Below are 69,957 nucleotides of genomic sequence, written 5' to 3'. Positions count from 1 at the left end.
ACCTTTAAAATTCCATCATTCACCTTTGCAATATACAGCTCATGGGACAAAATAGCCTTAAAAACTATCGTAGTATTGAATATGTACTTATGCACTTTATATTTTATTAAGTTGCTTGTTGTGCGATAACCATGCTTCGGGGAACGCCATCAACTATTGTTGAATATCATGTGAGTTGCTATGCATGTCCGTCTTGTCCGAAGGATCTATCATTTTAGTGATTGGAGCATGCAAAATTGTTAGAGAAGAACATTGGGCCGCTAACTAAAGCCATGAATCATGGTTGAAGTTTCAGTTTTGGACATATATCCTCAATCTCATATGAGAACAATAATTGTTGCTACATGCTTATGCATTTAAGAGGAGTCCATTATCTGTTGTCCATGTTGTCCCGGTATGGATGTCTAAGTTGAGAATAATCAAAAGCGAGAAATCCAAAATGCGAGCATTCTCCTTAGACCTTTGTACAAGCGGCATGGAGGTACCCCTTGTGACACTTGGTTGAAACATGGCATGCAAACATCCGGTAGTCCAAGTTAAGTAGGACGAGGTGCGGACACTATTAGTATACTATGCATGAGGCTTGCAACTTGTAAGATATAATTTACATAACTCATATGCTTTATTACTACCGTTGACAAAATTGTTTCATGTTTTCAAAATAAAAGCTCTAGCACAAATACAGCAATCGATGCTTTCCTCTTTGAAGGACCATTCTTTTACTTTTATTGTTGAGTCAGTTTACCTATCTCCCTCCACCTTGAGAAGCAAACACTTGTGTGAACTGTGCATTGATTCCTACATACTTGCATATTGCACTTGTTATATTACTTTATGTTGACAATATCCATGAGATATACATGTTATAAGTTGAAAGCAACCGCTGAAACTTAATCTTCCTTTGTGTTGCTTCAACACCTTTACTTTGATTTATTGCTTTATGAGTTAACTCTTATGCAAGACTTATTGATGCTTGTCTTGAAGTACTATTCATGAAAAGTCTTTGCTATATGATTCACTTGTTTACTCATGTCATTACCTTTGTTTTGATCGCTGCATTCATTACATATGTTTACAAATAGTATGATCAAGATTATAATGGCATGTCACTTCGTAAATTATCTTTGTTATCGTTTTACCCGCTCGGACGAGCGTAACTAAGCTTGGGGATGCCGATACGTCTCCAATGTATCGATAATTTCTTATGTTCCATGCTACTTTATTGATGATACCTACATGTTTTATGCACATTATATGTCATATTTATGCATTTTCCGGAACTAACCTATTAACAAGATGCCGAAGAGCCGCTTGCTCGTTTTCTCGCTGTTTTTGGTTTCAGAAATCCTAGTAAGGAAATATTCTCGGAATTGGACGAAATCTTCGCCCAGTGGTCCTATTTTTGCAAGGAGCTTCCGGAAGACCCGAAGAGGGAAGGAAGTGGGGCCACGAGGTGGCCACACCATAGGGCGGCGCGGCCTCGGCCCCGGCCGCGCCGGCCCGTGGTGTGGGCCCCTCGCGCCGCCTCTTGACCTACCCTTTCGCCTACTTAAAGCCCCCGTCGCGAAACCCCCGGCACCGAGAGCCACGATACGGAAAACCTTCCGAGACGCCGCCGCCGCGAATCCCATCTCGGGGATTCGAGAGATCGCCTCCCGCACCCTCGCCGGAGAGGGATTCATCTCCCGGAGGACTCTTCATCGCCATGATCGCCTCCGGAGTGATGAGTGAGTAGTTCACCCCTGGACCATGGGTCCATAGCAGTAGCTAGATGGTCGTCTTCTCCTTGTTGTGCTTCATTGTTGGATCTTGTGAGCCGCCTAACATGATCAAGATCATCTATCTGTAATACTATATGTTGTGTTTGTCGGGATCCGATGGATAGAGAATACTATGTTATGGTGATTATCAATCTATTGTTTATGTGTTGTTTATGATCTTGCATGCTCTCCGTTATTAGTAGAGGCTCGGCCAAGTTTTTGCTCTTAACTCCAAGAGGGGGTATTTATGCTCGATAGTGGGTTCATGCCTTCATTGACACTCGGGACAGATGGATGAAAGTTCTAAGGTTGTGATGTGCTCGTTGCCACTAGGGATAAAACATTGATTCTATGTCTAAGGATGTAGTTGTCGATTACATTACGCACCATACTTAATGCAATTGTCTGTTGCTTAGCAACTTAATACTGAATGGGGTTCGGATGATAACTCGAAGGTGGACTTTTTAGGCATAGATGCAGCTTGGATGGCGGTCTATGTACTTTGTCGTAATGCCCAATTAAATCTCACTATATTTATCATATCATGTACATGCATTGTTATGCCCTTCTCTATTTGTCAATTGCCCGACCGTAATTTGTTCACCCAACATGCTTTTATCTTATGGGAGAGACACCTCTAGTGAACTCGTGGATCCCGGTCCTATTCTTTACATAGCATACAATCTACTGCAATTGTGTTTTACTATTTTCTTGCAAACAATCATCTTCCACTCGATACGTTTAATCCTTTGTTACAAGCAAGCCGGTGAGATTGACAACCTCACCTGTTCGTTGGGGCAAAGTACTTGGGTTGTGTTGTGCAGGTTCCACGTTGGCGCCGGAATCCTCGTTGTTGCGCCGCATCACATTTCGCCACCATCAACCTTCAACGTGCTTCTTGGCTCCTACTGGTTCGATTAAACCTTGGTTTCTTTCTGAGGGAAAACTTGCTACTGTGCGCATCATACCTTCCTCTTGGGGTTCCCAACGAACGTGTGAGTTACACGCCATCACATATCCCAAACTATATTCCCTAAAAGAAAAGGACAGCTAAAGATAGTTGATAATTGTTAGAGGGGTGACAAATAATGCAATCGCCGAAATTCGCAAAAATGTATGCCTTATGTTTATAGCAAAATTATACCACTTTTAGGCCGTTTCAAAATACCAATACTATATCCCAAACTATATTCCCTAAAAGAAAAGGACAGCTCAAGATAGTTGATAATTGTTAGAGGGGTGACAAATAATGCAATCCCCGAAATCCGCAAATATGTATGCCTCATGTTTATACCAAAATTATACCACTTTTAGGCCTTTCCAAAATACCAATACCATATCCCGAACTATATTCCCTAAAAGAAAAGGACAGCTAAAGATAGTTGATAATTGTTAGAGGGGTGACAAATAATGCAATCGCCGAAATCAGCAAAAATGTTTGCCGCATGTTTATAACAAAATTATACCACTTTTAGGCCGTTTCAAAATACCAATACTATATCCCAAACTATATTCCCTAAAAGAAAAGGACAGCTCAAGATAGTTGATAATTGTTAGAGGGCTGACAAATAATGCAATCACCGAAATCCGCAAATATGTATGCCTCATGTTTATACCAATACTATATCCCAAACTATATTAAGTGGCAAACTCGTTATTGCATTCTCCACCGACAGAGAGAGAGAGAGAGATGGGTGGCCACGAAGAGAGAGAGAGAGAGAGAGAGAGAGAGAGAGAGAGGTTGCCACGAAGAGACGGATAGGGGTATACCGCCCGTTAGATCGGTGGATCAACGAGTTCGTGGAGTCGATCCGTGTGACAACGGCTCAACCAATCAGGATAAGTTTAGGCTTCTCAGAGCATTTGTGACAGTACTTGAGGGCAAAACTGAGTAGTACTAAGAATCCAAGGGCACATAAATAGTAAATAGACTAAGAGATTCAAACAAAAGAATTACAAAATGAAAAATGTGTTTTTTGTATAATATAATTCATATTGGGCTACATCAAATTATTTGCAATTCAAATATACATGAGTGTGACAATTATGGCATCATTTAGACAAACTATGTTTTGGGAAAGATGTTTTGCAAAGGGGTTTGGGTGGAAAACCATGCATCTTCATAGCTACACTAGTGATTCTGAGAAGTGGCAATTTGTGGTAAAACTTGATTTATATATGTTTGTTAAGGTTTTCTAGGTGGCAGGTTGCGTAGGAAGACTCCATGAGTAGTTGCCACTATGTTTTTATTTTTTTTGGATTTTTTTGCGCATGAAATGACTCAATTAGCTATGTTAATCTCATTTGTTGACTCTCTGTTGACCAGCTACTTGAGGGTAAAACTGAGTATATTGCACTTGCCGGTCTAAGTCCTCGAGGGGAAAACTGAGTACGGATAAAATTTCGTATAAGGCTCGAGGTTATAACCGAGTACACCAAACGTCCCGGGGTTAGACTCGTGTAGCGGTGCACGCTGCAGCCGTGCATAGCGGACGCGTGTTGCGGTACACGCCACCTTCGTCTTTATATAGCCCCTCTTTCTCTCCCTCGACGCACGTTCTCACCGGCTCACCGCAACCGCCTCTCCCGTCCCATCATCTTCTCCACAACCGAAGAAAAACCCCGAAGAAAACCGCCGGCGATGGAGAAGAATGAGATGCCCATTGTCGGCACATCAGCCGCCGCCCCGTCCGAGGCCCTTGTCGCTGCTTCCAACGTAGCAGCCGGCGCATCGGCCGCCGCCCCGTCCGTGCCCTCGTCGCCGCTTCCTACGTAGCAGCCGGCGCATCGGCCGCCGCCCCGTCCAGGCCCCTGTCGCTGCTTCCAACGTAGCAGCCGGCGCATCGGCCGCCGCCCCCGTCCAGGACCCTGTCGCTGCTTCCAACATAGCAGCCGGCGCATCGGCCGCCGCCACCGTCCAGTCCCCCGTCGATTGGGACCCGTACGAACCAGTGCAGTACGACGCGCCGAAGAACCCCTACGACACCACCATCGTCGACAACGAGCCGGAGGTAACCCTTTGTTCCCTTGTTCTTATCTCATTTCAATCATTTTGTGTTAGATCTAACGTTATTACGGTTCGTCTGTTCCTAGTTCAATCCTTTTGTGTTAGATCTTGCGTTATTACTGTTCGTCTGTTCCTAGTTCAATCCTTTTGTGTTAGATCTTGCGTTAGTACTCGTTCGTCCGTTCCTAGTTCAATCCTTTTGTGTTAGATCTTGCGTTATTACTTGTTCGTCTGTTCCTAGTTCGATCCTTTTGTGTTAGATCTTGCGTTATTAGTGTTTATGATTTGCTTTTGTTTAAGATTTGTGCCGATGATGATGAATATTTGGGCATAAATTGATTCAGGGTTTGGTCGATAAACAATTGGTGTGTACAAATTTGTTGTGCATGATCTTTGGTTTACTTACTCAAATCCTGGATATAAGTGTGTCCAATGTAACTGAGGCTACCTCTTTTTTTCGAGCCCATATTATCATGCATGATTTTTTGTTCACTCTCTGTTCAATCATCATTGCAATTGACTCCGTGTTTTTGGCACGATCTTTGATGCTACGTGACAGGTGGAGAGCAGCGACGTCGACAGCGACGACGAGTCCTTCCACACCAAGACTCGTCACGTCCTCAGGAGGCTGCAGTCCGGCCATTACGATGGCCCCTTTGCTCGAGGCATTTACAAGTGCCCCTTCTGCAACAGGAGGCTCCGCGACACCGACTTCAACTCCCTGGTGAACCATGCTGAATCCATTGGCAGATGTGGCGCTAGAGTTTGGAAGGACCGTGAACGTGCACGCGTACATGGCCAAACACAAAGCACTTGGGATTCACCTGCGCAACCTCCAAGCGAGTCACACGCGCTACCTGGAGGCGTTGAACGTGCCTACTGCACTCTCTGTATGTGACTGCTCTATCTGTAGAGTAGCTTAAATTCATGTAAAATATAGCTTATGTTGGATCTATCGGTACTACTTTTGGATCTGTCCTGAATATATCTATGCTATGTTGGTTGCTGTATGCAGCTTATCCTATATTTTCTCTCTGGATTTGTGCCCTAGATTTCCTACCTGATTGGGTAAAAACGAAGGCATAAAGAAATGAATGGCGTTAAAAAACAGACGGAGAAGTTGCTCTAGATTTGCTACCAATTTGGGCTATCAAATATGAATGAGATCGAGCGATAGAGAGGAAAAAGGTACATTGAAAACTGCTAATCTGGGCGAAAGAGACAGAAACCACTCGTGCCCCCGTCCGGACCCACACGGCTCCACACGCTACGGCCCCACACGCTACGGCCACACAAACACGGTCTCGTCCTGTCCCACGCGGTCCCTTCCTACCAGCCCCACACGACATGGTCCCACACGACGCGACCCCACAAACGACACGACCCCACTCGTCAGCACGGAACGGTCAACTTAACGGATTCTTTCCGTCCGAGCTCCTTCTGCGGTTCAGACAAACATTTGGGTAAAACTGAGGAAAAACTAAGGAGCTGGGGAAAACTGAGCACAACTAAGGACCCGAGGGCACGAAAATAGAAATCCCTATAAACTAACCCACCATCTCGGTCGAAAGCCACCACCCCAAATTAAGCCCCCCATATTTTATCCCGGTTTGAGCACCCACCCGAGATAAAAGAGGTATATAAACTAACCCACCATCTCGGTCGAAATCCACCACCCTAGATAAGGCTCGTTCATATTACTTTAACTAAAATAACGACAACAACTTTTCTGAAATTTAACTAGATACCTTAACTAAATTTAAACTTAAATAACGACTTCGACTAGTTCTTCTTTGCATCCGCTGCTGCCCTCCTGCCTACCGCCTCCTGCCGCAACTCTTCCTCACGATGACGCTTATGCATCTCCTCACTATCCAGCTCCGCCACACGCCGCCGCTTATGCAGCTCCTGGAGACTCTGCCTCTCAAATGCTTCTATGGTAGCCGCTAGCGCCGCCTCCTCCAACTCCTCTATCTCCGTGAGCTGCGGGTCCACCTCATCCGCTGCTGCCCTCCTGGGTGCCGCCTCCTGCCGTAGCTGCTGCTGAAGCTCCTCCCACTCCTCTATCTCCGTGAGCTACGGGTCCACCTCCGCCGGTGGCGGGTGCAGCTTTGGGGGCATTGTGAAATGGGCTAGGGTTCGGTGAGTGAAGTGGGAGACGGGGACGTAGGAGCTATTTATAGAGGCCTGTAGGCGGGAAACTTTCCCGCGCGGCGTCTTGGCGGGAAACATGCGTCCTTATCCCGGTTGCACCCACCAGCCGAGACTAAAGGACACATGCATCATTATCCCACCGACAGCTTTAGTCCCTGTTACACATGCGTCCTTATCGCACCGATAGAAAATGAAAATGAAAATTTGTGAATTGAAAATTGGACTAAAGGTTACACATTTTTGTAGAACATAGAAGATCGAACATAGTCCAAAAAACATTGAAAATACAATTAAAATACATAAACGACTAGTCTAGTCTACTCGTCGTCGGAGGTTTTCTCGGTCCAAATGTCGTCCCACCGAGGGTCGTTGTCGGCCCAAGTTGTATTCGGGTTGTCGAGCTCGAACTCGGGGACGACCCGATGGTGGAGCCTGTCAGACCTGCGATGTGCCCTGGGGTCAGTGAAGAACACGTCAGTGTTGTCGACATCACTAGGGAACTGCGCCCTCCACTGGCGCATCAACTCCTCGTCGTGCTCGGCGATGGCGATCCGGCACTGCACCTGGCGGTGGCGGCGACAGTCCTCGTTGTCGACGAGGCACGGCGCTGGCGCGAGGAACTCCTCCTCCTCTAGCAATTCGACGTCCGGGAAGTTCATGTCGCGCCGTGGCCGTCGAAATCGCCACGCGGCCGTGTCGTAAGCGCGCGCCGCCAGCTCCGGCGTGTTGTACATGCCGAGGGTGAGGCGGAATCCGCTGGCGCGAATCTCGGCGTAGAACCTACCGTTCGGACATGCTCGGACGCCGCTGAAACCGGACGTCGTAAGCATATGCTCTTGATTTTCTGAACACCCCATCACAATATGACTTACACGAGAAGAAGGATGACTATACACGCACACTTGCGAGGGTAATTGAGCATGGCAAAGAGAAGGATAGTGCTAGCACGAGCAAATCATCAACTAGAAGTGTAGCCGGGAAGAATCAAGTACAAAAAGTGCACCCCTCAAGGCCAAACAAGCGACAGCAAGCAGAAAAAGAAAGGAAGTTCCCAGCTCGGAGAACGGGCCAAATAATCGATCCCACCCCTCGAAGTGTTAGATGTTCCCTCGGTGTACCAGGAACATGGTGGTTTCGATATGGAAGCAGCTTCGGCGCTAGCGGCTCAAATTGGCTGTACTGTGGAGCAATTGTTGAGTCCCCATGATGTTGCACTACCTATTGTTGATATAGATCCTAAATTTGTCTACGGGGCCGACTTGGTCAGCAAAGAGCGGCTGCATCAACTGCAAACGCATATGCGGAATTTGCATCAGTGGTACCTTGATGCGTGCAAGGAGAACAAAAGATTCATCGTGGCCAATATCCCAGAAGAATATTACCTCCGATGGGAGGATCTCCATATTGAGATTTCCGAACTCTAGCAGTTATTCAATTTAGTCTCCCTCGACAAATTTCTCATGAGTTGCTATTGCTTGTAAATTGTTAACTACATATAAGTTCATGTTCATTCATTTGTTCATGTTCATTGCATATACTCATTATTATTATGTACTCTCTTATGCAGACTGAAGATCGATGAATGCAGAAGAAAGAAGATAACCAATATTAGGTTTGTTGACCCAGATAAAGTACATCATGACAGGGTAAGGGATAAAGCCAAAGAAACGGGGGGAAACCTACTAAGGTTTATAACGGAACAATATTTCTGTGATTCAATACTGTTTCCTTACAACTACAGGTGAGAGTCTTACTAATCTATTATACACATTCAATTTTTCTTACTTGATGTTAAGTGTAATTCATGACGTATATATTTATAAAAATGAGCAGTTTCCACTGGATTCTGCTAGACATTCAAGTTGATAAGTAAATAGTTGAAGTAAGGGACCTATTGAGTAGAGGCCTGGAAGGGTTCGCGACTTGCAGCACTTGCTCTAGAGGTAATTTTAATCATTAATTGTCGCGCTATATCTTTCGTGAGATATCAATTAATTATCCACTCATTCAATCATTATTTTTCCTGACGGGGTTTGGAGAGTTTTCAAGAAGAGAAATACTGGTGACTTCGCAGAGACTCTAACATTTACTCATGTACCGTGCGCCCAGCAGCCACAGGGGACGAATCTATGTGGATACTACGTTTGCGAGTCCATTCGCATGTTAACCACTGAGAAGAACGATAATAGATTCAACGTAAGCAATAACATTTACAACTTTAATTTATTATCGTCAATATTTCGTTATCAAGATTGATATAGTCATATTCATCTCATTTTCCTATATAGGTCGAGTTCATGCGGGAGAAGCTCCAACCACACAAACACCGACTAGGAAATGCGGAGGAAGTGGCGGGACTTCTGATGAGTTAAATAATAGACGAAAGAGGCTTGTTTAATCAAAGTAGGACCTGGTCATGATCCCCATGTAATAGTTCGAATAGATGACAGGCTATAGTCCCGGTAGTCGTGAGCTCCATGTATATGTAAGGAGAATCTACGAATGGACTTTTGCTTCGAATATTTGTTTGCTTGATCTATATATAATGAATGGACGTGTACAGCTTGTAGTAGCGTACAAATGTATGAAAAATTTATTTTGAAATGAAAAAATTAAATAAAACGGGGAGCGGTGGCGGGGGGGGGGTGACGCACCCCTTAAACCGTAAAGGAGCAGCGTCCTGCTGACAAAAGGAGTGTGTTACCACCCGCGACAAAAGGAGTGTCCCCTGCGCGCCCCGTGGCTGCCACGTGGTGGACCTTATGTCCCGGCTGGTAAGCGGGCCGGGAAAAAAGGTTGGGCCTTTTGTCGCGTCCCCGTTGTCCCGGCTGGCCGCCGGCGACAAAAGGCTCTTACGGCCCGCGGCATTAGGCATGTTTTCTACTAGTGGATTTAGTGCAGCACAGCTGTTAGAGTATTGGCCTCGACTAAACAATCTTTACGCACTACTGAGAGTATAATTAGCTGGTTATAAGGATTAAAATAGTATATTATTGCTTAGTTGGAGGTGGGGGAGGAGGAGAGAGAAGGAGAGTGCTCTTATCCTGTTCATAGTGGGGAGTAACTTAGACTAGTAACTTATGCCATGTTACTAGTCTAGGTTACTACCTTCATAGTGGATAGTCACTTCTATGTGGTGTCATGCATTGTGTTATTTATTATATTGTAGACTCATTTTGCTTTGGGGTGTGTGATGTTATGGTAACATAGCTAGTTACCACCTCACTCTCTTTCTTCATTTTATTGGCATGCCATGTCACCAAAACACCTTGAGATGTGTGATGTTACTAGCTATGGTACTCCCACTATGAGCAGTCTTGTGCAAAATCCAGCTCTAGCACGTGCTCCTAGGAAATTTGTGAGAGTGGGTCATACATTGATAAAGTACTACATTTTTATAGCTCACTATTGTATATGTTGACTTTAAGTTGGCTATAAATGACATGCCACTCGGCTTATAGCTAGCAGCTGGCTACACTATTGGAATTGCTCTGAGCGGCTGAGATAACTGGAGCAGATGCTACTGAGACAAAACTGCGCCCCTTGAAAATGTTTTCTTATAAAGCTAATATATTAATATCAAAAGATACCACATATATTCAGCCTCTCCAACAACGCAACACCCTAATGACAGTACCAATGCACAAAGCCAAAAAAGAGAAAAAAAAACTAAGAAACAAAAGTTTCGTTACAGCATCCCAGACCTAGCAACAGCAATACATCCACCACCAAAACAACACCTAAAATACATACTCTCCAAAAGCGATGCCTCCAAGAAGGGAAAGGTGCACCCGCGCTGTTGTCGCCTGACCAAAGATCTTAGGTTTTCACCGTGAAGATAGTCTCTGCTCTCAAAACAATGCCTCCAACAAGGTCATTGCCAGGCACAACCAATTAAGGCCAAACCTTGGGTTTTCACTCTGAAAGGTAGGACTCTGAACTTCACTTGCGTTGCCTCCCCATTTTCATACCACGGCTGTGGAGCCCGGAACGCCAAGCAAGTCCCTCAACATCGCGGAGACTTGAACCGTCCTTAGGTAGTCCTCGAATCCGGCCTTCATGGTATTCCTTCTTCTGATTTCACCATGGACCAAAAAATCACTTGGCTTCAACATAGAATAGAGCTTCGTGCCGCTCTTCCAGAACTAAACAGTCGGAATAAAAGCATGGGTGCGCGCAACCGAATATCAGCTGATCCAGCAAACTCTAGGCAAAAAATGCATTCTTCAATTCATCGGCGGAGCCTTCCGGAACTCATCACTCCAGCCAGATCAAGGCAGACTAGCCTCCGGCAGGTCTTCATCTTCGCATGAGAGAAACCCGAGGACCGCCACAAAAAAAAAGCTAGACCAGCAGCCTCCACGCCGCCAGTCAATCATGCCGGATCACCAAAGAGGAAAAAGGCGACGCGGATCATGTGAACCACTGCTGAACTGTTGCTGGGGGCGAAGGGCGGCACCGCTCCACTCCTCCATGGCTACCGGCGAAGTGCATCAGGCCACGGCCAAGCAGTCGTGCCGCCCGACGCCCTCAACCCGCGCCTCATCGCCTCCCATGATGCGCCGCTGCGGAAGCACTCTCCTCCCCATCGTTGTTCGACGGGAGGGGCGCCGCCACCGCCACCGGAGACGGCAGCAGCGGCGTCCTGAGGGACTGCTGTTGGGGCATGGGGACGGCGTCCTCCGCCGCCGCCCTGGAGGGGGGCGGCAGGGGAGGTAGGGTTTCGGGAGGGGAGATCCGACGGCTCTGTCCTGATTGCTCTTATTGTGTACTCTCCGTTTTGAAATAGTTTACATCTTGAATCTAAAATTTTTTCTAAATTAATCTTTAGGAAAAATCTAATGAGAAGCGCCGCACTACATACAAGCTTGTGCGGCGGCAGAATTTTGGTGCTCTCCCCTATAGGAGTGACAACATACATGCATGCACTAATGTGCCAGCTCACAATGGCATCATTGCATTACTACTAGCAGAATTTGAAAATTGAAAATGATTTTTCTTCGAAACCGTTTATCCAATTTATGGTCTGTTTGCACCGGTGGGTTCGTCTCAGCGAGAGCTTCAAAACTAGATCCGTTGTTGCTATGTTTGGATGATTTTTTTTTCGCTGCATCAGTTACCAGATTAGTATCGAACAGCTATCAAAATAATTATACATGGCTGCCGGAAAAGTTTTTACGTGTCTTTTAAACATTGCATTAATATGCACAACTACACTATGTTTGTGGCATTATTTTTCTGGCACACCAATTTCAGGTTAGAGTAATATGGTTACCAGATTTGCAACGGACATACTATGATAATTGTACATGGTTATCGGATAAAAGTTTACTTATCTATAAATATTGCAATGATATGCACTAATGAACGGTGTTCAAGTGTCTCTAAGAGCAAAGGGATTATATCATTCACACAAATTAGGTGTCCTGAAGCTTTACATTGATGTACAATGACACACATGAGACAAAACAACCAACTTATTACAATCTGGCAACTAAGTAGTGAATAATCTGGTAGGTTAGTGATAACAATCTGGCAATTACTGACAGAAAAAAAAAAGTTCTCAAAACATACCAACATGCGATCTAGTTTTGAAGATCTCGTCGTAACTAAGCCTACGGTGAAAACGGATTTTCTAATGGATTAACGGTTTGAGAGATAATGGTTTTTAAATTTACAAATTGGGAGGAATCTTGATGACGTAATCGTATGTATCACTGCATGCAGATACGTGGAATCCGCCGCACGGAACAGCCTTTGGTGCGGCGCCGCCATGTAGTGCCGTCCTAATCTTTATTTTCGTTTTGTAAAGGCATCTACAATGGGAACTGTTGTCCACGGACGCTAGGAATTTGTTCCCGGCCGATCGGTAGTTGCTGGTTCCATCCTCCACTCGAGGCGCTTAATTAATTAGGTTATGTACAATGGGGAAACGCCAGGGATTATTTCCTAGCCGTTTCGCCCAGTTCCCGGCTATTTATCTGACATCGACGCATAACTAAACGGCTAGCGTAGGAAAGTCTATGCAAAATTCGGCCACCAAGCGGCCGGCGCTTAGGTCCAAGCTGTAACCGACAGCTTAAGCGTCCAGGAAGGAGGCTACTGCTGTAAATTTCCTTAGCAGAGTCTCGACGCAATAAGCTGTGCCGGGCGCCTCATTATAATTTGGCTAGCGATAGAAGAATGAGACCCAATCGTTAGAGTAGCAAGCGTCTGAAATTGACTCCTCCGTCAGACGAGTGCATAGCATAAAACCACCACATTGATGACGAAATTTACTGTATACTACCATTTTACGTTTGCAGGACAAAAAACCACCACATTTTGCTCGGTTTTTTGCGGAATGCCCTAAACCCGAATTGACAGAGAATTTAACTAGTCAGGGCTAAGGTGGCATCACAGTTAGTGAACCTGCTGACATGGACCTTTGTCCCACCTGTTAGGCAACATTAAAAAAAATAAAAGTATGGAAAAAAAAGGAGAGATCATCTGCTTCCCAATCCTGACCCGGCCGTGCTTCTCAGGCCGCCGCCGCGCGCTTCTCCGGCCAGGACGCCGCCGCGCGCATCTCCGGCCAAGCCGCCGCCGCGCGCTTCTCCGTCCAGGCCGCCTCAGCTCACCGCCAGCTCGGCCCCCCGCCCCATTCCCGCCGGCGTGCCATGGCCCGTGGAGCAGGGGAGGCGTGGAGGTAGGGGGCTGGCCTTCGGCCGCGAGCAGGAGCGTAGCAGCTGGGCGGTGTGAGCGGAGCAGGCGGCGGCGCACGGCTGCGGAGTAGGGGCCGGCGGCGCTGCTCGGGCATGGCGGCGCGGCCGCTGCGGGGCGACGGCGGGCGCTACAGGGGACTCCGGCGCGGGCGCTGCATGGGGCGGCAGCAGTGGTCAAGCATGGCGGCGCGGCGACGCGGCAGCGCGGGGCCGCGGGAGCTGCAGGGGCGGGCAGCCGACGGCCACGAGCGGGTGGGCGAGCGAGCGGAGATTTTTCTACAGTTTTTTTGGATTTTTTAATTGAATTATTATATGGGTCCCTCTCCATCTCAGAGATTCCTGCCACATCATCACTTACATCAGACCCCACTGGTCAATTTCGGATCAATTCGGGTTTAAGGCATTCCGTAAAAAACCGAGCAAAATATGGTAGTTTTTTGTCCCGCAAACGTAAAAGTATACGGTAAATTTCGCCATCAATGTGGTGGTTTTATGCGATTCACTCTAGGGCACCAGGATTAATATCTCTTTTTTTGGTTTGCTTAAGCGTTCGAGCAAGCACTCACGGTTGAACATACCCTAATCAACAACTACAAATAAAACGAAGCAGTTAAGCTCCTAAAGTAAACCAGGTCGCTCATGCATATAACAAATTTACACATATAGGGTATTTATTTCTTACAAACTTTGCTTCCTTACGGAGGTTACCAGCCGGTTTCTCCATGGCTGGAGGTTGCTTGATCTAGGCACACTGATGCATGACCAATTGAAGACACATACGCACACAGCGCGCGCGGCACGTAAATAGATTGGCACCACACATTCGTGCATATATGCATGGTTTTAGAAGCAGCCACATGACCGAGGAAGCTTTCCCGTCGACCGGATCTTAGCCGCCTTCTGCCGGACCTTGCCCTCGGCGGTCCTTTTCTTCTCCTCCGCCGTCAGCCTCGACGCGGCGGCCACCTTGTTGATCCTCTTCATCTCCTCGTTGTACTCCTGCAGCGCCTTGGCTTGCTTGCTCTGCGAATCTCCCTGCAGTGAAAAAAATAGCTTGAGAATCATGATCCGAAGGAGTGCAACGGGAAGCTAGAACATAGCCGGAACGAGCTCCGAGCAGCGGAAAACCTCTCTGGGTTCCTTCTGGCGCCTGGCCTTGGCCTTCTTCTCATCCTCCCATTCCGCTATGGTTTGCATCGTTTCATTATACCTGGACATTGACAGTACATGGAGTGTTATTCAGAATTCAGAAGAGCATCGGTTTTTTCAAATATGTACTGTACTTACTTCATCTTGATTCTCGTCATCCTCTCCTTCTCCCACGCAGCCGCCATCCTCTCCGCGTCACTCGAATAAGCCGGTCCCGATGGCCTGCCTGCTAGCGGCGCCATCTGGTTCGCCGTCTCCTGCTCGTATCTCCTGCTCTCTTTCCTCTCCCGTGGAAACGAGGCCCTCGGGTTGAGAACCTCGGGTACAGCCGGCCTCTGATTTGCTTGCTCCTGCTCGAACTTCCTGCTCCTCTTCCTTGGATCTCTCTCCATGCTTGGGACGGAGTCGACCACCTTCCCCACCATGTTCTGACCAGATGGAGCTACACCCTCCGGCTTCTTCTGCTCCGGCATCTTCACCGGCCTCCGCACCGAAACATTCGCTGAAAATCCACACATGTTTTTTACTTTACGTAACTCTTTTTATAATTGAAAAAACTCATTTGGAGAAAAGATTTCACATACATACCTCGTTGGTCGTCGTCGCCATCTTCAACGAGCTGCTCTTTACCGCTGAACCATCTCGAGATCTTGCTCCCATCAACCGGCCTCTTCATGCTCTCGCCTCTCTTCGGCGGTGGCAGCTCCAGAGGCGGGGCTGCGGCCGCGGGCACATGGACCGGCACCTGCTTCTTCCGAGATGCCACTCTTTCTGGGACAGGCTTCCTCTCTTGGGACGGTGCCTTCCCCTCCTCCATTGCAGCAATGGCGTACGCCACCGCGGCCACGGTTGCTGCATACGCAGCGTCGTACTCTTCACCTTTGCTCAGTTTATCTGAAATTATGAATCCCACATTCATTTCTTCACGGTGACATCCACAGCATAATAAATAAACCAATTAAAAGTGCAGATCGATGGTGATGGTTTCTACCTCTTCCGAAAAGTGCGCCTTGCTGCTGTGATGGCATCGTTCTGGTCTGGCCTCCGCCCTGGTCTTCATGTCCTACGCCAGAGAACCGGACCCTGCAAAATAGCACATCAGTTGTTTGAAAAAAAAAATGAAAGATATGAAAAGATTTTGGGAAGTAGTGATGCTAAACAACGGAGCTCTGAAGGTCTCCTTCAAAGTGATACCTCAATTGTCTCATCCCATCATCCATTGTTGCACAGCCGAATGTGGGAGAAGTGAGGTCCCTTTTGTTTCAGGTGCAACCTTATGCTGTCGAACTTACAAGCTTAAGTCCTAAGCTAAGCATTGCACCATATTTATACATATACAGCATAGGGAGGCTTAGAGAGGGACTGAGGACACGAAAGCTGCTATCCTGGACGCAAAGCAAGTAAGCCAGGGAAAACTGGGATCGCTTTTGCCTCGCTGACAAGTCTTTAAGAATGCCTCTTGCCTGGAGTGTGATACTGTCAGTATTCCTCCAACCCTCCTGAATATTTATGGTGATTCTTACCCTTGGCGTGCAATTAAATGATGTTGCACGGATGAGTTGCCTTGGCGTTGGATGATTTGTTGAGGAGTAATAACGTGTAGGCAGGTGGTTGATTTCTCCCGTGGCTTTGAATCAACCTGAACGAATCCTCGGTTGTTTGCTTGACTGCCACACCTTTGTCTCCCGTGGCACACACATCTTACTTGAGGTGCACATCTTGCTAAATCTGCACCTTTAGGTGATTAGATCCTGACAACTAGCTACTAGTACTTGGGATCTATCCAGGTCTGCTAATTAAATTGGATTCACAACTCTACTTTTGCAGCTGCAGCTTAGAGCATGTCTAACAGAACCTGTATTCGCTCGCCCGTATCGAGCTAATACAGGCCCCGAACCATTCCATTTAGTAGACCTCTTATTTCACCCCGTATTTAAAAAAATGCAAAACGTGGGAGAATTCTCATAGATAGTTCTTCATAGATCATAGATAGAGAATACACAAAATTGCGCGATCCTACTGGATCGCAACTTCTACAATGCTCGGGATGCGCCATGGCTACCGCCGCTACCGCCTAGTCGTCGAGGATGATGACACCGCCATTGTCGGCGGCCTCCCGAGCCTTCAGCTCCTCGACGGCGGCGATGGCCTGCGCCACCTCCTCCGCACCCGCCCGCGCCTTGTCGGCGGCGTCCTTCTTGGACGCGGCCACCGCCTCCAAGAAGAGGGGGTCCTCCGCCTCCTCTTCCTCGTCGTCGGCTGGCGGCACTCCTCCGCTGGAGCTCCCCTCGCCCGCCTCCCACGCGCGCTCCTGCTCCCACGAGCTCCGCCCTCCGCGAAGTCCCGGAGCTTCGGCGGCATCCACTCGGACCCGACATACTTGCACGCCGCACGCTAACTCCCGACGAAGGAGTTTTTGCAATGGCGGTGCCACGCCTCCTCCACCGTGGCCGGCTCGCGGGAACGCTTCTATCCGGCGACGGGCGAGAGGCTACTCCTACGGGGTGCGCTCATGGCTGGTGGCGGTGGAAATGCGGAGGCGTTCGCGTGGGAATTGCTCGCCGGAGTGGTGGCGGCGCATGGCGGGGCTAGGGTTGCGAGTGGGGGGTTGGACCCCCACTCGCACCTTCACCCTCTATTTGTAGGGGGCGGCAGGGTGGGTTTGACGAGCCCCATATTCTGCCGATATGGGCCGGCCCGAATACGGGCCTGCTGGACGATCCATTTCGCCCTCACCCCCTATCCCACCGGAATAATACGGGGTACCGGTGTTTTGAGGGGCCTGCTAGACATGCTCTTACCATTGCTTAGAGTTGGTATCGTCAAGACACCGTTTCTGTCAACTGTTGCTCTTAATTTTAACCAAGGAATTGCATCGGAATCAAGCAAGTGACATTCACTCGCATCGTATAGATACCACACGTAACTGTTGAGCTTTGAAGTAAGCTTAACAGCGAACTCACTTTCACCAGCAACAACCTCATCATCCACGGACAAACCTACTAATCAGCGCGCTGTTTGGACTCTTGACCGATAACTACTGCATCACCAAACATAAGCTACACTATTCACTCTCCAACCCCCGTAGTGCAAGTAACGATCTTCCCGTGGAAATCAATAGGTCCCTGAAGAATCCTGATCTCAACAAATACTTGAAGACCGCATAAACTACAACAAATTTGGAAAACGTAAAGGGAAAATGTTTATGATATTGGCATGCTAGTTCGATGCTTATTCGGAGACAAATAAAGTTAGCTAAGCATTTTCCATGCACTTCAAATCAATTAAAAGAATCGCATCCTAACTCAGCAAAAACTTGAAAAGGACACAATTATTAATAATGTTTCATCATTTTGATCAAATGTTCATTTGCAGAGTTCGGATATCTCTGGAAAGAATGGAATGACAGCTTTACGAAATGCTTGGTTTGATCAATGAAGAGAACAATAAGCACTTCAGATCGGTAAGATTACAGGCGCAAGTAGTAAGATAGATATGGATCTATTTCTTCGACAGCTAGCAATGGATTTCTAGTCCTTTATCCATCTTCGTTTCCTAGGATGTCCTTGTTTTGCCATGTAAACACGGCCATAAACCCAGCTCCTTCTAGGTCCAGACAGAGATCTCTGCAAAGCGATGTCAAAAAAACGAAGACGTGATATGATATTTTACACTGTCATAAAATATACAGTATAAATTGTTAGGTTAGTTGAAACTTGAAAATCTTAATTTAGGCACTTTTACTATTTTGAAGTTTCCATTCAAGTGTGTTCAAAATAGCCGGTTTAATGAAAACTTCAAAATCTGAAGTTAGGCTCCTTTACTTATTTGAAATGTCCATTCAAGTATGTGTGACACAATACTGTATTGATTGTGAGTGTCAAATGTGGCACATGGAAGAGCCAGGACGTGCTTAACTATCACTCCATTTCAAGAGAGTACTAGTAGATAAAATGGATAGCAGAGTTTGTTACAGTGCAAGATTTTGATGCGGATTTATTAAGAACATGTTCTTTAAAAAAATGTTTTTTATTCAAGCATTGTTTATTACCAACTTAAATCAGAGTCACATTGCTATTTCCTACTGCAAAAGCTGTATGAAAATGAAAATTACAGGTATTTCACATACCTCGATTTTAGTACGGTACTCCAACGGGCACTCGCAGACATGGCATTCTGCCTTGTGGGGTGCTTTAACGGATTTATCCGTCTTAACAAATGCAAAGACCTAGCATTAACATTCTTTAGTTACTCAGATGAACAAAAATATGTGCTCCAAGAAATATGGATCAACAATTTAACATTTTTTTGCGGGTAAACAATTTAACATTAAAGGGGGCCATGCATGTTGGGATACAGCTAGGAGTGAACCTGACCTGCTCACCACAATTTGGGCAAGATCCTTTCAGTGCAACCACATTGTTTGCCAGCAATCCTTGGAGTGCACCGACTGAACACAAAGAGATGATTTAGATTTGTGGGGAACACAGTTTCACAGACTGAACATTAAACGGGTACAGCTGGTAATGGTAAAAAATAAGATGACTACTTAAGAAGTGTTCTTACGTGACGCAGATGCAATCGGATAGCCAACAAGATAGCCCAACCCGAACAAAACCATGTCGTTCGCCCTGGTTATCCCGTCAAGGGACTTGGCGCCATACAAGAGAAACCTCGTCCCGAACGCATCCCCAAACGCCCGGCTCAGAGTGTTGAAGGTTGGGACCAACAAAGCGGAGGTACCGAACAGGAGCAGCAGCATCCAGATGCTCGACAGCGCCATAATCAACGAGTTGTCCTCCTGTCCTACACCCAAACGCCAATCAGAACAACGAACCGTGAGTCTGCATGTCGAAATTAAATGGGATGAAGTGTGTGATAGACTGGGGTTAATCTTCAGAGAAAGGTTACCTCAGCGTCCGCGTACGCCGATTGCCGCTTGAGGCTGCAGCGGGGGTATTTTACCACCGATGGGGAGCCGTAGACCCGGAGCTTCAACTGACAATTAAGAGGACGCATGATTCAGTGGAGGAAATTGAGCAGCAGCTGGTGTGTGGAATTTGTTTTAGGCTTGTGCTTTTTACCTCGACTTTGTCGAACATGTCGTCGACAATCAGAGGCTCGCCACTGTAGTACGAATCCCTGGCCTGCCATGAAGGACGTAGGATTATGCAATTAGACATGGTGGTGAATTGGCTCAAATATACAGCGTGCAGGCCGCACTGCAGATCAGTTACCAGTAGAAACATGGTGAACACTATGGATCAAACTGTATTGTTGGGTATTAGTTACAGAAACAAAAAACGTTCCAGCTTTACAAGTTCCTAACTTTCGGAAAACCAAAACTGATCATGGGTGCATATGCACCTGGTATGTATAAAACATATTTCAAAAAGTAAAAAAAATTAGGAAAAAAATTTAGCATGTAGAGGGACATGTTCTATGTGTACACATAAAGTTTCACGTAAAACCAACAATTTTTGTACCATGTGTAAAAAAGACAAATAATGCCTTGAGAAATAGACTATTTTAACACCAAAAAATTGTCTTTTTAGTACAGCGCACAAAACATATCGGTTTTTGCTGAAACAACTTTGTGAACATGTAACATGTCAAGGTATACACGAGGCATTTTTGTTTTTATTTTTTTAACATTTGGAAATATGTTCAATATGCATTTTAAATAAAGGGTGCATATGCACCCGGGTGCAGAAACACCCTGTCCACTAACTTTCTACTAATTAACTGTCCAGTGGGATAATCTGATGGGGTGGGAGCAAGAACAGGAGCGGAATCAAAGATGTCTACTTTTAATCAGTTACCTACCACTCGAAAACATGGTGACCAATATCAAGCAAAGTGAAGTGTTGGGAATTATTTTTGAGAATATAAAATGTTTGGCTTTAAGGGGAAGAAACCCAAAGCGCTGTGATTTTACTAGAAGTGATTGTGTGTACGACACCAAATTGTGAGTGCGGAGACTCGAACCTGGGCGGGCAGGGATGCATCAGCCCATCCCAACCACCGGGCTATGCCTCGGTTCACAAGTGTTGGGAATTATTAACGGGTTCCTAGCTGCAAGTCTGGAATGGAGCAAAGAAGAGGAGCGGAAGCGAACCTGGCGGTAGAGCGCCTCGAGCCTCTCCTGGCTGGCCGTCTCGATGGGCCCCACGTAGAGGCACGACGGCCCTTCCCCCGCCGCCACCGCCGCGGCTCCTGCAGCGCCCAGCCCCACCCGTGGCGCCCGCGGCCGGCCGACGCGTCCGCTCCCGGGGGCCACCGGGGCGGCGGCCGCCATGGACGACGATGCTCCTATCTCTCTGACAGATATGGAATGGTGGTGGTGGGAAGCGAGCCGTGAAAGAATCCGGCGAGGGATGCGTGGAGGCCTCACGCGCGGCGGGAAGCGGACAAGAAGACTTCGGATCGGTGGCTGTTGCTTCTTGGGAACGAACGCCGCCCAGGAGAAGAAGGAAAAATTTGTGTGGCTGCGATAATCGAGCTTTCGGATTTCCGGCGAGCTGCCGAGCCAAAATGGTAAACGATATAGATTTCCGGCAAATTTTGTCTCGACGCGCGCGATCGTATCTATCCAGCCAGGAATTCCTTTTCCGAACAAATTCTTACGTGCAAGTGAACACTTTAACATGAAGGGAAGATAATTGAAATATGACAATTTTTCAATCAAAACGTGTGTCCTAGAAATTTGCTTTTCAACCAAGATTGGTATGCCAATAATTTAGTGTTATACCTTTTATAAAAATTGCGTAAAATTGTTGCATCATTTAGAGCTTGCTTCATTGAACACAACAAAATATTTACGAAAATCAACCGCAACATAAAATATGAAAAACTAACAAACACAACAACATAAATTTAAATTTTGCATCTTAGCTATGCAGAGGCTGTGTGTAATGCTTGATACTTCAAGTAATAAAACGCCCTTTATCGAAAAAATAAATTTAAAATTTGCAGCATGAAGACAACATCTCGGACATATGCCCAGATCATCACAACATGTCACATGTGTGTGCATATAGCAGAGAAGACACGAGCTTGCAGCAAATAGAAAGACCCTTATGGCTAACATCAAAAATCTCAATTATACTAACTTGTAACCATCAAATAGGAGGCACCACATTCATCATTTGGGGATCACCTACCGCAAGTTCGACTCAACAGAGCCCCAACGAAGCCATGGCAGACAAACATTGGCAAATTTCTCGTTGGCAGCCCGAGATCTAGCACGAGATATATTTTCTGGTGGGCCGAGATGCTTGTCTAGTGGGCCCATGATGTATGTGGGTCACACACCGGTTAAGTTAACCTAGGATTGTGTAACGATTAGCATTACAGTCTAGTCGCCTCGATGCAAACACTGGCGGAGTATTCTTTCAAAGTTTCCTGAAAATATCTATATTTTTGAAAGAAATATAGATCTTTTGGCATTTTTTTGTTGAGTTCACGAATAGAAACAATATTTTCATGGAAAATCTTTGGAGTTGCAATCACTCCTTTATATATGCATTTCTTTATGTTCCCATTTTTGTTATATTTCAATTGTGCATACTTAACAACATTAGGCTGGTGCCAATGCACCACCCTACTCTCACCCGCCACGTCAGCTTTTTTCCTCACTCTCACCCCACTCTCACCCCACTCTCACCCCACGGTGCCAGTGCACAGGCTATAGTGTCACCTCTCACTTCTCTCTCCTCCACATCACTATTTCTTTTTTAGATTAAGTTATTTCACTCGATTTTTTGTAGACATTCAAAATAATGCAAGAAAATTATTTTATTCAACTAAAAATGTTACCGATTACATAATAATTAATAAAATTGCATAATAAATTTTAAAAATTACATAATAAATAAAAATTCTACTCCTCTTCCTCTTCCTCTTCTTCCTGTTGCTCCTCGTCCTCTTCATCTTCGAGACCAAGCTCTTTTTCGCACATCTTGATGGCCTTCGCATGTTTGCGCTTTTACGCTTCGATCATGTCATCGGTTGATCGATCTTTCATTTTGTTCCATTGCTTGAATAGCTTAGCCTTCACTAAACCCTTCATCATGTTCCTCATGGCGAAGGATTTACTTCCTACCTCACTGCTTGATGAGGAGTCCTTCCCCTTCCTCCTACCCTTACATACCGCGGCCTTGGCCCTATCGCGGCCTTGGCCCTATCGCGGCCCGTTGGACGCTCCTCCTCCGTCGTCGCCTCACTAGAGCTGTACTCACCAGAAAGTCCTAGACGGCTTCTCTTGGAAGTGGACTTGGTTCCACTACCAGGACCATGTTGTCCTTTCCACTTCGCTTCATTGCGAACAGCTTGCCACCAGTGGTGCTTTCTGAACGGGTGAGTCACTCTTTTGTCATTCGCGTACCTCTCCATTGCCGCCTTCATGACCATATCATCGTCTGCTCCACTCTGAAGTAACCCCTCTTCTTGGATGTAGTATCCATTGAAGAGGGACACCTCCTTGTTGTAGGCGTTCCAATGATCCTTCAGCTGCTTCGAGGTCCGATGACGGGCAGGATCCGAGGTAGAGTTGAAGGTTGTAGCTATCTAACCCCAAAAACTAGTGCCGGTCTTGCAATTACCGGCAACAGAGTCCTTGGAGTTAAAAAGCCAAGCATTAACCTACCCCGAAATAGATATTGTTAGTGAAAAATCCAAGCAAGAACCAACCCCGAAATAAATATGTGATGGGCAAGTAAAGTACCAGTTTTTCCTCTTCCGCATGCAGTCCGAGTCAAGCCTCTTTGCATGCGGTGGTACGATTGTTTCCGCGGCATTGGACTCGGAGCTTGGAGCGGGAGCTTCAGAAGGTGGTGGGGGGTACGGACCATATGGCGCGTATGGATACGGAGGTGGAGGGTATGAACCGTACGACGGTGGTGGGTACGGAGGTACAGTGCCACTCCCGCTACCTGTAGGTGGAGCAGTTGGAGGTGGTTGGGGATATGGATACGGAGGCGGAGGGTATGAACCATATGGCGCCGGAGGTGGAGCGTATGGGCCATATGGCCCCGGAGGTGGTGTGCCGGAGGAGTATAAAACTCGGGGAAGCGGCGAAGAACCGACATTGGTGCGACCATGTGTCGGAGAGACACCATCGAGGTCTATTGGTGACCCGTCGTGGATCAGATCCGTGAACATGGTGCAATCTGGTGGAGTCCAACCGGACATGGTGGAGAAGATTTGAGAGAGGGAAGGTGATGAATGGAGATGAAATGGGTGTGGAGTGAGTGAAACCATATGGGGGGTATTTACAGGGGGTGGGGATGAAATTTAGGGTTTTTTGAACTAGCAACGGCTACCCAACGGCTAGCTGACGTGGACGAATCAGAGCGCGCCACGTCAGCTTGCCGTTACACACTACCGCCCTCTCTCGCCCGCTCTCGCCCGCCTCTAGCCCGCCTACCGCCCGCCTAACGCCCGGCTCTCGCCCGCCCTCTCGCCCGCCCCGCTCTCGCCCGCCAACGCCGCCGCCTCGCTCCCGCCGCCCTCTCGCCTCGCTCTCGCCTCCAACGCGGCGCGTAGCCGGCGGAGAGCGGGCGATAGCGCCGAGCGCCCCCGCCGTCGCCTGCCACTCCCGTCTCGCCCCTCTCCCGCCTGCCTCTCGCCCCGTCGCGGGCGGTATCGCCCCGCCAAACGCCCGCCTTGGCATCAGCCTTAGAGATGTTCCTAAAATTAGATATCTTTTTTTCCTTTTGCAATCACATTTTAATGGGTCACTTGTGCCCTAGAAAAATCTTTGCCCAGGTTTGACTAGCCTACGCATGTCACTGACTAGTGGGCCCTGGATTAGATGTGAAAGCCAGCAGCTTAGAGCATCTCCACTCGTCCCCCCGAACAGGCCCCCGGCGAGCGTTTTTTCCATCCGGACGGCGTAATTCGGCCCAGTCGCGCCCCCGGTTCCTCGTTTTCGTCCGGATTTGGGCCTAAATCCATCCGGCGATCCCACGCCATCCCCGGCCCCCGGAGCGCTCGGGGACTCCGGACGAAACGAAAGCGCGCAAACGGCGAGGAAACTTCCCGCGCGTCCGGTGGCCCCAACTTGTCGGCGAGAGAAACCGATCGTCGTCCTCATCGCATCGTCTTCCGCGCGCCGTAAAGCCTCGCCGCCGGCTCGCATTCGCCGGCCACGCGGCGAGTTAATGTCGTCGTCTTCCGCGCACGCATCGTCTTCGCGCGCACTAAAGGCTGCCGCCGGTCGGCTCGCCGCGGACGCGTCGCAATCCGCGCGGCATTTAATCCCCGCGCCGGCCCACGCCTATATACGCCGGTCCGATCACCGCGAGGCGTACCCCCGTGCTCCACTCTCCCTCCACTCTCCCTCTACTCCCAAGATGGCGTTCTACGACGACGGCGCAGCCAACAACGGCTTCCCCGCCGTTCGCTCCACGCGTGGGAGGGCACCTCCTCCACCGGGCGGGGTACCCCGCCCGCCGGACACGAGGCCTCCCGGAGGCGGGCCGGCGGCTAAGTGGCCGGCGGCGTTCCAATCCCGCCGCCGCCGCGGGCCATGCCCTCGACGTCGCCATCGAGGAGGCGAGGATGACGATGACCGACGAGGAGCGCGCCGAGCCACGCCACCACCCCGACAACTACACGGCGTGGAACTCCTACTTCCTCCGGCGGTGGGAGCGGGAGCCGGCGGCCTACGACGGCCCGCCGCCTCCGCTGCGCGCAACAACGCCGTGGGCCGCCGACGGTGGTGGAGCGCGCCGGAAGGACGCCGGCGAACGTCCTCGCGCACATCGAGGGCGGCAACTTCCCGGTGCTCACGATGCCCCTCCATCGGCATCGAGGGCGTCGGTGAGCCGCCGTCGGGAAGCGTCCGCGCGCCCACGGCGCATGGCCGCCGGCTCGTCGTCTTCCGGATCGGCGTCAAGGTCATCCTTGGCGCCGGTGAAGAGTGAGGAGGCGACGTCGCCTTCGACGCCGCTACGCGTCAAGAAGGAGCCGGCGTCTCCGCCGACGACCGGAAGGCGCGGCAGCCGGCGCCCTCGTCACCCGCGAACGACCTTCCGCACCGCGAGCGGCGGAAGAAGACGAAGAAAGAGGCCGCCGCAAGCCGGCTCGCCGAGAGGAGGCGAAGCGCGCGGAGGACGCCGCGATGGCGGAGGCGATCGCCGTGTCGCCGCACGACATGGAGGAGGAGAAGCGCGCGGACGACGCCGCGCCGGACCGGGCCGAGCGCGACCAGGAGCGCGAGGAGGCGGAAGCGAGCGGCGGCGGGCCGCTGGACTCGGCCGCCGCACGCCAACTCGCCGCCCGCGCCGGTCCAACCGCCAACGACGATGTCGCTCGGTGCCGCCGTCCTGCGACACCTCCATCCGGCGTCGCTGTCCCCGTCGTCGACCTCGAGTCCTCCGACGACGACTGGTACAAGCCTTCCCCGAGGTGGGGAGACGCCGGCCGAGCGGCGAGCGACCAGGCCGCGCGGCCGAAGGCCAACGACGACGGCTCCGACGACGACGGCGGCGACTACACGGTGTTCTACCGCCATTTCGGCATGTAGAGCGCCATGTTTTAAATTAGCGTTTGAATTCCCCTAGCCGAATTCGAAATATTGTCGAATTCGGCCTCTATGTATGAACTCCGCCCGTAATATAATAAATATCATTAAATTTAGTCTATATTCACCCGTTTTTAGCCGTAGTTTGTCAAGTTTCCGTTTTTTAAATTCGCATCGTCGACTTCGCCTGGGCACGCGGCCGGGAAACTACTACTCCCCACGCCAAATCTTCCTCCAATCCGGACGAAAATTTCGCCGGATTTGGGCGTGGGGAGCGCCAACGAGTGGGGATGCTCTTAAACCCAGGGAGGGGCAGAACTGTAAATAGCACAGAAACAGAAGAAGCGAGTAGAGGGGCAAACACGAGTTCCCATTCCGCCGCCGCTGATCGATCTCAGCGCCGGCGGCGCCTCGCCGGCTGCGACTCGTGCGCCCGCTCGAGGAGATGGCAGCAGCGGGGCCGGAGTCGGAGATGCAGGTGGACTTGGCGGCGCAGGGGGCGGCTTGCGAGCGGCAGATCGCCGCCGACCGGGACCCCTCCGCCTGGGCGGCCTTCCGCGCCGGCCTACAATCCGCCCGCTCCGGCGCCCACCAAACTTTCTCGCGCAAAGGCACGCCCCCTCCTCCCTCCCTCTGTCCCCTTTTCAACCGGCGCCGCCGAATGCGGGCGATTTCCGCTCGCCGAATGAAATTCTGCAAATTTGCGGCTTTTTCCCCTCTGAATCTGATTGGTGAGGTTTTCTTCTCCGTGTCGCATCGCAGGGGACCTCGCCGGGCTCCAGAGGCAGCTCCGCGACCTGGAGGCCGACCTAGCGCAAACCCTGTCCCGTAAGCGCATACCCTGAGCTCTGACATTTCTTTCACCTGATGCTGCGCGCCGTCCTTTCTGCGTTTACCTGTGAGTTCCTGGATGATTGGTCATGGCGAAATCAACTTTTGCAGTTAAAATCGCCAAGGAGAGGAAATGCGAGCGCATTAGGGAGTCGATTTCGGCCTCGGCTGCCGCAAGCGAGCAGCTCAGGAACACGGTCGCCGACCAGAGGAACAGGGGAGTCCAGCATGCCGCGGTTGTATCGCGCGCGCTCCGGGGTAAACTTCGATATTGTTACTTTGCCATTTGGGGAGGAGTTAATGCTGCTGTGGTATATATATGGTTCAAACAGTGTAGCTTTATATCTGTTGTCCCACTAATTCCCCCTTGATTGAACTGTGCCTACAATAGACCATACATTGACGAAGTTCATGTACCGTGGCAGCTGTCGAGGCTCTCGAAGCGAAGAACAGTGAAGACGGACAGTGGAGGGAAGATATAGACAAAGCTCTTTCATGGTACCAACAGTTTGCCGGCTTCCAGGTCGTCGAGGAAGTACGAGGTAAACCGATAACTTGGTGCTTCTGTGCTGAAGGAAAATCACCATGTTTCCTGCTGACAATCACGCTGTTTCCCTCAAGGTGTGAAATTCGTCTTTGACAAAGTGGACTTGCAAGCTCCCGAGAAGGAGTTCTCGATGGTCTTGAACTTTGACAGAGACTCCGAGGAGCTGCTGAAGGATTTGAACCTCGCTAACGATCTGCCCAAGTTTGTAAGAATCACCCGAGAAAGGATCCAGGCTGCTTCGATGAATGGTACCCAATATTTAGTTTTTTGCTGAGCATAAGTTCATAAACATCTCACATCAGGGCAACAAACAATCTGCATGCATGTCCACCCTTTACTGTTGTGTGTTAGTAAGCTTAAACATGCATGTTTCCTCCCAGTAACCATGTGTACATAGGCGACTCTTTGATTTTGGTGTTTGAGGATTGCTGAAATCAGATGTAGATGCTCGGAATGATCCAGTGCGTTATTTTCACGTACAAGATTGGGTTTTGTATGCTCTCATGAACCGTGCACATAAGCTTTCATCTTTAAAATCTTTTATTTTGATTACTTTGATTTCCACAGGGACTCTTCCTGTAAGCACAACTGTTTGTCCAGATGCTTCCCCTCTACCAATCTCATCTCCGCCGATGATGTCAGTTGATTCTAGTAGCAGAAATGATGCTGATCAAAGCCACTCCCAAAGTAAGAACAAGAAGAAGGCTCTTCCTGCTAAGAGAAGAGCTTCTGCCTTGTCGGCAGCATCTCCTGGCTCTGTGCGTCGCTCCCCGCATTTTCCGGTAATTTGTTTCATCTCTTCTAGATATGTTTCAAGTTTCTGTGTAGATGAATCACTAGCAGAGTACTTCCCTGTAAACTGATTTAGTAATGATTTCTCGCTAAATGTCAAAGCACCCCAAAACTTGGTATGACCATTGTGAATTGACGGAGCTAGGTAAAATTGACGAAGCTAGATTAGATAGTGCTGGTTTTCCAACTTTCATTGGGGTCAGCTAACCCCAGTGCCCTCATGCCATCTTCATTTGCACATTTGAGGCTAGGCGATGATTTTCAGTTACCACTGGGTTAGTATCCTGTCGCAGCAAAAATGGCAATCTATGGCAGTAACTGTATGTTGCGTTATATTTTAAATTATACTGTAGACTAGCCAACCATTGTTATTTTCAATTATACTGTAGACTAGCCAACCAATGTTATTTTCAGTGAATGTGCAACATTTACTTTTTTTATAGTAGAAAATCCAGCGAGAAATGGGAATTGCATTCACAGATCGTACTCTTCAACACCCCACGCTGCATTTCCGTTCTGTTCGGCCAACGAGCATGCACTCTATTTTGAGCCGTGTTATGCAAAGCCCACACGACATATTCACGGAGGAAAACAGGCGAGTCCTCAAGGATGAATAGTTTAAGAGAAATAACTTTTTTTTTTTTTGCATCGCCTTTGCTCAGGGAAACATGTGAGTCCTCAGAGGAAGCAGACCCTGACCCCGGAACACTAAGCCCTGACTGATGACTGCGTCTCCTGCTTTTGCTGCCCTGTGTAAACACGATCATATATTGTCCAGTCCCCTTTAACTAATGCAAATGACTGGCTTGGAGAAATATGCAGATTTCTTTTGTTGTCATAGTCGATTGTTTCGAACAAACATTTGTTAAGTTTGTTGTTGCGTTGTGACCGTAAAACTCTGGGCATGTACGAAGGTTGTGTACGAAGTTTGGTGTTGCGTTGTGGTCGTAAAACTCTGAGCTGTTGAGTACTAGTCCCTATGTGCAGATTAGTAGAAGTTTTAGCTTCATCTAAGTCAAACCTATTTAAATTTGATCAAGCTTGTGGAAAATGCTGCTAATACATTTGATATTACATATATTTTATGATGAAACTAATTTGATCAACACACCAGTCAAGCTTACCACTACTATTGTGCCAATGATTCGTGTACTGCGTTTATGCACTATTCCCTTTTTTGAGGTGTCACTTCCGGAGAAGATGGATTTCTAGTTGTGGTGTTTGGTCTGTTGCTACAAGGTGGACTTTTCTTTTCTGTATTTTTTTAGCTATGTGTATCTGTATTGTCCTTAGGACACTGCTTTGTTGCAGAGGTATGATATTTTCATGATATTAATATATTCTCTTTATCGAAAAAAATAATTTGTGTACTGAGTCTATGAAGGTGTAAATGTAAGTTCACGCCAACCAAACATATTAGTTCTCTTCACTTTGTTAAGAATTAGGAAGTTAACATGCAAGTAGAATCGTCAAATGATAAGTAGAAAAGACATGATTGATTGGCAATTCATGAATGACCTGCCAAACACATATCACATGCTCACAACGTGTTTTGCTAAGATGAGCTAACAAAGACTATATAGATGGAATTGAGTTTCTGTGCACATTATCAAGAGAACCATTTTTGTCCTACAAATAAGACTTCAATAATTTATGAAATGGGTACCGGCCAAAGAGCACATGACATCAATGCTTGATGGCAGATCATAAGCATCAGAGCTGGAAAAAAACATTACTGATGCTCCTATCATAGAGAATGTGAGATAAAGGAAAACATTACATATTTATAATTATGAAATAATCATACTATATATGGGTGCAAATTAATACAAAGGTTCGTTGGCTGATGCATAACAATGTATAGTTACAGTCACGGGAATAAACTATAATGTCTCAAAAATAAAAATAACAACCACTCTTTTTTTTATGTTAGATATACACAAAATATTAGACATAAGGAATATGCGATGCCACATTTGTGGATACTTGTTTCTCATCTTTCTAGTGCTCTTTTAACACACTAGTAAAAGTGCACGTGCAATGCACGTATAACATTAAAAAAATTTGCTCATCCTCAAATCAACAAACCTATTCGTTGGAGAGCATCCATATGTACCCACATTCTTAGAACATGGCATTGAAACTATAATTATTTCAATAGTTTGTTACACATATCACATCTTATCAGAATAACAACAGAGGGAGATATCCTACTGAAGCAACTAAGAATCTGTACTGATATAACTTATATTGAACAGTTATTTTATTATCGTGGTAATATAAGAAAGCCATTAAAAATATACGATAAAATGAGCACTGAAAATGTTACTTCCACAACCAAGCACCAACCAATTTGATTTCAATCTGTGGTAGATGTACACTCCAGTGCTCATTCCATCATCTTACAATCCTTCTTTCAGAAGGTCAATAAGCTAATGGAATAGAAGATCAAGTTTCAATGTAGCCAAAAATAGCAGAACTAAACAAAGAAGAAGATATTACTAAGTTGAAAAAATGACGAAAAATGCCCAAGGTTAACTTGACCATCAATTTTCAATCTCCCTTGTTGCTTCAGAGTAATACTACTGACCATCTTGACCCTTGAATGCATATACACTCACAAAGACAACTTATCCGCAGTCTAAAAGTTTGCATTCTCTTGAAAGTTAAATCCTAGTATGAAATTAAAGAACACACATCTTAAAAAAAAACATTAGAAGAAAGGTAACTTTTCTCACTATCCTCTTTAAAAAAGCCAAACAGTCTTACGGAAATATATAGAGAGCTAGAGCAATAGCGCAGCTAGCTATAGAGCACACACCCGAAGATTTTACATCTTCTTACCACAAGTTCGGAATATCTTCAGCATATGTAAGGACAACTTCAAGATCTGCGGGATTACCCCGTAAAAAATCACTTGTGTTGTAACTGGATACATTACACTTGACATATCTATATGATATTTTTATGCCTTTTCAAGATTATGAGTATACACCAGTGCACCAAGAGAAAAAAAAAGAGATCATGAGTATCTACATATTAATAGGAAGACATATTCTATACCCACAGTCCCACACGCTTATGTGAATAAACTTGATTAATAGTCACCCTTGTGCAGATAAAGTTTGCTTCCATCCAAGTTTGATGCTTTAAAAACAATTATTAAAAGGGAAATAGTGTTTTCCACCTATGTGTAGATTGAAGTTACCACATTCGTTGTACCGGAACAATATGTGTGAAAAATAAAGATGTAAGTTCCTGCTCCAAGTACTACTGTACACTCTTGCGTAACCAACGATTAAGGTCTTGTGGCCTATCTGGTTCATTTTATTGCACAGGGATCCCCTGCAAATTATGTAACATGTACTTTAATTTGATCTATAGAGCGGCAGAAATCTCTCTTGCTGTAATTTCTAAAGAGAAATGCACATTAGCGAGGGAAAACTTCCATGTCAAAGTTCGGACGTATGGGACCTTGACACTTGTCTGAGTAACATGTCAGTGCAACTTTCATGTTAATGTCAAATTTTAAGTCCTACCAGCGATAACACTATCAAGAAGTAAGTTCTGCTACAATTTTCGTCAAACCCCTAAATGGTGTAGCATAAACATAAGATTCAATGTTAAATCTCACAAGGCTCCAACCTGAGCTCTGAGTGTGTACAATGTGTCTCCTGGTACCTCAGGAGAAGGTGAAGTGCAGCTGTGCAGGTTAAGGAGTGTCAAATACTCGAACGCTTTTTGAGTACTTTGTACAGTCAAATGGAAGTGCGGAAATTCAATTCGGCTCCCGGGTGCGTATGCTCCCTCTACCAACAAAACATATTTCGAAGTGTGGAAAAATTTTGACAAAAAATTCTACATGTACATCTCCATAATATATGTGTATGCGTCAAGTTTCACGAAAAAAATAATATTTTTTATGGACTATGTAAAAAAGAGAAAACTTATCCTGTGAAAAGCATTGTTTTCAGCACTGAATTTTGTCTTTTTTACACACGTCACATGATAAGTTCATTTTTTACGAAACGACTTTGTGAGCGCGTAGCACATGAAGATGTACGTGCGAATTTTTTGTTTCAATTTTTTTGAAATTTAAAATGTGTGTAAGATGCATTTCAAAATATAGGGAGCATATGCTCCCATGTTCCAAAACATCACTCCCCAAATGGAAGTACATCTTATTGCAGACCTTAATACGAAGTTTGAAAAGTGAATGGTGTAAACTAACCTCCCCAAAAGCCTCCGTGGCAGCAGGCCATTTCCAAAAATCTGCGCTTTGAAATCTCATGTTTATTTTTTGCACACCACTCCCTATCTCTCTGCCTCTTGACCCCTTTAGGATCTGCATATATAGCATGTTTTAGAAATTCACACAATCTGTACCATGCTGAACGCAACGTTCGTTGTTAATTACCTTGTCTTTACCCAATAGTTATGTCCTGAATGGAGTCCCCTTGGAAGATGAAATCCATTTGGTGATTGCCAATATCATGTAATCGAGCAACTGGCAATAAATACGCATTCACAGCCAAATAAATAAATTTCTAGAAAACAAAATGAAGTTCACAGCCGACTAATTTCCATATGCTAGTAACTACTTGAGAGCATTCCAACTTAAGTGTAGTGCATGAATGGAAGGAAAACTTGAATTCAACTGCTTAAGTGTATGAGCTTCGTACACTCTAAGATATGGACATAATTTCTATAGGTTTAGGCATCCAAAACATTACTATAACTATATACATGTAACCATTTATATCAAAATACCTGCACCACTCACTGGTTGTATGGTAGGCAGAGGACCCTTGCTTAATCTGAAGTTCTTTCCAGTTGTACCTTGAAATTATTGAACATAATTGCTTCAGAGTAGAATATGCATGAAAATAATAAAGCTCGTGACTATTCTTAAACAATGTGCTAGAAGTCAAAAATAAATAAAAACTTCAAATATTATCTTTCAGGATGAAAATATAGCTTTATGCTTCTATGAACAAAAGTAGTAATAAGATATATCTCAATATCTGGACAACCAAAAAGGATGAAACAAAAAATCTGTTGTTCAGGTCTTACCAAGGATCTGTTAATATATAGATCAAAGTAACTGAAAATGTCAAATTCGGAAATCAATGAGGCATATGCAAATCAACTCCGTCAACCACATTGGATTTTCGAAATACTTCCCAACTTGCTAAATAGTTGACAAAAGCCTTGTTAAAAGCCTAATCTTTCTCATATTTAATTAATCAAGCCGTTTTCTTTCATTATCTGAATAACTTTCAAATTGTTCACTGAACTTTTCTTTGTCAAACTGTACTGAAGTTCAGCTTTTGTACTTCGCAACTTTAACTCCTGCAATAATTCAAGCAATATGCCAGAAGAATAGTTCTATCTCCCATGTAAAACAGAATATAATCCTAATCAAATTGCAAAAGCCAACAACACGGGACAAGGAATCCCCTCTAATCTTTAAAGACATTTGCCGGCCATTGATGCCCTAGATGAATCCCCTCCAATGTGTAAAGACAGTGCACATAGATTACTCATATCCTCCCTCCAATCTTCTAAAATAAAAAGTAAAACAACAGTAAATTGTCACACTGACCTGAAGGATTAACGAATTACCTCCATTACTCTAGCAACAGAATCGTGTTAAGGCGTGGAAGATGGAGAGGTTCCATCAGTGGACGGGATCAGCGGCAGAAATAAAGGCGTGCGCCTGAACCCAGCGAGACCCTGCCGTTGAGGGTGAATAGGATGTCGTGGGGGTACGGACTATTGGCTGGAGCAGGGAACATAACCGCGTTGCTCGATCCAGTGCTCTCACTGACCCATGAAGGCAACAACGGATCTTGAGTTTCCTGCTAGTCCCGCACCGACTGAACACAAAGAGATGATTTAAGGTTTGTGGGTAACACAGTTTCACAGACTGACATTAAACGGTACAACTGGGTAACGGTCAAAAATAAGACGACTACTTACGAACTTACCTGACGCAGATGCAATCGGATAGCCAACAAGATAGCCCAACCCGAACAAAACCATGTCGTTCGCCCTCGTTATCCCGTCAAGGGACTTGGCACCATACAAGAGAAACCTCGTCCCGAACGCGTCCCCAAACGCCCGGCTCAGAGTGTGGAAGGTTGGGAGCAACAAAGCGGAGGTACCAAACAGGAGCAGCAGCATCCAGATGCTCGACAGTGCCATAATCAACGAGTTGTCCTCCTGTCCTATACCCAAACGCCAATCAGAACAACGAGCCGTGAGTCAAACTAAATGGGATATATAAAGTGTGCGATAGAGACTGGGGTTAATCTTCAGAGAAAGGTTACCTCGGCGTCCGCGTACGCCGATTGCCGCTTGAGGCTGCAGCGGGGGTATTTCACCACCGACGGGGAGCCGTAGACCCGGAGCTTCAGCTGAGAATTAAGAGGACGCACGCGCGCATGATTCGGTGAAGGAAAATTGAGCAGCAGCAGCTGGTGTGCATGTGGAATTTGTTTTATTAGGCTTGTGTTTTTTTACCTCGACCTTGTCGAACATGTCGTCGACGATCAGAGGCTCGCCGCTGTAGTAGGAATCCCTGGCCTGCCATGAAGGATATAGGATTATGCAATTAGAAATGGTGATGAATTGGCTCAAATATACAGCAGGCCGCACTGCAGATCAGTTTTTTTTAAGATCAGTTAGCAGTAGAAACATGGTGAACACTATCGATCAAACTGTATTGTTGGGTATTAGTTACAGAAACAAAAAACGTTCGAGCTTTGTAAGTTCCTAACTGTAATGGAACTTTCTAGTAATTAACTGGCCAGTCCGATGGGATGGGAGCAAGAACAGGAGCAGAACCAAAGATGTCTGCTTTTAATCAGTTACCACTCGAAAACATGGTGACGAGTATCAACCAAAGTGAAGTGTTGGGTATTATTAACGGGTTCCTAACTGCAAGTAAGTCTGTAATGGAGCAAAGAAGCTAGAGGAGCGGAAGCGAACCTGGCGGTAGAGCGCCTCGAGCCTCTCCTGGCTGGCCGTCTCGATGGGTCCCACGTAGAGGCACGACGGCCCCTCCCCCGCCGCCGCCGCCGCGGCTCCTGCAGCGCCCAGCCCCACCCGTGGCGCCCGCGGCCGGCCGACGCGTCCGCTCCCGGGGGCCACCGGGGCGGCGGCCGCCATGGACGATGCTCGATATGGAATGGTGGTGGTGGGAAGCGAGGCGTGAAAGAATCCGGCGAGGGATGCGTGGAGGCCTCACGCGCGGCGGGAAGCGGACAAGAAGACTTCGGATCGGTGGCTGTTGCTTCTTGGCAACGAACGCCGCCCAGGAGAAGAAGGGAGAATATGTGTGGCTGCGATAATCGAGCTTTCGGATTTCCGGCGAGCTGCCGAGCCAAAATGGTAAACGATAGATTTCCGGCGAATTTTGTCTCGACGCGCGCGATCGTATCTATCCAGCCAGGAATTTCCGAATGAATTCTTACGTGCAAGTGCAACACACTGGACTATGATTTCCAAGAAAAATATATACGGAGTATCATATTTTATACTCCCCGCAAGGAATTGACTAATAAATATGAAAATTTGTGAACATTGGGACAAATTGATCAGTGGCATATGACAATTTTTCAATCATGTGTGTCCTAGAAAATTGCTTTTCAACAAAGATTGGTATGTCAATAATTTAGTGTTACCTTAAAAAAAAATTGTTATTCACCTTTTAAATTGGTTTAAAATATGGAAATTGTATATGCACAAACGTGGTAATTATGGGACCCAATATAGTTACGGTAATAGCATCAATTTCTATCAAGGTCATCTTATTAAGCTAAAGTAGTACGAGTTCATCAATAGTTATATACCATTTATTTGGTGTTAGATGTTTCACAAGAAGCGTAGATGCCCTTGTGACTATCTGTAGTTGGACCGACGAACCATATGATTCTCTTCGGCATTGCGCGAGTTAACTACTTTGTTGCCACGATGCACCAAGCACGTATGATGGCCCGTGATCAGTGTAAGCGTAAGTTGGTTGTGCAACATCATTCGCGACATTTTATGGGCTTTGTGAAAATTGTGTAAAATTGTTGCAACAATTTAGAGCATGCCTCATTGAACACAACAAAATATTTAAGAAAATCAACCGCAACATAAAATAAGAAAAACCAACAAACACGGAACATAAAATTAAAATTTGTAGCATGAAGACAACATCTTGGACATATGCCCAGATTATCACAACATGTCACATGTGTGTGCATATAGCAGAGAAGACACGAGCTTGCAGCAAGTAGAAAGATCCTTATGGCTAACATCAAAAATCTCAATTATACTAACTTGTAACCATCAAATAGGAGGCACCACATTCATCGTTTGGGGATCACCTACCGCAAGTTCGACTCAACAGAGCCCCAACGAAGCCATGGCAGACAAACATTGGCAAATTTCTCGTTGGCATTCAGGAGCGCATCAGCCCGAGATCTAGCACGAGATATATTTTCTGGTGGGCCGAGATGCTCGTCTAGTGGGTCCATGATGTATGTGGGTCACACACAGGTTAAGTTAACCTAGGATTGTGTAACGATTAGCATTACAGTCTAGTCGCCTCGATGCAAACACTAGCGGAGTATTCTTTCAAAGTTTCCTGAAAATATCTATATTTTTGAAAGAAATATAGATCTTTTGGCATTTTTTTGTTAAGTTCACGAATAGAAACAATATTTTCATGGAAAATCTTTGGAGTTGCAATCACTCCTTTATATATGCATTTCTTTATGTTCCCATTTTTGTTATATTTCAATTGTGCATACTTAACAACATTAGGCTGGTGCCAATGCACCACCCTACTCTCACCCGCCACGTCAGCTTTTTTCCTCACTCTCACCCCACTCTCACCCCACGGTGGCAGTGCACAGGCTATAGTGTCACCTCTCACTTCTATCTCCTCCACATCACTATTTCTTTTTTAGATTAAGTTATTTCACTCGATTTTTTGTAGACATTCAAAATAATGCAAGAAAATTATTTTATTCAACTAAAAATGTTACCGATTACATAATAATTAATAAAATTGCATAATAAATTTTAAAAATTACATAATAAATAAAAATTATACTCCTCTTCCTCTTCCTCTTCTTCCTGCTGCTCCTCGTCCTCTTCATCTTCGAGACCAAGCTCTTTTTCGCACATCTTGATGGCCTTCGCATGTTTGCGCTTTTCTGCTTCGGTCATGTCATCGGTTGATCGATCTTTCATTTTGTTCCATTGCTTGAATAGCTTAGCCTTCACTAAACCCTTCATCATGTTCCTCATGGCGAAGGATTTACTTCCTACCTCACTGCTTGATGAGGAGTCCTTCCCCTTCCTCCTACCCTTACATACTGCGGCCTTGGCCCTATCGCGGCCCGTTGGACGCTCCTCCTCCGTCGTCGCCTCACTAGAGCTGTACTCACCAGAAAGTCCTAGACGGCTTCTCTTGGAAGTGGACTCGGTTCCACTACCAGGACCATGTTGTCCTTTCCACTTCTCTTCATTGCGAACAGCTTGCCACCAGTGGTGCTTTCTGAACGGGTGAGTCAGTCTTTTGTCATTCGCGTACCTCTCCATTGCCGCCTTCATGACCATATCATCGTCTGCTCCACTCTGAAGTAACCCCTCTTCTTGGATGTAGTATCCATTGAAGAGGGACACCTCCTTGTTGTAGGCGTTCCAATGATCTTTCAGCTGCTTCGAGGTCCGATGACGGGCATGATCCGAGGTAGAGTTGAAGGTTGTAGCTATCTGACCCAAAAACTAGTGCCGGTCTTGCAATTACCGGCAACAGAGTCCTTGGAGTTAAAAAGCCAAGCATTAACCTACCCCGAAATAGATATTGTTAGTGAAAAATCCAAGCAAGAACCAACCCCGAAATAAATATGTGATGGGCAAGTAAAGTACCAGTTTTTCCTCTTCCGCAATAGTCCAGTCAAGCCTCTTTGCACGCGGTGGTACGATTGTTTCCGCGGCATTGGACTCGGAGCTTGGAGCGGGAGCTTCAGAAGGTGGTGAGGGGTACGGACCATATGGCGCGTATGGATACGGAGGTGGAGGGTATGAACCGTACGACGGTGGTGGGTACGGAGGTAAAGTGCCACTCCCGCTACCTGTAGGTGGAGCAGTTGGAGGTGGTTGGGGGTATGGATAAGGAGGCGGAGGGTATGAACCATATGGCGCCGGAGGTGGAGCGTATGGGCCATATGGCCCCGGAGGTGGTGTGCCGGAGGAGTATAAAACTCGGGGAAGCGGCGAAGAACCGACATTGGTGCGACGATGTGTGGGAGAGACACCATCGAGGTCTATTGGTGACCCGTCGTGGATCAGATCCGTGAACGTGGTGCAATCTGGTGGAGTCCAACCAGACATGGGGGAGAAGATTTGAGAGAGGGAAAGTGATGAATGGAGATGAAATGGGTGTGGAGTGAGTGAAACCATATGGGGGGTATTTATAGGGGGTGGGGATGAAATTTTAGGGTTTTTTGAACCAACAACGGCTACCCGACGGCTAGCTGACGTGGACGAATCAGAGCGCGCCACGTCGGCCCAGCCGTTACACACCACCGCCCCTCTCTCGCCCGCTCTCGCCCGCCTCTAGCCCGCCTACCGCTCGCCTAACGCCCGCCCTCTCGCCCGCCCCGCTCTCGCCCCGCCCCGCCAACGCTGCCGCCTCGCTCCCGCCGCCCTCTCGCCTCGCTCTCGCCTCCAACGCGGGCGTTAGCTGGGCGGGAGCGGGCGATAGCGCCGGGCGCCCCCGCCGTCGCCTGCCACTCCCGTCTCGCCCCTCTCCCGCCTGCCTCTCGCCCGGTCGCGGGCGGTATCGCCCCGCCAAACGCCCGCGTTGGCACCAGCCTTAGAGATGTTCCTAAAATTAGATACTCCGTATCTTTTTTTCCTTTTGCAATCACATTTTAATGGGTCACTTGTGCCCTAGAAAAATCTTTGCCCAGGTTTGACTAGCCTACGCATGTCACTGAGTAGTGGGCCCTGGATGAGAATGTGAAAGCCAGCAGCTTAAACCCAGGGAGGGGCAGAACTGTAAATAACACAGAAACAGAAGAAGCGAGTAGAGGGGCAACCACGAGTTCCCATTCCGCCGCCGCTGGTCGATCTCAGCGCCGGCGGCGCCTCGCCGGCTCAAGGTCCCTGCGCTGCGCCTCGTGCGCCCGCTCGAGGAGATGGTAGCAGCCGGGCCGGAGTCGGAGATGCAGGCGGACTTGGCGGCGCAGCGGGCGGCTTGCGAGCGGCAGATCGCCGCCGTCCGGGACCCCTCCGCCTGGGCGGCCTTCCGCGCCGGCCTACACTCCGCCCGCTCCGGCGTCCACCAAACTTTCTCCCGCAAAGGCACGCCCCCATCCTCCCTCCCTCTGTCCCCTTTCCAACCGGCGCCGCCGAATGCGGGCGATTTCCGCTCGCCGAATGAAATTCTGCAAATTTGCGGCTTTTCCCCTCTGAATCTGATTGGTGAGGTTTCTTCTCCGTGTCGCATCGCAGGGGACCTCGCCGGGCTCCAGAGGCAGCTCCGCGACCTGGAGGCTGACCTAGCGCAAACCCTGTCCCGTAAGCGCATACCCTGAGCTCTGCACATTTCTTTCACCTGATGCTGCGCGCCGTCCTTTCTGCGTTTACCTGTGAGTTCCTGGATGATTGGTCATGGCGAAATCAACTTTTGCAGTTAAAATCGCCAAGGAGAGGAAACGCGAGCGCATTAGGGAGTCGATCTCGGCCTCGGCTGCCGCAGGCGAGCAGCTCAGGAACACGGTCGCCGACCAGAGGAACAGAGGAGTCCAGCATGCCGCGGTCGTATCGCGTGCGCTCCAGGGTAAACTTTGATATTGTTGGTTTGCCATTTGGGGAGTTAATGCTTGCCGTGGTACATATATACTGTTGAAACAGTGTAGCTTTATATCTGTCGTCCCACTAATTCCCCCTTGATTGAACTGTGCCTACAATAGACCGTACATTGACGAAGTTCACGCACTGGCAGCTGTCGAGGCTCTCGAAACGAAGAACAGTGAAGACGGACAGTGGAGGGAAGATATAGACAAAGCTGTTTCATGGTACCAGCAGTTTGCCGGCTTCCAGGTCGTCGAGGAAGTACAAGGTAAACCGATAACTTGGTGCTGCTGTGCTGAAGGTAAATCACCATGTTTCCTCCTGACAATCGCGCTGTTTCCTTGAAGGTGTGAGATTCATCTTTGACAAAGTTGACTCGCAAGCTCCCGAGAAGGAGTTCTCGATGGTCTTAAACTTTGACAAAGACTCCGAGGAACTGCTCAAGGATTTGAACCTCGCTAACGATCTACCCAAATTCGTAAGAATCACCCGAGAAAGGATCCAGGCTGCTTCGATGAACGGTACCCAATATTTAGTTTATTTTTGCTGAGCAAATGAGCATAAGTTCATAAACATCTCAAATCAGTGCAACAAACAATCTGCATGTCCACCCTTTACTGTTCTGTGTTGGTAAGCTTAAACATGTCTGTTTCCTCCCAGTAACCATGTGTACATTCGTGACTCTTTGATTTTGGTGTTTGAGGATTGCTGAAATCAGATGTAGATGTTCGGAATGACCCAGTGCGTTATTTTCACGTACAAGATTGGGTTTTGTATGCTCTCATGAACCGTGCACATAAGCTTTCATCTTTAAAATCTTTGATTTTGATTACTTTGATTTCCACAGGGACTCTTCCTGTAAGCACAACTGTTTGTCCAGATGCTTCCCCTCTACCAATCTCATCTCCGCCAATGATGTCAGTTGATTCTAGTAGCAGAAATGATGCTGATCAAAGCCACTCCCAAAGTAAGAACAAGAAGAAGGCTCTTCCTGCTAAGAGAAGAGCTTCTGCCTTGTCGGCAGCATCTCCTGGCTCTGTGCGTCGCTCCCACGCTTTCCGGTAATTTGTTTGATCTCTTCTAGATATGTTTCAAGTTTCTGTGTAGATGAATCACTAGCAGAGTACTTCCCTGTAAACTGATTTAGTAATGATTTCTCGCTAAATGTCAAAGCACCCCAAAACTTGGTATGACCATTGTGAATTGACGGAGCTAGGTAAAATGGACGAAGCTAGATTAGATAGTGCTGGTTTTCCAACTTTCATTGGGGTCAGCTAACCCCAGTGCCCTCATGCCATCTTCATTTGTACATTTGAGGCTAGGCGATGATTTTCAGTTACCACTGGGTTAGTATCCTGTCGCAGCAAAAATGGCAATCTATGGCAGTAACTGTATGTTGCGTTATATTTTAAATTATACTGTAGACTAGCCAACCATTGTTATTTTCAATTATACTGTAGACTAGCCAACCAATGTTATTTTCAGTGAATGTGCAACATTTACTTTTTTTATAGTAGAAAATCCAGCGAGAAATGGGAATTGCATTCACAGATCGTACTCTTCAACACCCCACGCTGCATTTCCGTTCAGTTCAGCCAACGAGCAGGCACTCTATTTTGAGCCGTGTTATGCAAAGCCCACACGACATATTCACGGAGGAAAACAGGCGAGTCCTCAAGGATGAATAGTTTAAGAGAAATAACTTTTTTTTTTTGCATCGCCTTTGCTCAGGGAAACATGTGAGTCCTCAGAGGAAGCAGATCCTGACCCTGGAACACTAAGCCCTGACTGATGACTGCGTCTCCTGCTCTTGCTGCCCTGTGTAAACACGATCATATATTGTCCAGTCCCCTTTAACTAACGCAAATGACTGGCTTGGAGAAATATGCAGATTTCTTTTGTTGTCATAGTCGATTGTTTCGAACAAACATTTGTTAAGTTTGTTGTTGCGTTGTGATCGTAAAACTTTGGGCATGCATGAATGTTGATGTACTTCTGTATGTGGTTTGTGATATGCAATGTATGTATTGCTGAGCTGTTGAGTACTAGTCCCTATGTGCAGATTAGTAGAAGTTTTAGCTTCATCTAAGTCAAACCTATTTAAATTTGATCAAGCTTGTGGAAAATGCTGCTAATACATTTGATATTACATATATTTTATGATGAAACTAATTTTATCAACACACCAGTCAAGCTTACCACTGCTATTGTGCCAATGATTCGTGTACTGCGCTTGTGCACTATTCCCGAGGTGTCACTTGTGGAGAAGATGAATTTTTAGTTGTGGTGTTTGGTCCGTTGCTACAAGGTGGACTTTTCTTTTCTGTATTCTTTTTAGCTATGTGTATCTGTATTGTCCTTAGGACGCTGCGTTGTTGCAGAGGTGGTTGTATATGATATTTTCATGATATTAATATATTCTCTTTATCAAAAAAATAATTTGTGTACTGAGAGTCTACGAGGGTGTAAATGTAAGTTCACGCCAACCAAACATAGTACTACTAGTTCTCTTCACTTTGTTAAGAATTGGGAAATTAACATGCAAGTAGAATGGTCAAATGATAAGTAGAAAAGACATGATTGATTGGCAATTCATGAATGACCTGCCAAACACATATCCCATGTTCACAGCGTGTTTTGCTAAGATGAGTTAACAAAGACTATATAGTAGATGTGTAGAAGCCCTATATATACCCCTCACTTAGGATGTCAACAAAGTGAATGATGATAACTTACCTACCTCTAGCTTCGGCCTACCTAAAATATTAGAGGAAAACAAAAAAATATCATCGCCCATGGAAATGGAATTAGAGCTCTTTTTTGGTATCCCTCCATTATGCTAGACAGGCCCTTACATATACACTCAACAAGTCCAGCCAACTGCAGTTCTGGTTGTCCCATACGTTACCTGCTTGCCTGGCTGCTTGACCAGATTTCATGCTGATTTTGGCATGGAGGTGTGGTTCGTTGAAAAATTTGTTGATCAACACAAAGCGACCATTCTTTGAATCCAACGGTGCAGATCAAACTATACCTGTAGACTTTGAGCAGTACATGGGTCATGGGTGGACCGCTAGCTCACGAGTCCAAGGTATTTAGGTAGATCAGATTTATAGCCTGACAATTCCTCTCCTTGTTTTAGTATAAAACATCCAATTTCTATATAGTACCAAACTGGAAGAACCTCGGCGCCAGCGGTGTTGCGCTGTTTTCACTTTTTCTTGTTTGTTTCATGTGTATGCACATAAAGGGTGTGATTTGGGTTTTTGTCCTACAAATAAGACTTCAATAATTTATGAAATGGATACCGGCCAAAGAGCACATGACATCAATGCTTGATGGCAGATCATAAGCATCAGAGCTGGAAAAAAAACATTACTGATGCTCCTATCATATAGAATGTGAGATAAAGGAAAACATTACATATTTATAATTATGAAATAATCATACTATGTATGGGTGCAAAACAGGCGGACGCACAAAAATACCCCAGGGTGGGCACACATCACTACTTCCTATTTTTTCGGCTCATGTGTGATAAAAATCTGCTCAAATAACTAAATATAAAACGTTTTCTAAAAATTCAGGGTGGGCCACGGCCCACCCGACCACCCTTCTGCGTACGCCCCTGGTGCAAAATACAAAGGTTCGTTGGCTGATGCATAACAATGTATAGTTACAGTCACGGGAATAAACGTTAATGTCTTGAATATTAAAATGACAATCACTCTTTTTTATGTTAGATATACACAAAATTTTAGACATAAGGAATATGCGATGCCACATTTGTGGATACTTGTTTCTTCTCTTTCTAGTGCTCTTTTAACACATAATACCTCCCTTGGCATGAAAACACCTCCTGATACTCCTGCCAACATAAAAAAAAGTTAAGCACACATGATCATCGTTAAAACTCCCCAGCAAGCAAAACAAATTGCCAGCAAATTTATTTTTGATTTATGGCAGACATAAGATCCAAATTTCCCTTTAACTCTCAACAACAAAGGAAGTAAATTGAGCTTTGAAAAATATTGCAATCTTCATTCAACTAATTAATTCAAGAATATAAGGTTCAAACCTGTATAAAGAACATCCAACCAAGCATATATACATATATGGTACATGAGAATCCGGAAGTCTCTGCCTTACAATTAGACATGCAAGTAGAATGACCACATGAACTTAGTTTGGTGGGCATGAAGAGCTTCCACTCGCTTGGGGAATTCTTTCTCCTTCTCGATGATCTCATCATGAGTGATGGTGTTTGGATGCTAGGGTTTTGGGAGAGGCGCAGCTAGGTTTCGGAAGAGGAGAAGGCGAAGCAACGGAGGTCATTATGATACTATGCATGAGAGAGAGATGTTGAGCTGCAATTGTTGCATGTCTCGATGGTTGCATTGATCAGTATTTATAAATGTATTACAACTTGTGTTACGAAGTTTATGCCGGTTTCCTAAACCCTAGGTAACCGATGGTACAAATTGATCTAGACATCTAGGGTTATCTAACATTGAGTTGGAGGGAAAGAGAAGAAAAGAAAGAGAGGTTGGCGTTCACTTACCCGTAGATAACCCATTTCTATGATGCATTATTTTCCAATCGTACAAGATATCTCATCTTAGTCACACATTTTTAGATTAGTTATAGTTTGAGTACAATGAAAATATTAGTTCTTTTAGACAAGACTAAGAGATAACATATTCTACAACATGGTTTTTGTCTTCTATGATAACATGCAATGCATAGATAGGGTTGTCTTATGGATAGAGATATAATACATGCTCTAAGACCTAAGCCGTAAACTGTCAAGTAGATCTTCATGGTTTGAACTGCTTAATTTTTATCAAATGCAATTGTACGTGTCACCTCATACTACTCTTAATTAGGCATATCTAAAGATCTGGAGGAAGAAGCCACGTGGTAGTTCTAGGATCAACCACATAGTATCCCACCGACACGATCCTCCTCTTAGCGGCATCACCGTCTACGCTATCATCCACGGCCACCAGAGGCGTCCATGCATACCGCATCACCGTCGAGGGGATCATCACTGAACAAGAATTCATGGTTGTAGTAGTAAACACGATTTGCCTCCACCTCGCCACGCCGCCCTGTCGGTATATGGACCATCCTGCAGGGTGCAGTCGTCCCCACGAACAAGGCATAGTCGCCCAAGCTCGTCACCTCCGCCCACTCGTAGACATGATAGTCGTCTGGGCCGACTAGCTCAAACACCCTGAATGACGGCTCATGGTCGGGTGACCACCGGGCCCGCACCGCCATCGCCGGCTTGCTGTTCAGCTCAAAGATGTAGCTAATGTACGCCTGTGGGTCATCCACTTTAGAGCGGAAACCGTCGTGCCTTCGGACGTACATCCGGCGAGCAGCTGTGACGACCGGCGGACCATCGGCATCATCGACACTAATTTCATACCTGACTAGTTCATCCTTCTTGAGACCGTAGAGCACGCCGTCGCAGAAGGCAATGTCCAAAACGCTCTCAAATTCTCGACATGATGCCATCTTCCACCCTTCCTTGGCGCACCCAATCCTGCACAGCACGACATTCCACTCTTGGGTGATGGCGGCGAGGATGCATCCGCTTGAGGTGGGCGCCTCGGAGAAGACGAGTTTCCGGACATGGATAGGGGACCAATGGTTGGTACCTTGGATAACTTCCAGAAGCATCTCCTGCATTCCAGATAGCGGCACCACGACGCCGGAGAAGAGGTTCACGATCTCGATACGGCGGCGACGCTCGTGGAACGCGGCGACCCAGCCGCCGTCGTGGGAGCCAAGGAGCCGGCTGCCCTGCAGGCTCGGGAGCGAAACGCGCATGACGGGCCCGCCATCCTCGGGGCTGTACAAAAGACGCTCCTTCCCCACCCGGTCATCCCGCCGTGGCAGGAAGAGGAGCCACGGGAGAGCCGGCGGCGCCGGGCGCCACCGCCGCGACGTCAGTGCGGCGCGCCACGGCCCGCAGACGGCGGCGAGACGGACGCGGTCGAGCACAGTGGGGACCATGGTGCAGACTGCTCCGAGAAGGTCGCCGGGCAGATCCGACCACGGCCCCGCCGCCGTGGGCTCCGCGGTGCCGATGCCGCGCCCGGCGGCTGCCACTTGCGTCCCGTTGGCTTCTGCGGCCACGGCCGGCTCGACGTCGTGGTCGACGGTCGCGCATGGCACACACTGGACTGACCGTGCGACTGGGGACAGCGGGGCGACGAGACGACGTTCCCTGCTGCTTGTCGCCTGCGAGAGCTGCATCGGCGCCGCCTCCATGGCTGCTAGCTAGGGCAACGGCGCACACAAACTTCTGGCGGTCCGGCAGCAGATACGCACAGAAGCTATATGGTAATATATATGTGCTCTGATCGATCGGGTTCCCAATTTCCATGCTGGCCGGACCGGAATCTCGATCGGTGAGGTTTTCCTTACGGGGCTGGTATCATGGTAACTACTAAATGACATTTCCAAAAATGCCAAAAAAAAAATTGGCCAAGATTTATAAAGCTTGCAATATTTTTTAGGAAGTGTCTATTCGTCGGAGACGACGAACACAAATGCTTCATTTGCCTCAAAGACTGATTATCAATTGGGCGTCAGTCGACTGATTATAAAGCTTGCAATATTCTCTTCATGTACATTTCCTAAAAAAACCAACACGATCCCGCTGAAACCATTATGTCGTGGTCCCTAGGACCTTCATCTCGTACTTACAAAAGGTAAACGTGCATGTAAAAGTAACATACTGTACAACATGGCTTTTTTTTTGCAATGCATAAGATAGGGGTGTTGACGACGTAGGCTTAGCCCAGTAGTTGGGTCGCAGTGATGCATCATAAAGATTAGAGTTCGATTCCTGTCATGAACGAATTACTGGAAGTGTCACGCCAAGTCCCGTTTGTACTATATCGATTCCTGTTTTATTTTTTTATAAGATAGGGGTGTCTTATGAAGAAGCCACGTGGTAGTTCTAGGATCAAGCACATAGTACCCCACCGACACGATCCTACTCTTAGGGCATCGCCGTTGATGTTGTCATCCCCGTTGTACAACGGACGGCCACCAGCGGCGTCCATGCATACCACATCGCCGTCGAGGGGATCGTCGCTAAACAAGAAGCCATGGTTGTAGTAGTAAACACGATTTGCCTCCGCCCTGCCGCGCCGCCCTGTCGGTATATAGACCATCTTGGACGGTGCAGCGTCCCCACGAACAAGGCGTAGTCGCCCAAGATCGTCACCTCCGCCCACCTGTAGATACGATAGGCGTCAGGCCTGACTAGCTCAAATACCCTGAAGGAGGGCTTGTGGTCGGGTAACCACTGGCCAGCACCGCCATCGCCGGCTTGCCGTGCAGCTCAAAGATGTACTAACTAACATACGCGCGTGGTTTGTCCACTCTATATCCAAAACCATTGTGCCTTCAGAAGTACATGTGGGCGAGCAGCTGTGACCACCAACGTACCGTCATCGTCAACACAAACCTCATACCTAACTAGTCCCTCACTGTCATCGGTATGGGTGCCATCATCATGGAGACCGTAGAGCACCCTGTCGCAGAATGCAATGTAAAAAACACGCTCAAATTCTTAACATGATGCCATCTCCTACCCTCCCTTGGCCGTACCCAATCCTCGACATGATACATACATTAGTGATTTTCTATCCATTCTTTGTAATTTCTGGATGACTTGTCAAAATTATTAGAGATCTGGATAGTTCTTGGATTTATATATAATGGTTAAGAAGGAGAAAAACATCAACATCAACAACAAGAACAACATCGAAACTTTTTTTCCCAAACAAATTGGGTAGTGATTAACTAAGACGTGCTAATATCTGTAATATCATCCTAAAATGTGTTCACTGACAAATATAGGAGTGGAACTCACATTTTTCCCTCGACTTTGGCGTTTTCGATGACACTTACCCCCATTGAACTATTTTTCATAATATAATTTTTTTTATCGTGAAACCGTTGGGGAAACCCCTACTGACATAGGTACCCGAGGTTATCTGGAGGTCCACGACTCGAAGCTTTCAAGGCCCAAGCCCGGCGAACCTCGATAAGGAATATAGAGTTATATTAGGAATCACGAATCATGTAATCATACGGGAAAGACTCGGATGGCTTCCCAGAGCTTGTAACTTGTACGACACGAAATCCCTCGGCTCTTCCTCCTATATAAAGGGGAGCCGAGGGGAGGAGAAATGATCGAATCTATTATCAATATACACCATAGTTTCTTAGTCGAGCATATTTTTGGTTGAACCTTCGAGATCTATTTGCCCTCTACTTTCTACAAAACTCTAAGTCTACAATCTATAGGCATTGACAAGTTGATACCTTGTCAATTGGCACCGTCTATGGGAATTGGAGGCTGCAAGGAGGTGATCTCGATGGCATCGTCAACATCATCAATGGCAAGCAATGCGATGGACGGAGGTAAACGGATCCAACCTGATCTCGACGATTTTGTTCCTCACCCTCCCGCCCGTTTGCATGCATATGTCGATCTGGAGGAGTCGACGGAGATGACGTTCGGGGGTTTCCGCTTCCTCGTCGAGAAAGAAGGATCGCATCGTCTCGCGGCACCGTTTTTTTGGGGACCGTTAGCGACCGATTTCGATTTCTCGGGATCATCAGCATCATCAATCGAGTCAGGCGATGAGGAGGTTTCGCCACCAAGCTTCACCAGGCCCGCCGTTGGTGGGGGACTCGCCGATACTTGTTTCTTGTCTTTCTAGTGCTCTTTTAACACATAATACCTCCCTTGGCATGAAAACACCTCCTGATACTCCTGCCAACATAAAAAAGTTAAGCACACATAATCATCGGTAAAACTCCCCAGCAAGCAAAACAAATTGCCAGCCAAGTTATTTTTGATTTATGGTAGACGTAAGATCCAAATTTCCATTCAACTCTCAACAACAAAGGAAGTAAAATTGAGCTTTGAAAAAATATTGCAATCTTCTTTCAACAAATTATATCAAGAATATAAGGTTCAAACCTGTATAAAGATCATCCAACCAAGCATATATAGCGTACATGAGAATCGAGAAGTCTTTGCCTTGCAAATAGACATGCATGTAGAATGACCACATGATTAAAAAGGGCATGATAAGCAATTCAAATGACATGCTAAACACATATCCCATGCTCGCAACGTGTTTTCAAAAGATGAGTTAACATAGACTAGAGGTGTATATAAGCCCTATATATACCCTTTCCTTAGGACGTCAACAAAGTGAATGTGATATGATATCAGGTTTGCCTACCCCTAGGCCCTAGCTTCGGCCTACCTGAAATATTAGAGGAAAACAAAAAGATCTCGTCGCCCATGGAAATAGAACTAGAGCTCTTTTCTGGTACCTTTCTATTACGCTCAACAAGCCCTTATATATACACTCAATCAACCTAGCCAACTACAGGTCTTGTTGTCCCATTAGTTACCGTACTTGCTTGTCTGCATATCGGTTTTCTTGTTGATTTTTTCCTGGAGGTGTTCTTCAACAACTCGTTCGCTTATCAACCCACATGGATCCATTCTCTGGACCCAACCACGCAGATCGAGCTATACCTCTATACTTGTAGGAGTAGTACAACCATGGGTTGCAGGCTTGCGAGCCCATGGTAGATCAAATTTAGAGCCCGCCAGACTCAATCCACCCGACCGCTCCCCTCCTCGTTTCAGTAGACTGCATTCAATGTACTCCGATATGACGATTCTATTGTTTTCTACCATTTAATGAAGACTGGTGACTTGGGCTCGCAGAAATCTGCAGATTTTGTTGGTTGGGCCCATCATTCCGACCGAAAATTGGTGTACGTTTCTTGGTTCCGTGTGACTGAAACATCTTAGGCATGTACTCGAAGGTGGATGTAATTTTTGTGTGTGAAATGTTATGTATGCATTGTTGAGTGTTTTCCTTTCCAAATTAAATAAAGTTCTAGCCTTATCCTAAATAAAACTTACTTAAGTCTGGCCGAGTCTATAAGAGATGCGCTAATCTTTACTATTAAGTTGAAACTTGCGAATGACTGGTGTCACACTTTTATTTAAAGACAAGAATACCCCCATAATGATATCGCACTCAGTAACCCTCATCCCTCCTAAAAGTGTGGAGATCGATCCGAAGGATCTGCGCCAACATCCGTCCCCTCCTTTTCTCCTAAAATAACAACCGTAGAAAACTGATCGTCCTCTTTTCCTGCATCTTCCTTTTCTCTTCCATTCCTCTCCTACCTTCTATGCGTGAACGGATGGCTCCTACTACCAAATTCCTAGATCGGGAGGATTAGGGCAAGGAGAAACGGGAGCTCCACAGGCTAACATTTCTCTGCCATGACCACCGTGTGATCCCCGCACACCTTCCTGCTTCCACTGAGTGCTCCCGCTCCTCTGCGGGAGAGCACGCGAATACGCGATGGCCGTAGGGGGGGAGACATCACCATAGCGGGCGGCTGCTGCCTGAGGTCGGTGGAAAATCTTTGTAGTTGCAATCACTCCTTTATATATGTATTTCTTTATGTTCCCGTTATTGTTATATTTCAATTGTGCATACTTAACATTAGAGATGTTTCTAAAGTTAGATATTATTTTTCCTTTTGCAATCACATTTTAATGGGTCACTTGTGCCCTAGAAAAATCTTTCCCAGGTTTGACTAGCCCATGTCACTGAGTAGTGGGCCCTGGATGAGAATGTGAAAGCCAGCAGCTTAAACCCAGGGAGGGGCAGAAACGTAAATAACACAGAAGCAGAAGAAGCGAGTAGAGGGGCAAACACGAGTTCCCATTCCGCCGCCGCTGGTCGATCTCATCGCCGGCGGCCCCTCGCCAGCTGCGACTCGTGCGCCCGCTCGAGGAGATGGCAGCAGCGGGTCCGGAGTCGGAGATGCAGGCGTACTTGGCGGCGCAGCGGGCGGCTTGCGAGCGGCAGATCACCGCCGGCCGGGACCCCTCCGCCTGGGCGGCCTTCCGCGCCGGCCTACACTCCGCCCGCTCCGGCGCCTGCCAAACTTTCTCGCGCAAAGGCACACCCCCCTCCTACCTCCCTCAACCGGCGCTGCCGAATGTGGGCGATTTCCGCTCCCCGAATGAAATCCTTCCAATTTGCGGCTATTCCACCTCTGATATCGGCGAGGTTTCTTCTCCGTGTCGCATCGCAGGGGACCTCGCCGGGCTCCAGACGCAGCTCCGCGACCTGGAGGCTGACCTAGCGCAAACCCTGTCGCGTAAGTGCAGACCCTGAACTCTGCACATTCCTGTCACAGTTTCACCTGATGCTGCACTGCACGATGTCCTTTCTGCGTTTACCTGTGAGTTCCTGGATGATTGGTCATGGAGAAATCAACTTTTGCAGTTAAAATCGCCAAGGAGAGGAAATGCGAGCGCATTAGGGAGTCAATCTCGGCCTCGACGGCCTCAAGCGAGCAGCTCAGGAACATGGTCGCCGACCAGAGGAACAGGGGAGTCCAGCATGCCACGGTCGTATCGCGTGCGCTCCAAGGTAAACTTCGATATTGTTAGTTTGCCATTTGAGGGGGAGTTAGCGCTGCCGTGGTACATATATACTGTTGAAACAGTGTAGCTTTATATCTGTTGTCCCACTAATTCCCCCTTGATTGAACTGTGCCTACATAGACCATACATTGACGAAGTTCACGTGCCGTGGCAGCTGTCGAGGCTCTCGAAACGAAGATCAGTGAAGATGGACAGTGGAGGGAAGATATAGACAAAGCTGTTTCATGGTACCAACAGTTTGCCGGCTTCCAAGTCGTTGAGGAAGTAGAAGGTAACCGATAACTTAGTGCTCTGCTGAAGGAAAATCACGTTAACGCCATGTTTCCTCCTGACAATTATGCTGTTTCACTCAAGGTGTGAGATTCATCTTCGACAAAGTGGACTTGCAAGCTCCCGAGAAGGAGTTCTCGATGGTCTTGAACTTTGACAAAGACTCCGAGGAACTGCTCAAGGATTTGAACCTCGCTAACGATCTACCCAAGTTCGTAAGAATCACCCGAGAAAGGATCCAGGCTGCTTCGATCAACGGTACCCAATATTTAGTTTTTTGTTGAGCAAACGAGCATAAGTTCATAAAATTCTCACATCAGTGCAACAAAAAATCTGCATGCATGCCCACCCTTTACTGTTGTGTGCTATAAGCTTAAACATGCCTGTTTCCTCCCAGTAACCATGTGTACATTCGTGACTCTTTGATTTTGGTGTTTGAGGATTGCTGAAATCAGATGTAGATGTTTTGAATGATCCAGTGCATTATTTTCACGTACAAGATTGGGTTTTGTATGCTCTCATGAACCGTGCACATAAGCTTTCATCTTTAAATATGTGATTTCGATTACTTTGATTCCACAGGGACTCTTCCTGTAAGCACAACCGTTTGTCCAGATGCTTCCCCTCTACCAATCTCATCTCCGCCGATGATGCCGGTTGATTCTAGTAGCAGAAATGATGCTGGTAAAAGCCACTCCCAAAGTAAGAACAAGAAGAAGACTCTTCCTGCTAAGAGAAGAGCTTCTGCCTTGCCGGCAGCATCTCCTGGCTCTGTGCATCGCTCCCCACGTTTTCAGGTAACTTGTCTCATCTCTTTTAGATATGTTTCAAGTTTCTGTGTAGATGAATCACGAGAAGACTACTTCCTCCCTGTAAATTGATTTAGTAAATGATTTCTCGCTAAATGTCAAAGCACCCCAAAACTTGGTATGACCATTGTGAATTGATGGAGCTAGGAAAAATTGACGAAGCTAGATTAGATAGTGCTGGTTTTCCAACTTTCATTGGGGTCGCTAACCCCAGTGCCCTCATGCCAGCTTCATTTCTACATTTGAGGCTAGGCGATGATTTTCAGTTACCACTGGGTTAGTATCCCGTCACAGCAAAAATGGCAATCTATGGCAGTAAGCCAGTAACTGTATGTTGTGTTATATTTTATATTATACTGTAGACTAGCCAACCATTGTCATTTTCAATTATACTGTAGACTAGCCAACCAATGTGTTATTTTCAATTATACTGTAGACTAGCCAACCAATGTTATTTTCAGTGAATGTGCAACATTTACTTTCTTTATAGTAGAAAAGCCAGCGAGAAATGGGAATTGCATTGACAGATCGTACTCTTCAACACCCCACGCTGCATTTCTGTTCAGTTCAGCCAACGAGCATGCACTCTATTTTGAGCCGTGTTATGCAAAGCCCACACGACATATTCACGTAGGGAAACAGGCGAGTCGTCAAAGATGAATAGCTTAAGAGAAATAACTCTTTTTTGCATCGCCTTTGCTCAGGGAAACATGCGAGTCCTCAGAGGAAGCAGACCCTGACCCTGGAACACTAAGCCCTGACTGATGACTGCGTCTCCTGCTTTTGCTGCCATGTGTAAACATGATCATATATTGTCCAGTCCCCTTTAACTAACGCAAATGACTGGCTCGGAGAAATATGCAGATTTCTTTTGTTGTCATAGTCGATTGTTTCAAACAAACATTTGTTAAGTTTGTTGTTGCGTTGTGATCGTAAAACTCTGGGCATGTACGAAGGTTGTGTACGAAGTTTGGTGTTGCGTTGTGATCGTAAAACTCTGAGCTGTTGAGTACTAGTCCCTATGTGCAGATTAGTAGAAGTTTTAGCTTCATCTAAGTCAAACCTATTTAAATTTGATCAAGCTTGTGGAAAATGCTGCTAATACATTTGATATTACATATATTTTATGATGAAACTAATTTGATCAACACACCAGTCAAGCTTACCACTACTATTGTGCCAATGATTCGTGTACTGCGTTTATGCACTATTCCCTTTTTTGAGGTGAGAAGATGGATTTCTAGTTGTGGTGTTTGGTCTGTTGCTACAAGGTGGACTTTTCTTTTCTGTATTTTTTTAGCTATGTGTATCTGTATTGTCCTTAGGACACTGCTTTGTTGCAGAGGTATGATATTTTCATGATATTAATATATTCTCTTTATCGAAAAAAATAATTTGTGTACTGAGTCTATGAAGGTGTAAATGTAAGTTCATGCCAACCAAACATATTAGTTCTCTTCACTTTGTTAAGAATTGGGAAGTTAACATGCAAGTAGAATCGTCAAATGATAAGTAGAAAAGACATGATTGATTGGCAATTCATGAATGACCTGCCAAACACATATCACATGCTCACAACGTGTTTTGCTAAGATGAGTTAACAAAGACTATATAGATGGAATTGAGTTTCTGTGCACATTATCAAGAGAACCATTTTTGTCCTACAAGTAAGACTTCAATAATTTATGAAATGGGTACCGGCCAAAGAGCACATGACATCAATGCTTGATGGCAGATCATAAGCATCAGAGCTGGAAAAAAAACATTACTGATGCTCCTATCATAGAGAATGTGAGATAAAGGAAAACATTACATATTTATAATTATGAAATAATCATACTATATATGGGTGCAAATTAATACAAAGGTTCGTTGGCTGATGCATAACAATGTATAGTTACAGTCACGGGAATAAACTATAATGTCTCAAAAATAAAAATAACAACCACTCTTTTTTATGTTAGATATACACAAAATATTAGACATAAGGAATATGCGATGCCACATTTGTGGATACTTGTTTCTCGTCTTTCTAGTGCTCTTTTAACACACTAGTAAAAGTGCACGTGCAATGCACGTATAACATTAAAAAAATTTGCTCATCCTCAAATCAACAAACCTATTCGTTGGAGAGCATCCATATGTACCCACATTCTTAGAACATGGCATTGAAACTATAATTATTTCAATAGTTTGTTACACATATCACATCTTATCAGAATAACAACAGAGGGAGATATCCTACTGAAGCAACTAAGAATCTGTACTGATATAACTTATATTGAACAGTTATTTTATTATCGTGGTAATATAAGAAAGCCATTAAAAATATACGATAAAATGAGCACTGAAAATGTTACTTCCACAACCAAGCACCAACCAATTTGATTTCAATCTGTGGTAGATGTACACTCCAGTGCTCATTCCATCATCTTACAATCCTTCTTTCAGAAGGTCAATAAGCTAATGGAATAGAAGATCAAGTTTCAATGTAGCCAAAAATAGCAGAACTAAACAAAGAAGAAGATATTACTAAGTTGAAAAAATGACGAAAAATGCCCAAAGGTTAACTTGACCATCAATTTTCAATCTCCCTTGTTGCTTCAGAGTAATACTACTGACCATCTTGACCCTTGAATGCATATACACTCACAAAGACAACTTATCCGCAGTCTAAAAGTTTGCATTCTCTTGAAAGTTAAATCCTAGTATGAAATTAAAGAACACACATCTTAAAAAAAACATTAGAAGAAAGGTAACTTTTCTCACTATCCTCTTTAAAAAAGCCAAACAGTCTTACGGAAATATATAAAGAGCTAGAGCAATAGCGCAGCTAGCTATAGAGCACACACCCGAAGATTTTACATCTTCTTACCACAAGTTCGGAATATCTTCAGCATATGTAAGGACAACTTCAAGATCTGCGGGATTACCCCGTGAAAAAATCACTTGTGTTGTAACTGGATACATTACACTTGACATATCTATATGATATTTGTATGCCTTTTCAAGATTATGAGTATACACCAGTGCACCAAGAGAAAAAAAAGAGATCATGAGTATCTACATATTAATAGGAAGACATATTCTATACCCACAGTCCCACACGCTTATGTGAATAAACTTGATTAATAGTCACCCTTGTGCAGATAAAGTTTGCTTCCATCCAAGTTTGATGCTTTAAAAACAATTATTAAAAGGGAAATAGTGTTTTCCACCTATGTGTAGATTGAAGTTACCACATTCGTTGTACCGGAACAATATGTGTGAAAAATAAAGATGTAAGTTTCTGCTCCAAGTACTACTGTACACTCTTGCGTAACCAACGATTAAGGTCTTGTGGCCTATCTGGTTCATTTTATTGCACAGGGATCCCCCGCAAATTATGTAACATGTACTTTAATTTGATCTATAGAGCGGCAGAAATCTCTCTTGCTGTAATTTCTAAAGAGAAATGCACATTAGCGAGGGAAAACTTCCATGTCAAAGTTCGGACGTATGGGACCTTGACACTTGTCTGAGTAACATGTCAGTGCAACTTTCATGTTAATGTCAAATTTTAAGTCCTACCAGCGATAACACTATCAAGAAGTAAGTTCTGCTACAATTTTCGTCAAACCCCTAAATGGTGTAGCATAAACATAAGATTCAATGTTAAATCTCACAAGGCTCCAACCTGAGCTCTGAGTGTGTACAATGTGTCTCCTGGTACCTCAGGAGAAGGTGAAGTGCAGCTGTGCAGGTTAAGGAGTGTCAAATACTCGAACGCTTTTTGAGTACTTTGTACAGTCAAATGGAAGTACATCTTATTGCAGACCTTAATACGAAGTTTGAAAAGTGAATGGTGTAAACTAACCTCCCCACAAGCCTCCGTGGCAGCAGGCCATTTCCAAAAATCTGCGCTTTGAAATCTCATGTTTATTTTTTGCACACCACTCCCTATCTCTCTGCCTCTTGACCCCTTTAGGATCTGCATATATAGCATGTTTTAGAAATTCACACAATCTGTACCATTCTGAACGCAACGTTCGTTGTTAATTACCTTGTCTTTACCCAATAGTTATGTCCTGAATGGAGTCCCCTTGGAAGATGAAATCCATTTGGTAATTGCCAATATCATGTAATCGAGCAACTGGCAATAAATACGCATTCACAGCCAAATAAATAAATTTCTAGAAAACAAAATGAAGTTCACAGCCGACTAATTTCCATATGCTATGCTAGTAACTACTTGAGAGCATTCCAACTTAAGTGTAGTGCATGAATGGAAGGAAAACTTGAATTCAACTGCTTAAGTGTATGAGCTTCGTACACTCTAAGATATGGACATAATTTCTATAGGTTTAGGCATCCAAAACATTACTATAACTATATACATGTAACCATTTATATCAAAATACCTGCACCACTCACTGGTTGTATGGTAGGCAGAGGACCGTTGCTTAATCTGAAGTTCTTTCCAGTTGTACCTTGAAATTATTGAACATAATTGCTTCAGAGTAGAATCTGCATGAAAATAATAAAGCTCGTGACTATTCTTAAACAACGTGCTAGAAGTCAAAAATTAAAAAAAACTTCAAATATTATCTTTCAGGATGAAAATATAGCTTTATGCTTCTATGAACAAAAGTAGTAATAAGATATATCTCAATATCTGGACAACCAAAAAGGATGAAACAAAAAATCTGTTGTTCAGGTCTTACCAAGGATCTGTTAATATATAGATCAAAGTAACTGAAAATGTCAAATTCGGAAATCAATGAGGCATATGCAAATCAACTCCATCAACCACATTGGATTTTCGAAATACTTCCCAACTTGCTAAATAGTTGACAAAATCCTTGTTAAAAGCCTAATATTTCTCATATTTAATTAATCAAGCTGTTTTCTTTCATTATCTGAATAACTTTCAAATTGTTTACTGAACTTTTCTTTGTCAAACTGTACTGAAGTTCAGCTTTTCTACTTCGCAATTTTAACTCCTGCAATAATTCAAGCAATATGCCAGAAGAATAGTTCTATCTCCCATGTAAAACAGAATATAATCCTAATCAAATTGCAAAAGCCAACAACACGGGACAAGGAATCCCCTCTAATCTTTAAAGACATTTGCCGGCCATTGATGCCCTAGATGAATCCCCTCCAATGTGTAAAGACAGTGCACATAGATTACTCATATCCTCCCTCCAATCTTCTAAAATAAAAAGTAAAACAACAGTAAATTGTCACACTGACATGAAGGATTAACGAATTACCTCCATTACTCTAGCAACTGAATCGTGTTAAGGCGTGACAGATGGAGAGGTTCCATCAATGGACGGGATCAGCGGCAGAAATAAAGGCGTGCACCTGAACCCAGCGAGACCCTGCCGTTGAGGGTGAATAGGATGTCGTGGGGGTACGGACTATTGGCTGGAGCAGGGAACATAACCGCGATGCTCGATCCAGTGCTCTCACTGACCCATGAAGGCAACATCGGATCTCGAGTTTCCTGCTAGTCCCGCGACGACGGCGTCAGATAGGGCGTTTCTTCGAACTGAGGAAGACAGCTGGGGCGGCGTCCGCGGCGGCATATGCGGGATGGGTGGACTGCGATTGTGGAGAGCGGCGCTGCGGTGTGACGGTCGACGCTTGCGGCAGCATGCGGCAACGTGCAGGATTCTTTTGGAGGCGCGGCAGCGCGCGGCGCCGCGCTGGGGGCTGCCGGCGGCGCGCGGAAGGAGGATAGTGTCGTGTGGTTTCTGTGCGGCGGTGGCGTGGACCCCTGTTCTCTCGGGCGTGGAACCGCTCTATGCGGTACCTGATTAGTGGAGACGGGGATCAGGTGCTCAACGCGTTTAGTTGCTCAACATTGGGTGGATTTGGATCGTTGGATCTAGTTAGTGTAGGGCTCAGATTTGTTGGATCTGCTTCTCTCTCCCTTTTTATATTAGTGGAGATGCAATAATTCAAGCAATATGCCAGAAGAATAGTTCTATCTCCCATGTAAAACAAAATATAATCCTAATCAAATTGCAAAAGCCAACAACACGGGACAAGGAATCCCCTCTAATCTTTAAAGACATTTGCCGGCCATTGATGCCCTAGATGAATCCCTCCAATGTGTAAAGACAGTGCACATAGATTACTCATATCCTCCCTCCAATCTTCTAAAATAAAAAGTAAAACAACAGTAAATTGTCACACTGACATGAAGGATTAACGAATTACCTCCATTACTCTAGCAACTGAATCGTGTTAAGGCGTGACAGATGGAGAGGTTCCATCAGTGGACGGGATCAGCGGCAGAAATAAAGGCGTGCACCTGAACCCAGCGAGACCCTGCCGTTGAGGGTGAATAGGATGTCGTGGGGGTACGGACTATTGGCTGGAGCAGGGAACATAACCGCGATGCTCGATCCAGTGCTCTCACTGACCCATGAAGGCAACAGCGGATCTCGAGTTTCCTGCTAGTCCCGCGACGACGACGTCAGATAGGGCGTTTCTTCGAACTGAGGAAGACAGCTGGGGCGGCGTCCGCGGCGGCATATGCGGGATGGGTGGACTGCGATTGTGGAGAGCGGCGCTGCGGTGTGACGGTCGACGCTTGCGGCGGCATGCGGCAACGTGCAGGATTCTTTTGGAGGCGCGGCGGCGCGGCGCCGCGGCTGGGGCTGCCGGCGGCGCGCGGAAGGAGGATAGTGTCGTGTGGTTTCTGTGCGGCGGTGGCGTGGACCCCTGTTCTCTCGGGCGTGGAACCGCTCTATGCGGTACCTGATTAGTGGAGACGGGGATCAGGTGCTCAACACGTTTAGTTGCTCAACATTGGGTGGATTTGGATCGTTGGATCTAGTTAGTGTAGGGCTCAGATTTGTTGGATCTGCTTCTCTCTCCCTTTTTATATTAGTGGAGATAATACCTCCCTTGGCATGAAAACACCTCCTGATACTCCAGCCAACATAAAAAAAAAGTTAAGCACACATGATCATTGGTAAAACTCCTAGCAAGCAAAACAAATTGTGAGCGAAGTTATTTTTGATTTATGGTAGACGTAAGATCCAAATTTCCCTTTAACTCTCAACAACAAAGGAAGTAAATTGAGCTTTGAAAAAATATTGCAATCTTCATTCAACAAATTATATCAAGAATATAAGCTTCTAACCTGTATAAAGAACATCCAACCAAGCATATATACAGTACATGAGAATCGGGAAAGTCTCTACCTTACAAGTAGACATGCATGTAGAATGACCACATGATAAAAAAAGGGCATGATAAGCAATTCAAATGACATGTTAAACACATATCCCATGCTCACAACGTGTTTTCAAAAGATGAGTTAACAGAGACTAAAGGTTTATATAAGCCCTATATATACCCCTTTCCTTAGGATGTCAACAAAGTGAATGTGATATGATATCATGTTTGCTTACCCCTAGCCTTCGGCCTACCTAAAATATTAGAGGAAAACAAAAAGATCTGGTAACCCATGCAAATAGAACTAGAACTCTTTTCCAGTACCTTTCCATTATGCTCGACAAGCCCTTATATATACACTCAATCAATCTAGCCAACTACATTTCTGGTTGTCCCATGTGTTACCGTACTTGCTTGTCTGCATATCAGATTTTGTGTTGATTTTTGTGTGGAGGTGTTCTCCGGCGAATCGTTTGGCGATCAACCTACATGGATCCATTCTCTAGATCCAACCGCACAGATCGAGCTATACCTCTAGACTTGGACTAGCAGTACAACCGTAGTTTGATGGCGTGTGTACCCACCAGTATTCTGCTCCATGGTAGATCAAATTTAGAGCCAGCCACACTCAACCCACCCTACCGCTACCCTCCCTATTTCAGTATACTGCATTCAATGTAGTTACACCCGATATGATGATTCTGTTATTTTCTACCACATGAGTGACTACAGATTTTTTTTTTTGTTGTGGTCCATCATTCCGACCGAAAAATGGTGTAAGTTTCTTGGTTCCGTGTGACTACAGTATCTTCGGCGCGTACGGAGGTGGATGTAATTTTTGTGTGTGATATGTTATGTATGTGTTGTTGAGTGTGCTCCCTCCACTCCAGATTAAATAAAGTTCCAGCTAAATGCTAAGATAAACCAATTTAAATCCGAGCGAGTATATAAGAGATGTGCTAACACCTACTAATTTCAAACATGTGCGATATAAGTATGAAAATATATTTTAGGATGGGTATATGATGAAAATAATCTGATCCCACTCACTCACGTTTACCACTAAGTGTTAGGCCAATGATTTGCTCTCTACCTTTTTAGGGGCATAGAAGTAAAACTGGCGGTCTCCGAGGGTGTGAAGGCAAACTCACCACCAAATTATCAATCGCAGCACGTGTTCAGTCCAACTCTGGGCATGCACGAAGCACTACAAGAGATCTGATATACTGTGACGAGCTCAAAATGTCATGCAATAGCAGTAAACGTCATGGAAGACCCCTGTGTGACGTAGTTTGAGCGTCACGAGCATCGTCACGGAATCCCCGTCACAGATTACTCTCTCGTGACGCGGCACGCCAGATAACGTCACTAAGTATGGATGATGTCATGTGTGATGTCAGCGCATAGGAGACTATCCTATAGCTAGGAAACGTCACGGATTAGTGTCATGGATGTGAATGATGTCATATGCAATGCCATTTCATTAATTTATAAATATTACTATTTTCGAATTTTTTATTTTCATTTAAAAAATATATATTTATTTCGAGAAATAATATTTTTTCCCAATTTATTGTAGGTATTATTTTCTAGAATCATTTTTTGTATGCAATATCAATTTTTTCTAAATTTTATATAAATCAAAAAAATTTGAATGCCTATGACAACATATACTCAAATGCCATCGAAATCGCAATATACATATTTAGCTCAGTCAAATATCTTCTTACATAACTAAATAAGTTAAGCACTATAAAATTGACATAACTAAGGACGAGCAAATTACTAAGTAGATGGTAGAATAGCACCACCATCTAATAACTAAGGACGAGCAAATTACTAAGTAGATGGTAGAATAGCACCACCATCTAATAATGGCTTCTGTATCATGTATGGTGTCTAGTTCTGGGTAGCATGCTAGCATGCTTCCGTAAGAGGAAGCTAATAAAGGTGTCTTGTTCCTCTGCTTTTTTCATATGTTTTATTTTTTTCTTCTTGACTCTTCTTCATAGCCGCAAATTCTTATTGTTGCTTCATTTGCACCTTTTCTAGTGCAGCCTCTTGTGGTACATCGCTATTGCATCTATTTTCTCTCTCTTCTGTTGTTCAACGTTTTCTTCTAACTCTCGGACGCGTTCTTTAGAAACTGATGTCCTAGACCTCCGACATCTTGATTGGTACCCCATGGTTGAAAGGAAGGTGCTTGAGGAACTGTGCTCTTTGAGAACTTCCACCACAATATGTGTAGCAGACACTGGTTGGTCATCTTCTCTTTCTGTTTCGCTCCTTTTTGTTTCTATATCAGTCTGGAAAAGAAAAGCATAGTTGCTTAGGTTAGATAAAAGTGATACGTTTGTTTAAACTTGCAAAAGCATAGTAAGATCCATAAGCATGTCCGAAAAATATTTTTTTCTTTCATGAAGCAAACAGCCAACAACAACAAGTAATCAAGTAACCAGTAGCACATAAACAACCAAGAGTACAACAACCAGCAGCACAACAAGCAGCTAACGAGATAGCAAACAGCTAGCAACACATAAACAATCAGCGGCACAACAAATAGCCAATGAATAGCAAGCAGCCAACAACAGTTGTTATTCATGTAACAAAAAATAGAGAGTAATCTCACATAAACTTCAAGGGAAGCGGCGCTCGTGCATCCCGTCTTCCTATTCGTATGAGTTTCTCAGCAAAACTAAATGGGACTAGGGTCCTCATTGTTGTACTTCTCATTTTTCTACAAGATGTAGGAATTCATATAATTAGTATTCAAACTATGAAAGTTGCCAAAATGTGCAGTAGCCAAGTGTAGAAAAATAGCGGAGAAAATGGCAGTATACTTACAAGTTTGTGGAAAGGAAAAGGATAATACCTAGAGCATGTAGTTTGGTGATGCTTCACAGCTTCTCAGTTCTTCTTGTTCTTGGCACAAATTTTCTATATGAAGCAAATGAATTTTAGTACTATAAGTAGCGATGAATATATGTTAAAACAGTAAACATGTTATCACTACAAGGATAAAGAATGTAGATATAAATGATGCACTGCGAGTACAGTAGAAGGATACATGTTATCAGATATGCTTAACAGCTACTAGGATTGAAAAATAGTAATCTGCAGTAAAACTTATCAATGAAAAACGCATCTGAATCTGTTGATTAAAAAGGCAACTAGGATTTCCAAGATTTACACTTTGATATATAATATTCAATAGTATGGGGAAGTCTATTCCCAGCCTTAAAAAAATTAAGCAGCATATTGATCAGAGTTGTACTTCTATTCCTAAGATTTGTTCACTAATCAAACATTACTAGAGTGCCCACACGGTTTCAGTTGGTACAAACCTTGCCTCTTTCATCTGGCAATTTGTCAACAAGAGCTTCCCAATTTCGTTGGACAACTTTGGGTGGCTTACGAGATAATGCTTATACACGGGTGCAACCCGTAAAATAATCCTCTTCAATATGTATCGTTGTTGTTGAACACCCTTCTAGAGTATCTTTGTGCATACACCTCTGGACACCTCCTCTTGTTGATCCATTTCAAAGTCTTTCTAACAGCAATGAAAGATAAATAGATCACTAAACAGATAGCAAAGCATGTGAAAATGGGAATAAAAAGAACGAAGGAAAATGTCTCACCGCAACATGACCAATAGCTTTAGGAATATGATGGTCTAGGCTTTCTTTGCTATAATCATTCCAGTGTGTAGCAACATGCATGATGTTGCTGCGGACATGTACACCACAGGCAAGAGCAGATGATCCACTTGCTTCTAGTTAGCTAAAGATGATTATAATATCTGAGATTAAATGCATGCTTTTTGTATGTTCGCAATAGGCCCTGCCTCCTCAGCATTGGGCCTCTGAATCCTTGCCAACCTTTTTCTCTCATACTCCGGAGTTGCGGGCACGATTGTACTACTTTGACGAAGAAGGATATCAGGAAACATTAGAAAAAATATATGTTAACATGTAATGGTGAAATTTGAAATAGCAATAACCATAAGGCATTTGTCAGGCCTGCCGTTTAAAGAAGTTATGCCAGATTTCTGGGGTTTATTTGCTATGTATACGTCATGTATGATCTGCAATCTGGCAGTATATTTCTTTCCCGCTTGTCAGGTGACTATCCTGTTATGGTACATCCCTAGAAAAAACTTGCTATGGTACATGTTTGCAAGACAAAATTAATATCAGTCGAGATATGGGAAACCTGTAGGCATGTCTTCTGATTTAACTGGCCCTGGTGCAGGTATAAAGTGCTTTTACGATGAGGAACTAACTAACCTTTAGGTTTGTTTTGCATCTTGTCAAGTTCAATTTTCTCAGGTTCAGTTTTGCATCAGGTCAGGTGTTCAGCCGTTCAGGTTCATCTTTGAGTTTATAATCATCAGCATCTCTTTGAGTTTATAATCATCAGCATCTGAAATCACCAACTAAAGGATTCAACTACAACCAATTCAATACTAACCATCAACAATTCAGGATAAGAAAAAAGAACCGAGAAAAACAAATCACACTTGCACCGAAATCAACCACATCAAAATTCAGAGAGTTTTATCAATCTCACATGGATACAGTTCAGTTAGTTATCCAACTCAAAATAATTGTAGTCACTGGTGAGCGAAGCAAAACATCAACAATTCATCTCTTTCGGATTATCATCAAAACATAGGTAGCGGCAGTACATTAACCAACTTAAAATTACTCCAGGCAAGCTCAAGTTTATAAGCTGTTGTTTAATTCAGGGAACTATAGCGCCTATAAATACCAATCTTGATCTAGAAGTAGTTCAGATATGCTGAGCGGATCAACAATACACGAATTACCTGAAGGCTCCACTACTACGAAGGTTTGTAGAAGAGGTTGTTACCTTCAGGAGGGCGGTGGCAATCTCGCGGGTGCGGGCGGCGGCGTTTTCGTGGTTGCGGAGGAGGCAGTCCTGGGTGCGGCCGGAGGCGTTAATGCGTGTGCGGATCGAGCAGGTGGCCGTGGGTGAGGACGGCGGCTACGATCCCGTCGGTCGGGAGGGCGGCGTCGTTCGAGCGGTCTGGGCGCGGAGGAGGGTGGCGGCGGTCGACCGAGCAGGATGGGACGGAGGAGCGCGAGTAAGGCCGGCGTCCCGATCCTGCCGATGGTGAGGGCAGCGCTGTTCGACCTGGCTGGGGCAGTTGGATCGGAAGGCACCTCCGATGTTGTGCGTGGAGAGAATGGGGAGAGGTGCAGGAGAAATAGGGAGGGGCGTTGGCTCCTCGCAGAATTAGACTAGGGGTTTGCGATTTTCAAGTGATAGGTATAGTAATAAGCGAAAAAAGAGAATGGAGCGAAAACAATATTCTAGGTGGAGGGAAAAAATATTTTCTATGGGAAATATTGGAGGGAGTGGTCCTTCGGTGCAAGGAAAAATATTTTTGATGGAAAAAATGGAGGGAGTGGCCTACCCCGCCACCATAACCTCCCTGGTAGCCATTCGTGTTTTCACTGCCAAAGTCACAATTCTAGCCATATCGCCCACCTTTTGTGGGAAAATTCATTTCGAAAAATATTGTGGGAAAATTGGTGTGCTCTGGTTTGGATGTGCCCCGGCCATGGTTGAAAATAACAGGACATATGAGTACCGGGCTATGCCTGGGTCGGATGGATTAATATATAATTTTGGTTTAGTATTTAATCTGAAGCACCTAAGAAGAAGACTGAAAAAATAGATAAAGTACAGCTTGAGGAAATCTCTCTGAAACATGCGTACATGTTTCGAACACATGTCCTCTTGTTCAGGAAACAAGCAAACTTGATGCATGCCACTTCAACATGGCAGAAAGATTTAAATAGCCATTACGAAAATCATGAAACAAGAAATCTCGGAAATTTTGGCCGAGAAAAAAAAAACCTTGCTCTCAATCCTTATGGTCATGGTTCGATGGTTCGGTTTTACGATCTCTTGGACTGTACGACTTATTTTAGTTGCTAGCTCTTCTTCATCTCCCATAATTTTTCTGTGACCCATCCACACACGTCATGAAATCTATCGATGTCGTCACAGAATGTGGTAATGTGTGACGGTGATTGTGCGGCCGTCACAGACTTTGGAAGTCCATGACACCAGGGGAAAAACGTCACATATTATGATTTTCTGTGACGTTACGGACCACCGTCATGGGGATTTTTGTCACAGTATATCAGATCTCTTGTAGTGAAGGTTGATGTACTTCTGTATGTGGTTTGAGATATGCAATGTATGTATTGCTGAGTTGTTGAGTACTAGTTCTTATGTTCCGGATTAGTTGTAGTTTTAGCTTCGTCCTAAGTCAAACCTATTTAAATTTGATCAAGCTTGTAGAAAGCTTTGTCCTAATCTACTCGGTTGCTTTTCCCTGGTATACTGGTGTTGATACTCTTGCCGATGGTGATTGACTACTTCAATACATGCATACATGGACGTAGCCTTGACATTACGTCTCAAAAATATATAGGAGAACATTCATTTGTATTTAGGTTTGTGGTTTGGTTTTTACGTTCGGCTGCCTCCAAAAAAGTATAAGATTGTGTCATGAAAGAAGAAAGAGTTTGAAGACCTTAAAATTTTGTTGGTTTCTTTCATACTTATTTTGTAATAGTTGAAGTCAGTTGTTGTCTCATTGTCATGTATTATTTGTTACTATAAATATATGTGGTATTAATTGTAAAAAAAATGACATAAGGTGCAAACCTATATAAAGAACGTTCAACCAAGCATATATAGGGTACATGAGAATCTGGAAGTCTTTGCCTTACAAGTAGACATGGAGGTAGAATGACCACATGATAAAAAGTGCATGATAGGCAATTCAAATGACATGTTAAACACATATCCCATGCTCACAACGTGTTTCCAAAAGATGAGTTAACAGAGACTAGAAATGTATATATGAGCCCTATATATACCATGCATTTCACTAGGATGTCAACAAAGTGAATGTGATATGATATCAGGTTTGCCTACCCCTAGCTTGGCTTACCTAAAATATTAGAGGAAAACAAAAAGATCTCGTCACCCATGGAAATAGAACTAGAACTCTTTTCTAGTACCTTTCCATTATGCTCAACGAGCCCTTATATATACACTCAATCCTTCTAGCCAGCCATAGGTCTTGTTGTCCCCTACAACCGTACTTGCTTGTTTGCATAGTAGATTTCGTGTTGATTTTTGCCTAGAGATGTTCTTCGATGACTCCTTCGTCGATCAACCCACATGGATCCATTCTCTGGATCCAACCGCACAGATCGAGCTATACCTCTGGATATGGACTAGCGGTACAACCGTGGTCATGTGGCGTGCATGCCCACTAGTATACTGCTCCATGGGTAGATCAAAACCGTTCCCCTCCTCGTTTTTGTACACTGGATCCCATGTAATGGAGTTACTATGTTTTCACCACATACAATGATCCTATTGTTTTCTCCCCTTTAACGAACATGAATGACTCGGGCCCTCAGAAATCTGCAGATTTTTTGTTGTTTTTGTTGCAGTCCATCATTCCGACCGAAAAATTGCGTGAGTTTCTTGGTCAAGGTGGATGTAGTTTTTTATGTGAGTTGTTATGTATGCATTGTTGAGTGTGCTCCTTTCCAAATTAAATAAAGTATGAAAATATGTTTTATGATGGGCATATAATGAAAATAATGTGATCCCATCAGTCAAGTTTACCACTAAAGTTACCACGTTAGGCCAATGATTTGGTCTCCACCTTTTAGGGTCGTAAATGTGAAACTGGCGGTCTCGGAGGGTGTGAAGGCAAACTCACCACCAAACAGCACCAGTTTTTAGTCCAAGGAGAGAAAAGAAGACTATTTTCACCTCCGCCTCGATCCCATCGCCCGCCGCTTCCTCCTCGATCTCGCGCGCCATGGCGAAGGCGAAGCCATCGTCCTCGGCGTCGAAGCAGCCGCAGCAGCAGAACGGCGGCGGCCACGCGGCGGTGCCGTCGAAGCTGGCGCGGTACCTGGACCCGGAGGCGTCGTGGGACAAGGACCAGCTGCTGGACGCGGTGCACTGGATCCGGCAGGCGGTGGGGCTCGCCTGCGGCCTCCTCTGGGGCTCCGTGCCCCTCGTCGGCGGCGTCTGGATCGCCCTGTGAGTACCCGCACGCCTTTTCTCCCTTCTTGCCGCCCCTGGAATAATCGATCCATGTACGTAGTGCACTACTCTAGTTATGCCTGAGCTGAATTTGCACCCCGTGTGAGGAATTTTGCGAGATCCTTGGCTGGTCCTTGTACCTGCTTCAGGACAACTACACTTGTTCTCGCTGCGCTGTAGTTTTACTTCAGTTGGAACCTCCTCTGTAAATATGAAGGATTCCGAATTCGGGTCATAAGAATGCTGCACCTAAAAAGATCAGGCAGGATAATAATAATTACTACTAGTAGGTGTTTTCAGTTTGGAATGCGAGCAAGGTTTTCGTGCGAAATTCACATCCATTGCTGTTGCCATGACCTGCTCTTTTGTTTGATCCAGTTATTACAACATTGGGAGTATCATCATGTGAGATTTTGATGGTTATGCTGCATGGCTTGATCGCAGATTCTTGGCTATTTCTACCGGTATAGTTTACTGGTACTATGCATACGTACTGAAGATCGACGAGGAGGAATTCGGAGGCCACGGCGCCCTGCTTCAGGAGGGGATGTTTGCTTCGTTCACACTTTTCCTGGTAAAAAAAAAGGCTTCATTTCAATTAGTCTGTTTCAGCACATTGTTAATCATGCTGTGTCCAGGTCGATCCTACTAATTTTGTCCCTAAGATATATGCATGCCTTGCTGTTCTCTTAAATCATTCCGTGATCTAAACTGCCGTGTGAAAACTTAGTAGCAAGTAAATAAAATTATGGTCCTCTAAAGTTATGGTACATAAAGTTATTGGCATCGCTGCTTCAACTATGTATATATATGCTAATTTCAATCAGTAGGCAGTTGCTGGTGATTACTGACAAGACAAAATGTTTTTTTTTTGTTTTACTTTGCAGCTCTCATGGATTCTTGTATACAGTTTGGCTCACTTCTGAGAAGAAGCTCCTTCGTTGAACATACCATGGGACAACTGCCCACCAGACCGGTCAGAAGGAAATTCGCCACAAACCGTGTAAATTAAAGAGCCTTAGAGCAGCACTGTATTAAACCAGTCCAGGCAGTACCGCTGTTTCTGAATCCCAGTGTAATTTTGTTAATTATGGTTAGTTCAATTCAGCATGGGCTAGACCGCTGTTCAATATTGATACTCCAGGCAGTTACGCTGTTTCTGAATCCCTGTGTGGAAATTTGGTTCAATATTGAATCAAACAGATCCATTGTTAGTTGAATAATCATTGTAAACTTATCAATTGCTAAGAAGAATTTCGTTATAGATTGTCAAACAACACTCATTTGTAAAGGGCAAAAGCACCAGACATGAGATCTTGATGAACAAAAGTTACAAAGAGATCATCTCATCACAGCAAATATTGTACATCTGTTGCACTACATTCCAAGAAACACAACCGTTCCTCCGTTTTTTTTGGCAAAATTAGCCATTCTCTAGCTCTCTAGCCACCGCGTAAGCTTTTGGCAAAGTTGCTGCTGTTAGTTTGACAAAACTGGAGTGGATCATGATCCGGTCCACCATCAGATCCTTGGTGATGGGCGACATGGAATTCACTTCTTAGCATGGAGCTTTCTCCTTTTGTTGTTGTTGTTAGGCCTCTCACGTTTCTGTTCTTTCTTCCTCTTCTTGAGCTGCACCTGGTGTGACCTTCCGACCAGCGAGGGTTGCTCCTTCAACCCAAAGCTTCTCGCGACATGTCCCAGGTGGAGCTTCTTGACCATGA

At 45.4% G+C, this 69,957-nt stretch overlaps 6 protein-coding genes and 3 long non-coding RNA genes across 9 annotated transcripts in view; 4 read left to right on the top strand and 5 right to left on the bottom strand.

Moving 5' to 3' along the window:
- Positions 1-14,433: 14,433 nt before the first annotated feature.
- LOC124650189 (ion-translocating oxidoreductase complex subunit C-like) lies at positions 14,434-16,062 on the bottom strand. The gene is made up of 6 exons (XM_047189740.1): positions 15,969-16,062; positions 15,766-15,857; positions 15,363-15,668; positions 14,913-15,276; positions 14,754-14,835; positions 14,434-14,660 (listed from the first exon to the last, which is right to left on the bottom strand). The coding sequence occupies exons 1-6, from the start codon at positions 15,992-15,994 to the stop codon at positions 14,469-14,471; spliced, it is 1,062 nt and encodes a 353-aa protein (XP_047045696.1). The 5' UTR covers positions 15,995-16,062; the 3' UTR covers positions 14,434-14,468.
- A 2,026-nt stretch (positions 16,063-18,088) lies between these two features.
- Positions 18,089-35,659, bottom strand: LOC124708177 (PGR5-like protein 1A, chloroplastic). Its single transcript, XM_047239866.1, has 7 exons — positions 35,465-35,659; positions 19,859-19,921; positions 19,686-19,772; positions 19,341-19,575; positions 19,151-19,224; positions 18,904-19,002; positions 18,089-18,400 (listed from the first exon to the last, which is right to left on the bottom strand). Exons 1-7 carry the CDS (start codon positions 35,642-35,644, stop codon positions 18,305-18,307), a joined length of 834 nt encoding a protein of 277 aa, XP_047095822.1. The 5' UTR covers positions 35,645-35,659; the 3' UTR covers positions 18,089-18,304.
- LOC124708180 lies at positions 34,585-35,027 on the bottom strand. Its single transcript, XR_007005054.1, has 3 exons — positions 34,997-35,027; positions 34,804-34,890; positions 34,585-34,701 (listed from the first exon to the last, which is right to left on the bottom strand). It is a non-coding gene; the product is annotated as an uncharacterized LOC124708180 (long non-coding RNA).
- A 4,016-nt stretch (positions 35,660-39,675) lies between the features above and the next one.
- On the top strand, positions 39,676-42,340 carry LOC124647025 (kinetochore protein SPC25 homolog). The gene is made up of 6 exons (XM_047187031.1): positions 39,676-40,057; positions 40,173-40,319; positions 40,485-40,601; positions 40,681-40,854; positions 41,181-41,394; positions 42,065-42,340. Exons 1-6 carry the CDS (start codon positions 39,676-39,678, stop codon positions 42,123-42,125), a joined length of 1,095 nt encoding a protein of 364 aa, XP_047042987.1. The 3' UTR covers positions 42,126-42,340.
- A 9,166-nt stretch (positions 42,341-51,506) lies between these two features.
- Positions 51,507-52,138, top strand: LOC124708181. The gene is made up of 3 exons (XR_007005055.1): positions 51,507-51,574; positions 51,703-51,849; positions 52,018-52,138. It is a non-coding gene; the product is annotated as an uncharacterized LOC124708181 (long non-coding RNA).
- Positions 52,139-52,225: 87 nt separating this feature from the next.
- LOC124708178 lies at positions 52,226-53,784 on the top strand. Its single transcript, XM_047239867.1, has 3 exons — positions 52,226-52,391; positions 52,716-52,930; positions 53,647-53,784. Exons 1-3 carry the CDS (start codon positions 52,274-52,276, stop codon positions 53,680-53,682), a joined length of 369 nt encoding a protein of 122 aa, XP_047095823.1. The 5' UTR covers positions 52,226-52,273; the 3' UTR covers positions 53,683-53,784.
- A 9,228-nt stretch (positions 53,785-63,012) lies between these two features.
- Positions 63,013-63,868, bottom strand: LOC124707913. The gene is made up of 3 exons (XR_007005026.1): positions 63,760-63,868; positions 63,463-63,671; positions 63,013-63,055 (listed from the first exon to the last, which is right to left on the bottom strand). It is a non-coding gene; the product is annotated as an uncharacterized LOC124707913 (long non-coding RNA).
- A 4,120-nt stretch (positions 63,869-67,988) lies between these two features.
- Positions 67,989-69,510, top strand: LOC124708860 (respirasome Complex Assembly Factor 1-like). The gene is made up of 3 exons (XM_047240500.1): positions 67,989-68,230; positions 68,678-68,807; positions 69,121-69,510. The coding sequence occupies exons 1-3, from the start codon at positions 68,004-68,006 to the stop codon at positions 69,157-69,159; spliced, it is 396 nt and encodes a 131-aa protein (XP_047096456.1). The 5' UTR covers positions 67,989-68,003; the 3' UTR covers positions 69,160-69,510.
- The window catches only part of LOC124708861 (DEAD-box ATP-dependent RNA helicase 17-like), a 3,760-nt gene continuing 3,244 nt past the window's right edge, over positions 69,442-69,957 (bottom strand). The window contains exon 10 of the mRNA XM_047240501.1: positions 69,442-69,957. This exon is cut by the window's right edge and continues 85 nt beyond it. Within this exon, the coding sequence (XP_047096457.1) occupies positions 69,785-69,957 (173 nt within the window). The 3' untranslated portion in view covers positions 69,442-69,784.

Source organism: Lolium rigidum, chromosome 4, assembly GCF_022539505.1.
Source record: "Lolium rigidum isolate FL_2022 chromosome 4, APGP_CSIRO_Lrig_0.1, whole genome shotgun sequence".
NCBI lineage: Eukaryota > Viridiplantae > Streptophyta > Magnoliopsida > Poales > Poaceae > Lolium > Lolium rigidum.
The sequence above is the reverse complement of the archived record's forward strand: the minus strand, read 5'-3'. Positions and strand labels throughout refer to the sequence as shown.

What these genes read in the sequence shown, in the direction of transcription:
- LOC124650189 (XM_047189740.1), bottom strand. Translation starts at nt 15,994, where the DNA reads ATGGATGATGGGATGAGACAATTGAG. An exon ending in ATGACGAGAATCAAGATGAA is followed by an intron (nt 14,836 to 14,912) that starts GTAAGTACAGTA and finishes GTCAATGTCCAG; the next exon opens with GTATAATGAAACGATGCAAA. An exon ending in GCCAGAAGGAACCCAGAGAG is followed by an intron (nt 14,661 to 14,753) that starts GTTTTCCGCTGC and finishes TTTTCACTGCAG; the next exon opens with GGAGATTCGCAGAGCAAGCA.
- LOC124708177 (XM_047239866.1), bottom strand. Translation starts at nt 35,644, where the DNA reads ATGGCGGCCGCCGCCCCGGTGGCCCCCGGGAGCGGACGCGTCGGCCGG. An exon ending in CGGCGTACGCGGACGCTGAG is followed by an intron (nt 19,576 to 19,685) that starts GTAACCTTTCTC and finishes GGTGTAGGACAG; the next exon opens with GAGGACAACTCGTTGATTAT. An exon ending in AGTACCGTACTAAAATCGAG is followed by an intron (nt 18,401 to 18,903) that starts GTATGTGAAATA and finishes ATCGCTTTGCAG; the next exon opens with AGATCTCTGTCTGGACCTAG.
- LOC124647025 (XM_047187031.1), top strand. Translation starts at nt 39,676, where the DNA reads ATGGTAGCAGCCGGGCCGGAGTCGGAGATGCAGGCGGACTTGGCGGCG. An exon ending in CCTAGCGCAAACCCTGTCCC is followed by an intron (nt 40,058 to 40,172) that starts GTAAGCGCATAC and finishes CAACTTTTGCAG; the next exon opens with TTAAAATCGCCAAGGAGAGG. An exon ending in CGTATCGCGTGCGCTCCAGG is followed by an intron (nt 40,320 to 40,484) that starts GTAAACTTTGAT and finishes ACGCACTGGCAG; the next exon opens with CTGTCGAGGCTCTCGAAACG.
- LOC124708178 (XM_047239867.1), top strand. Translation starts at nt 52,274, where the DNA reads ATGGTCTTGAACTTTGACAAAGACTCCGAGGAACTGCTCAAGGATTTG. An exon ending in CCAGGCTGCTTCGATCAACG is followed by an intron (nt 52,392 to 52,715) that starts GTACCCAATATT and finishes TTGATTCCACAG; the next exon opens with GGACTCTTCCTGTAAGCACA. An exon ending in ATCGCTCCCCACGTTTTCAG is followed by an intron (nt 52,931 to 53,646) that starts GTAACTTGTCTC and finishes GCCTTTGCTCAG; the next exon opens with GGAAACATGCGAGTCCTCAG.
- LOC124708860 (XM_047240500.1), top strand. Translation starts at nt 68,004, where the DNA reads ATGGCGAAGGCGAAGCCATCGTCCTCGGCGTCGAAGCAGCCGCAGCAG. An exon ending in GGCGGCGTCTGGATCGCCCT is followed by an intron (nt 68,231 to 68,677) that starts GTGAGTACCCGC and finishes GCTTGATCGCAG; the next exon opens with ATTCTTGGCTATTTCTACCG. An exon ending in CTTCGTTCACACTTTTCCTG is followed by an intron (nt 68,808 to 69,120) that starts GTAAAAAAAAAG and finishes TTTACTTTGCAG; the next exon opens with CTCTCATGGATTCTTGTATA.